We start from the raw sequence: 72,089 nt of genomic DNA, 5'->3' as shown, positions 1-72,089 counted from the left end.
AGACCATTGACAACTTCATTAATTCATGCATGCATAAATTCATTTTAAACAATATTTTAGGATGTTTCCAACAGCTGTCATATGTTCAGTATGGGAAAATGTTGTTAGATTACAACCTATATGCACACTATTTAAAACAATTTTTAGAAAGCATTTTTTCATAGTACATCCATACCCAATACTTATAAAATATTTGTTGCTAACTTAAGTCACTTACATAGAAATGATCTGACTGACTTGCAAGTCCTAAAATGGTCACCCTCTGGTCTTAAGGAGACATAGGTGGTGTCTCCTCATGGACTTCCCTGTTCCCATCTTTATGCACACAGTCCAAGAAGAGAATACCCCTTCTGCTTATAATTTGTAATATAAAAATGATCTGAATTTCTTTTGTTATTAGATTTGGACAGTAATGTAAAAATGGGAAGAGAAGTCAACTCTGGAAATGGAGAATGGGTCCATTTGCTATGAAATGGAGAATGTCACTACAAACTAGAAAATGGATTTTCCCCTAAAGCCTCAAGAAATAAAATAAAATACAAGTAGGTTCATTTACATCTTGACTTAAGTGAAACTTATTTCATATTCTGAACTCAGAGGGTGTAATGAAGTAGTGATGTTTTAAGGCTCCAAGCTTGTGAGTTATCACAGCACTAAGGAACTAGTGGACTTCCATGAAAAAGTTTTGTCTCCTCGTTTAGGATTTGGTATATCCAGAATAGTAAGAGATTGTAATAAACAAATAACTTTAGCAAGGTTGTGAAATCCAAATACAGGAAAGAGATCAATTACTGTTCATGAGTAAATTCTTTCATAAAACACTAAAATGACACCAAGCTGACTATCTTGATGAAGGATCTTTAATGTTGGTGAAATTACATATAGGAAATTCATAAGGTGCTTTTATTATCTTGAAACATAGAATGATCTTCCTATGATCTTATCTAGCCCAAAAAGAAACAACTCACATAGCTAAGTGTTTAAAAGTGGTTATACTCAAAATGGCAAATTCATCTTTTCTGAGATTAATCAATTCATCATTTCTTTCATAGAATTCCGGAACAGCTTTACAGTTCTTTGAGGAACATACTAAGGGAAAGTGCTAGAAAGCAGGAACAGTTCCTCACTAGAAAACACAGAAGCAAATCGAGGTTACTAAGGCAGTTCTAATTGAAGACTGTGTGGACTTTCACAAGGCTATAAATATTTATATTCAGGTGATAAACAGTATATACCTAAAAATAATCAGAAATAAAAAAAATATTTTTATTTCAGTCCTTAGATGGTCAGAGCTGCATACTTTTTTGAACAACTTTATTTTAAAAAACAAAGATAAATGTACACATTTTAAGCATTTTTGCACAAAATTAATTACAAAAATATACAATCCCTTTCCATGTTAGCACAGGCACCTTTCTCTTAATTTTTTAAGCAATGAACTGCTAAGTTCATGATCTCTTCTTCAATGGTTATGTCTACATCTATGAGGTATGTGTATGTGGGGGGGAGCATATATCTGTATGTATCAAACATACTTGAGTCCATTTTAAAATGGCTTATGTGTGTATAGAGGTGACCATTTGGGATTGGGGAATTTATCCAGGATCTGGTTATTGGGGAAAACTGGATGTTGCAGTGTTAGTAGATTTTTGTTTGTTTCTTTGTTTGGGTTTTGCTTTGTGCTATTTTGATTTTTATTTATGAAGAGACAATCAGCAGTTTTATATTTTCCTGTTGTCATGTCAACTGCTGTTGTCATTATGCCAGTCTTATTCAGACAATCATTTTGTTAAGATTGAATCGGTATATTTTTTACTGTTATATCTAGGGACACTTTCTTGCAGCAGGCATCATCGGGTTCTGGCTTTTACAATATACTTTTTTTACTATGTAAAGAAATGGATTTATAAATCTAGCAACATACCTGCTGTGATCACATCCAAAGACCTAAGTCTGTGTGATCTGGCCAGAATGTAAACACACCCTCAGTACACATCTTTAATCTCTCTGGCTAGATTCCTTTAGTAAACACCCAAACAATAATGTTTAATTGAGAAGCATTAAAAAGTGCAGAATGAGAGAATGATTTGTCAGAATAAGTGGGAGAAATGATATTAGTATCCAGTGGAAAGGCTATTTAAGAGGATTGCAGGGAGAGATAAGGCACTTCATTAGCACAGAGGGAGTCCAGTTAGTTGGCAGTCAGTACAGTGAGTGCAGTACAGTACAGCTGACTTCTTTTCTTAGTGAGCTTCATGCAGTTCAGTGAACGTCAGCAGAGGCATTTGGAATCAGAGAAGACAAAGCCAGAATTTGCCAGAGTTAGTTTGTGTCCAAACAGAGCAATTCAATGAGAAGCTGAGAGAAGCCAGACTGAATCAGTCAGTTTGGAGTAGAGTTTAACAAGAGCGTCTGAGTTGAACTATCCAGCCAGAGTTCAGAAAGAACAAAGAAGGAGTAAGGTTACTCAGCAGTAAGCCTAGAAAACAACAATTATCCCTGAGAAATGAAAATTAATTTTAAACAGTTTCTCTTTGATTTTCCCTAAGCCTTCTCTACAGAGATTTTATTTTAAGGTCCATTAGTATTAGGCAACCCAAAGTCTATTATTCTCCATAATTTCAACCAATTGTGGATCTCTTTAATAATCTCTATCTCTTGTGAAAAGAAGCTTCCTTGATGAGTGAAAATAATCCCTAAGCAAGTCCTAATTTCAATTAATCTAATGTTTACTCTCAAAATAAAAAGATCATTGTTACATCACTGTGACTATTGTGCCAGTTCAGGTATTGTTGAGTTTCATAGGCGCCATAATTGTTCAGGATTACTGACTATTATTCTCTCCTGCCAGTTTGAATGGTGCACTCTGGTGATATAAGAGCCAGTCCTCAGGAGGAATATGTCTTTCCTTTTTTAAGCAAATATTAGAAAAGAATATTAGTAAACCTTTAAAAGAAAACCAAATATGAACACACATGGTCAACTCCTTAAGAGTTTGATCATCTTACGGATCTTTGTATACAGTACAATCACGTTCCATTTCTGAAATATTTTTATTTTAAAAATGAAGATGGCCCATATTGAGTTGTATCCTTGAGTTCTCCCAAATATTACCGTTTCTTGTTGGTGGTCTTAGTTGTCCAACAAAACTCAATAGTGACACCCTATTTCTTAAGAAAACACATTCTTCAGACATGGGACACAAAGAAATAAATGTTTTACTAACATGGAAGTTTCCTTCCTGAATTCCAACTTTTAAAGTCTAGAGAGGTTTTATACAGGCTCTTAGGGAATCTAAGGAAGTCATCAATAGTCTTATATATCTTTGAACTTTTTGAGACACAGTAGTGACCAGCGTAGCAAGAGATGCTCTTAAGAGTTGCAGCAAAACACATGTTTTCTGGATAGATTAATGTCTCATACCATTGTTGAACATGGGGTCCTTGTTTTGTAAATCTAGCTAAGGACCCATGGCTACAAAATCTGTATTCCTCATTGGGTAATCCTTTCAAATATTTTTGCTAAAATGGACAAAGTATCAAATCACTTTATAAATTTGTATCACAATAGTTATAGATTAATATAGTTCTCAGTATTCAACAAGGAAGATTCTTAGTTTCAAGAATAAGTATTTGCAGAATGCTCAGACATAAGAAATATATCTGTATCACAGTCCTTATTTCTAATGCTCAGAAGGCATTGCAAATGAAGAACAGAAAGATTTTTAAAAACCAGATGTCAGGAATGACTAAGAACAACACTGTCCTGTGAGTATAGACAGAAATTATGCACTAATATACTCAAACCAAATGTGCTTATTTGTATTAGACTTGCCCAATATCAAGCTGCTCAATATTTTAGTATAAATGACACAGGAGGAGCTGCTGAGCCCAATTTCTAGCTGAGGAGCTATTGATAGTTGATAGCTATGGGAAAGAAAGAATTTAATTTCTTTATAAGTGTGGCCACTTTTTTGTTAACTATTCTCTAGTGGATTATCTACACCAGTGTATAGGATAGCAAAAATTAGACTCACTGGATTATATTCTCTTTAAAAGAAGTAGAGTTTGGGGAATTGAGGGTGGATCTGAAAGGAGTTAGAGGAAGGAGTGGAATGTGAATCAGAACAAATTGCGTTGTATAAAGGCTTGCTAAGATTTAAACAATATGTATTTTTGGGTAGTTAGATTGGCATTAAAAAAAGGAATGAGAATTAAGGTAAACCAAGAACACTGGGATTAAGTTTTCATAGAGAATTGGACTAAGAATGAGTATTGACTTATGATTTAGAGTTAGCCAAGGTCCATGGCTACTGTTTATTCATTGTTCTGTTTATATATCAAATACTATTTAGCACATTAAAAATGTTATATCATAATTTGCATGTTTGAATAGTCACCAGGTAGTCACTTGACCTTCATATAATCAGTCATTTTTATACAGGGTATTGGAATAATCAATACCCTGACAAATGTTATAATTCTTATAATGTTTTGTTAAACTGATTATGCAACAAACTTAAGTATGAACATTACAAACAAATGTAGTTTGTGTGATACATTGCCTAGAGAATTACTCCAAACTTTTGCCATGGTTACAGAAACCTACAGGAGATCTGTGGCTTTGTACCTAGACTCTAGAAGACTCTGGGAACTATGTCTAAAATCTTTGACCCAAGCATTATAGAAGTTTAATATGGACTTAAATTGTGGAGGCATACTATTAGACAAATGGTGTTCACCATCTCAACCTTTCTCTCATTCTGGATGAACTTCACTTGTTTTCTGTATTGTGCTTTCCCATGTTCCTTCAGTCACCTAAGTAGATTGATATCTCAGGTCATAGATTTTCTTTATCATCTCATTAATTCAGCATTATTAGGGTATCTTGTTTGCTGCTAATCAAATAGTATAGCCATATGAAAGTAAACTTACTTCTCCAGTTCTTTGCTTTCATTCTTTTATTTGTAAAAAGGATAATATGTGATAGGAGAAAAGAATGTGCTAAATTTGGCATTTGGGACAATGAAACTTAATATTGTCTTATTGTGTTTTTACACTTAGCAGTTTTACAGTCTATTGTAGTGAAGAAAGGCAAATTATGATTTGGGATTTCATAGTAAAATGAAAAGGACAATTAATTGATTGGTTTCTTTCTCTGTTTTGAGCGAAAGAGTTAAAGCTAAAGCAGGTTCTATCACTATGTCTAGTGTTACTAGTTTGGAGACATGATACAACTCTAAGAATCTTCATTTTCTTTAAGTAGGATGGAACCACCTATACCACTCTTCCAGGACACATCTGCTCTCCCTGTTTTTCCTCTAGATGTCTTGCCTTTTGTTTGGTTTGCTAGTCTTCATCACGCGTTTCTCAGGAAGGGTAGTTTGCAACGTATCCTGTAGATTGACTACTTCTCATCCCATCTGTCTTTGCAATTCTTGGGTTTGTTTGGTTGTTTTTTGTTTTTGTTTTTTTTTTTTTTTTTTTTTTTGTCTTTTTGTTTTTTCTGGTTTAGCTTATACAGGCTTACTTTTGTATATTTATAGTCATTGACTCTCTATATTCCCTATGGTCCTTCAGATCATTGTTTCTGGTAAACTTAGAGAACTCTTGGTCCCCTCATCAATATTTTTGTTCAGATTGAATATCATGTCTGTGGCCAGTACATCACTTGGTCATATAATTTGTGGATGAGTTTGCTCAGAATCTGACAATATAAAAGGCACTTGCCATGTGTTAGTTTAGTAAAGTCCAAATTATTTTTTATTTATTAGGTGGATACGTCATGCAAAATAAAAAAATTGGATTTTTAATCAAAAGAATTAGGTTTTTAAATTGACAAACTATAATAATAAATCTAATAAATTTAATTTTTTAATATTTAAATAATTTAAAATAAATAAATAAATTAATTAATAATAAATAAATTTAAATTTAAATTAAATAAAGTGAATAAATTTAAATAAATATTTGCGTACAAAATCATTGTCAAGTAATTTTGGATGCTCTATTGTAAATTAATTTTTATCATTGAGAATAGCTGTTTTGTTCATGTTTTATGAATGTTACATATATGTGTATAATTTATATCTCATGTGACTATATGTGTGTGCACATATGCATGTGTATATGCATGTAAATGTCATATAGTGTATTTTTTCCTTTAGTACAGAGTGAAATTTTCCCAATTTAAAGCACCTTAGCCACTTCATAGTCAGAAAGTACAAATAATGAAGCAGTTAGAGTATGTCCCCTAAGCATGATGAAAACAGCAAGACTTGATAGCTCTCTGAAGAATTTTATGTGATACTGGGTTTGAGGGGATTCAAAGGCTTAATTGAGCATGAGTTCATAATTAGTAGTGTCAGCACAGCAAAGTCCTAAGGCATTAACACTCACTAATTGCTAAATGATCTTTTAGTTATTGTTCGTATAGAGGTGAGAAGTCAAGTTATTCATGACCACATCAATATCTGGTAACTTTACTGTAAATGCAAAGGTTAAGTGAAAGCAAACAAATAACATGAATTCCACGCTAACATTGAAACTTAGTGAGAGAAATAAGATCATCCATGTTCTCAGAAGCATCTCACAGAGAAACACATTCACACATTTCTGCACATTTTAAGCAAATCGATTATACATCCTGGTGTTCTGCAAGAGCTTAGAGTACACAGAAGTAGGAAGCCTATGTCTTTGTCTCCTTCTCACTTTTAGTCAGAACGATCAAACTTTGTGAGGGATGCTTTGTGCATATTCTGACTAAGCATAGATATGAAGTTTGCTTTGACCAATAAACGAGACAACAGAGAATGTCTGCCAGGTTTAAACCTATGCTTCAGTTTAAACTTTGTCTTCTGATGCTGGGATATTATTCTTAGCATGTTGGAGGATGACAGGGACAGGCAATATATTGATATGAAATATTGATATAAGGTTACTTTAGTTTAAAATCTAATTAATAAGAAGCCAGACTTGCATATGACCAGGAACAAAAGGAACATAAACATAAATAAAAAAGCTAAACACAGAAAGAAGATTGGCATAAAACACAGCACTTACTCCTTTAAGGCAATGAATATTTTCCTTGAAAAAGTCCTTAGAATTATGAGGGCTCAGGAATAGTTCTAGTTCAAGAAGATTGTGTGGATCAGGAAATAAAGAAAATTACTCAAGCAAGTAAACTGAAGGAGTAAAAAATATCTGGTGTATTCATCATTTTGAAAGTATTAATGTTGAAGTGAACTTTGTGAATTTATATCTCTATTCTTCCTTATCTACCTCAGGCATTGTTCAAGTTGATTTAATAAAAAACTGATAGCTAATTAATTAGGCAGGCAGGAAATGGAAAGCAGGACTTCCAAGGATGGAGAAAGTAACTCTGGGAAGAAGGAGGAACCTCTCTTATCTGGAGACATGAGAGGAGACTGAAGTGACTACACCCCTGAAAGGTATAGCTAGCCACAGTGCTGGATGGGGCTAGGTGGTCAGGTTCAGTTAGATGAGCTAGCTCAGAGTCTGTCCAGGTAAGTCCTGAGCTTTAAAATATTAAAAGATCTTTGTATGGTCATTTGGGGAACTAACTGGATATAAAATTACTGCCACCATATTACTTTGTAGAATATATATATATATATATATATATATATATATATATATATATATATATATATAATTTTATATGTAATGTGAATTCTTATTAGAATAAGCAACCAGGACTTAGAATAATAGCTAGTATTTAGAACAGGCATTCAGCTAATGGAGGAACCAGAATGAAACAACAAAAACAAACAAACAACAACAACAATCCTAGAACTGGAACTGTTCAATTTAGGAGAAATGTCGGACATGGATTTACATTTATTTACAAAAACAATTTGCTTTCTTGAAGAAACCAACTGTACAGAATTTTCTTCTCTAACAGTATAAGAGCCTCTTGGGAATGCACCATGTACTAGGAGCCATGAAACCCTTTCCTCTGTTCCCTTCACTGTCTCTGGGTCACTGGTTCCATGAAGCCAAATGCAAAGCAGCCACAGTGAGGAGGCTGTTGGTTGAATTCTAGTGAAAAGTTTTAGTAAGTACAATTAAGCAGTCCTATGCGAATTAACTGAATTTTATACATATGAACTTTAAAATGTGCTCTTTTTTTTTTTAATTTTCTTCCCACCTGATACAGGAAGAAATGCAAAGTATTTCGGGAAAATTTTTCACTCAGATAACTTCATTTCTATGAATCTTTAATAGGGTTAACACTAACATGGGCTATTGTCATCCAAAAATATTTTTTCTTTGGGGGTAATTGCCCAAATTCTTAAATTTTAGTCTTTAGGCAGGCAGAAAGTAGAAGGTTGTTCTAGCTCAGAACTCAGTGTGATGCCTCTGATTTTATCATGTTTCAGTATAAGATGAATTTTAACATCCATTTCTAACTGAAGGTGAGTTAGGATAGCTTCTTGACCTCATAATTAAACATGTTCAAATCTCGATTCTGGCTGCAGTGTGCTGCTTTAGGGTGAGTGAGTGATGTGGGCTCATGTCCATAGTAACACTAATGTAGAAAACAATGGATCTGACCTGTTGCTACATGCCTCAGGCAGGGACGACTCCTAGCCCAGCACCATGCAGTGAGGCCAGGCAGAGCATCCCACAGATGACCACTGACCAGGGCCGCAGGTAAAGCAAGCCTGAGATCACCTCCAAATTGGTGCCACATAGCACAAGAGGGCTGTGGACTTCTTTAGATGATTCCAGACACCCAAAGTCCCTGGGTGCCAATGAGATGAGCAAGTAAACGGTAGAAAGGTGGAAGAGAAAGAGAAGCAGAAGAGTGCATACACAATGAGAGGAAAAGAACCATAGACTCCTGGGTAGTGAGGAATAGCCTGATGTGCATAGCCAAGGTCATTGTGCAAAAACTCAAGGTCATGGTGAAGTCTGGTTTGTGCTGTCACCATTTCTGGGTTTATGGCCCTGAAGCAGCAGGGCTTTGATTTTGTGATCACCACAAGCCAGGTTTAAGTTTCTGCTCTGGGATGCCACATGGGTACATGTTAATGTCTATGGGCTATGCAGAACTGGTCCCATCTCTTACCTGAGCATCATGGAAGAGCTGTCCCCAAATATGTGATAGCAGGGGAGCTGGATGACTGTATTGTTTAGAGTTGGCCCATTCTTCTCCCAGGAAACTCAGTAGAGCTTGCCTTGCATGTGAGTGGTGGGTTAGCTGGCCCAAGGGTGTGATGGTAGGTGAGCCAGCTTTGTCATTAGTATGCTATGTGGTGTGATTGGATTTGTGAAGGAGAAATGGCCAATCCCCCCTCTCCCCTTACCACTTCTGGTAGTCAGGAAAGCTGGTCTCTGGGTCATGTGAGTGTGAGGACTGGCCATGCCCCTCATCTGGGCAGCACAATCCAGCTGGTCCTGTTTGTTGGGGGGGGGTATAAATGAGCTGACCCTAAAACTTGTTTGCCTTGTGGTACCCTGAGAAAGGTAGAGATGCCCTCCTCCTACCTCCCCTACCTATGGCAGGGGGGACAGCTTCATTTGAGATCAGTAGGTGCAATAATCAGGACCTTCCCCCTCATCTAAGCAACACAGTAGAGCTGGCTATACCTGTGTAGGTACAGGTGAGCCAGCCCCAAGTTCAGGAAAGCTAGCTCTGCCCCTTGTCAGATACAGCACTGGGTAAGCTAGCTGGGGCAGTAGAGGAACACTTCTCCACTGCTGGTGGGACTGTAAACTGATACAACCACTCTGGAAATCAGTCTGGTGGTTCCTCAGAAAAATGGACATAGTACTACCTGAAGACCCAGTTACTCCACTTCTTGACATTTACCCGAGAGATACGCCAACATACCACAAAGACACATGCTCCACAATGTTCATAGCAGCTCTATTTATAATAGCCAGAAGCTGAAAAGAACCTAGATGTCCTTCAGTAGATGAATGGATACAAAAATTGTGGTACATTTACACAATGGAGTACTACCCAGCTATCAGAAACAATGGCCTAACGAAATTCTTAAGAAAATGGATGCATCTCGAGAATAATATCCTGAGTGAGATAACCCAGTCACAAAAGAACAGACATAACATGAAGTAACTGATAATGGGATACTAACCCCAGAAAGCCCTGAACACCCCAGATATAACCCATAGACTGTGTGAAAATCAAGAAAAAAGGAACAAAAAGAATATATTTTAATTAAAATAGAACTGTATCACATCCCCCTTTTTTTCCTACAGTCCCTCCCAGTTTCTCTACTATCTCCTCAAATTAATAACCTCTTTTACTATATTATTGTTACATATATACATATGTGTATGTATAGGTACCCGCAAATACTTAATTACAACCTTATAAAAATGTGTTTGTATACTTTTATGCAAAAATGCTTTAAAATCTGTATTTATCTTTGTTTTTTAAAAATTAAAAAAAAGAGTTCATTATGGTGGTGTGGGTAAAAATAGTTAGTGGACTCACCAATTGAGCTAACATTTAGGTCCCTATCCAGCACTCCAAGTTGGTCCACTTGAACATTATACCACATGGATGAATGGCTAGGTCATATAGAAAGTCTGATCCTATACATCTGAAGTTTCAGGAACTCCATGACATTTGATGAGAGTCCCACTGATAATTCAGTAGTGATATGGTAGCAGAATTCAGAGACCTCCTTAAGCTAGGACAATAAGTGTTTTTCAATGAACGTTTGCAAGAAAAGAAATAAACAAGAAGGTATGCTGTGGGACTCAATGAGACACATTATACCTTCCTCAATGAGATTAATATTACTTTTTGAGAGGATGGCAGGCCATATATATGAAGGAATTCAGAGATAAAAGAACTTAAATTTTCATGCTTGGTGACAGGTACTGTTTCACAGTGAACCACCTAGATATATGCCAGTTATTCTAAGTAAGAAGCTCTTCAATGGAACTACATAAGATCAAAACATGCCATGTCTGGGCCCAGTGAAAGCAAAGTGTATTCTTGGGCAGGAAGAATGGGTCTAAAATAACAGGCTTTTGTTTGTTTGTTTGTTTTATTTTTTTCTGCATGGAGAAAGATGTAACCTATACAATAAAAATAAAATATCCAGGATATGTTTAAGTTATGGAAGTTTGAGAATTTCTGGGTCAATCTGTATTTTGATTTTGAAGGAACTCCTAGCAGACTGTACATTACACAATTTGAAGTTAAATTTTAGATGTACAAATAAGCACTCAGTATAGGATTTAGGCAAGAATATATATATATATATATATATATATATATATATATATGTATATATATATGTATATATATATATATATAAAATACACACATATATACATAATTATATTTTTACAATTTTATAATTTATATATGTATATTACATAATATAATATATCTGTTATATATAATTATATATTATATAATATCATAATTATATATTATATATATGAGCAGGTGGTCTCTGAAGGCTAATACAGGAAGGCAGAAAGATGTTAACATCAAAGCCAACAAAGCAATAAAGTTTATTTTAAGGTTATTTTAAGGCTATTGTGAAAGGGCTTCTTTTCCTGATTTCTTTCTCAGTGTGCTAGTCATTTGCATCTAAGAGAAACTGATATACCTGTGTGATAAAAAATAAAATCTTTAAGAAATTGAAAAGAAGAGATCTCAAAAATAATATAAGAAGATGGAAAAAAATCTCCCATGTTCATAGATTGGTGGGATAAATATAGTGGAAAATATCTATCTCACCAAAAAAGTCTACGGATTCAATCTCCATAAAATTCAGAATATAATACTACAAAGAACTTGAAAGGATAATTTTCAGCTTTATATGAAAACACATAAAACCTAGAATAGCTTAAACAATCCTGTATAATAAAAGAACTGCTAGAGGTATCATTATCTCTGATCTCAAGTTACACTCTAAATTTATATTCATAAAAATAGCATCATATTGACCCAAAACAGACATGCTGAATGAAAGAACGGACGACGTAGACTAAGTCCACACACCTCCAGAAAACTGATTTTCCATAAAGGAGCTAAAAATACTTGCTGGAAAAAAATGTCTTCAACAAATGGTGCTAATCAAACTGGATAGCTGCATACAAAAGAATTCAAATAAATACAATGGTTAAAACTTAGCTCCAAGTGAATCAAGAAACTCCATATTAGGAGAGCTATGTTGAATCTGATAGAAGAGAGAATAGGGTGTAGCTTTGAATGCACTGGCCCAAGAAGATCTTTTGAGCATAGCAGTAGTTCAGGCACAAAGAACAATCAATAAATGGGACTTCATGAAACTGAGAAGCTTCTTTATGGTAAATCATACCTTTATTCAGAAAAGGTGATGTGTTCCAAACTTTAAAAATATTTTTTACAAATTCTACACCTGATAGAGGAATAATATACAAAATATATAAAGAACTCAAACAATCTATGAACTGGACATAAGTAAATAATAGTTTAAAATCCCATCAGAGAATTCTCAAATAAACATGCAAATGGTTGGGAAACACTAAAAGAAATGTTCAATATCCTCAGACATCAAGAAAATGCAAATCAAAGTACTTTGAGAAATTATTTTACTCTCCTAGGAATGTCTATGATAATATCAAACGAGATCTGCTGACAAGGATGTGTGGTAAGAGGAACACTTCTCCATTGCTTGTGATAGTGCAAACATGTACAGACAATTCGAAAATCAGTGTTTCAGTTCTTCAGACAAAGGATGCTTTGTCCCACTACAGATACCTTTGCTCATCCATCCATATTGCAGCTTTATTCATCATAGAAATATCTGGAAGCAGACTAGATGTATATCAACAGATGAATAGAGAAAATGTGATACATCCATATAATGAAATATTATTCATCTATTAAAAGTAAAATCATATAATTCACAGATGAACTGATTGGTCTAGAAAACAATCACCAAGGTTGACATACACAGGCTGGTAATGGCAAAAATGTGTTCAATCCAATAAAGACAAATATAGCATATATTCAAGTGTATTCAAGTTTAGAAGAGCCCAGTCACAAGCTGATGGACACCAATATTCCTATTGTTTACTGTTACAGGTTACAGACTCACCCCAGCTTCCACCCAGCAGCTAAAGAATTTGCATACTGCCTCTGTAATTGTATATCTTAAGAGCTGGGTTTCAGAGAGAGTTGAAGTAAACTGTGTTGTGGTAACAGGAGTAATCGAATCCCGTCTTTCTTTTAAAACCTCAAGCCCTCGTCCAATTCAGGGTAGCTGTTTGCAGTGCAGTCACCGCACTTCTGTTTCTGCTATATTTTGAATAATTTTCTTTTACCTTTATTTTATTATTTAGATGTCTGATTGTTTTCTAATGAGATACAAAGTGTGTGATCTGGAAAGGAGGGGAGGTGAAAAGGGTCCTGGAAGAGTGAGAGAGAGGAAATGGATTTCAGGATATATTGTATACAAAATTCTATCTCACTAGAAGAAAAGTAGAAAATTTAAAAGCAGAATGTATTTACATCTTAGTATTCAAATGTTTGGCAAGAATGAACAAGATTCTGAATGAATTTCCACTTCTGGACAGACAGACACACACCCAGTGAGGAGATGTAGCAGAGGGTGGGAGGAAGGGAAGAAAGAAGGAAGAGAGAGAGAGAGAGAGAGAGAGAGAGAGGGAGAGAGAGAGAGAGAGAGAGAGAGAGAGAGAGAGAGAGAGAGAGAGACAGACAGACAGACAGACAGAGACAGAGACAGAGACAGAGACAGAGACAGAGACAGAGACAGGAAGGGAGAGAGGAAGGGAGGGAGAGAGAGAGAGAGAGAGAGAGAGAGAGAGAGAGAGAGAGAGAGAGAGAGAGAGAGAGAGAGAAAGAGATCACATAGGTATAAAGACATAAAGAAGGAAGACTTCCTAACAATACTTATCAAGGTTAAAAAAAAATGTCTACATGGAGTGACCATTTCTGAACAAATAAATGGTAAAACATGTGTCTGGAATTTTCAAAATACATTTGGTTATTTAATTTTTATAACAGACCTAAGAAAAGGTTATGAAGATGCTATTGTATGCCTGGGAATGTAGTACTGCAGCCAAATAACTTATCACACAGATGATGTTCAAAGATCTCTGTCTCGATCTCACATGCAGTTTGTTTACTAAAATTCAGTGTTAGCAAGTGCTGGTGATTCTCTTTGCCCTCTGCAGAACATAATTATTGATAGCAAGTCCCATACAGAGTACCACCTCCATAAGTACTTTCTCACTTCTCAGAAAGACATTTCCTTCATAGTCTACAGAAATAGATCATTGTTTACGAAATTTGCTTCTCCTCCAGGGGACTTCATTTATTCCCTAACACCTATGTTAGGTAGGTCACGATTTCAGCTCCAGGGGTTTGAAACACAGCTCTTGACTTCTCCTGTATCTGGTCTTTGGTTCACATACTCCCACATAGGTGCATTGTGAACATAATTAATCCTAAAAAGTTTCTTAAGGTGGGATAGACTTCATAAACATACACCTGCACATACAAATCCACATAGGAATGTTCACACATGCATACATACGTACATACATTTACATTCACACTCAAAGCAATACAGTTGTAATAGCTTTAGTAAATGTAAAACTTTTTAGACCTTAAACCCTCAATGCTGACCCACACAAATATAGTACACACCGCCATGAAAAATACCAAGTAATGGGAAATTTTTTAAAAAATCATTTTTTAAAAGTAGCTATAATATTCCATTAGCCAGAGTGATAATATCAACATAGATAAGCATCAAAGGTTTTCCCCTGACAATTATCATTTCAAAACAATCCCTTCAACTTACACACTACAGCATTAAAGATTAATATCTATAATAGCTTTTGTACAAAGAGAGTATTTGCCCCAGCTTGTCATTTTATCCTTCAAGGTCTAAATAGAGAAGAAAATGATATAGCCTGCCAATATGCATCCAATAAAACGTAAATTCCTCATGACTAAATTTGCACTAATATTTACAGATAAATCATGTCCCTGTTCTCCTGAGGCATCTAGGAGCATCGTTGGGACTGTCAGTCTTAGAATCAGCAGCTAAGAAATGACAAATACAGATTATAGAGTCATGTTAATATATTTTGATGAATAGGGAAGATGGAAACAGTGGCTGGAAAATGTAAAATACTTCATTCAGCCATATATCAAGATCATATTTTACATAACCTAATCCTTCATTTATTCTCCTAAAATATAGTCACTTTGCAAGCCTATGATCCTAGCAGAATTTGTCATGAATATAAAGTAGATATACTTGATTCTGAAGACTTTTTTACTCACATGTAAACCAAATGAAGATCACTTCATCCATTTGTTTATCCACACAACAATCACTTGTACTTTAAGATGACATGGTAGACTCGTGCTTCCCACATTTTAGTGTGCATTTAAGTCACCTGTCATACCATAAAATGGGAATTAGATCTGGGGCTTAAGATTCTGAATTTCTAGGAAGCAAGAAACTGTAGATAGAAAGAAGGTCATCATTTACATAGATCAGAAATATCCATCTGAAATTTCTATATTAATGGAAATGTTCCTTATCAGTTCCATCTATACCAGTAGCCTTTAACCTTTTATCACTGTTTGAAGAAATGTGTATTATGGATGAAGAAAGCTAGAGAACTTTTAATGGGTTAGTGTTTCAATATTTTACATTTTAATAATTCAATTTTCTTATTTAGATTTAAATCTTTGTATGCTAATCCATACCTGTTGTGATGAGAGAATGAAGGCAAGTCTATATAAGCTCCTGTGTAATAGCATAGCACAATTACAAAGTGTGGCCCTGGTAGTAAGTGGGTCACCAAACACTGAGGTTTCTAGATCCAGATGTAGAACTCTCAGCAATTTCTCCAGCACCATGTCTGCCTGAAAGCTACTATGTGTCCCACCATGAGGATAACGGACTTAAGCTCTTAACTTTAAGCCAATTTTTCATTTAAATATTTCCTTTATCTGTATTTTTGTGGTCATACTCTCTTTTAACAGCAATAAAATGCTTATGGCATGTGTAAACCCTGCATTTGGTTGGTAGAAACAGGAGGATTAGGGGTCTAATGGCATCCTAGATTACATTATAGGCTTCAAGCTAGCCTAGGCTAAAAAGACCCTTTCTCAGAAAACAAAAGTCAAAGTTAAGCAATTAAATGTGATCTGTGATTCTTATATTAGCAAATACTTTTCCAAAAATATGAAAAATGTTAACACATGATAAAAGACTGTTTAAAAGTTCAACTGTGATACTATATATCAGATAGGTAGGTAGGTAGATAGATAGATGATAGATAGATAGATAGATAGATAGATAGATAGATAGATAGATAGATAGATAGATAGATATACTTGTAACCCTAGACTCAACAAAGTGAAATGAAAGTATAAGACGCATTGGAAAGCATGATTTGGGAAGGAGGTAGTATGTGAATATTCTGGTCTGTGATTCTGTTTATGAGCTTAAACAGAATATGCAGGTGCACATATAAAAACATACACATACACTCAGAGAGAGAGAATGAGAGAAATTGGTTATTGGAGAGAAAGCTATCAATTTTTTATTGTCAAGGCTTAGATTATCTGCAGCCTCCCCCAAATAAAGCAAAGGACTTTGGGGTGTTGTATTGCTGCAACTTTCACAGAAAACCCATTTAATGACTGAACTATGAGAGAATATGACAGGTGACCTCAAACAGTAATGCTCACGGGCAAAGCTATAATATTCTCCTACTCCAAAGTGGAAATAATAGTATGAGAGATGCATGCAGAATCTGACATCAAGAACCATAGCAAATTGCTGTAAAACCTGATGTGGTATAGATAGGAAAGAGCTATCTAATCACCTTGATGCTTATTAATGGAACCCCAGCTGTATCTTGCATTTGAAGACAAGGAAACAAAGTGAGAAGAAGGATGAGATGCAAGAGGGATATGTAGCTTGTTCATCTCTCCCAAGATTCTTTTCCAATGGCTTAGTTTGGCATGAAAACAAAATCTCAAGTCATTGTTACTGTCTTTTGAACTACAATTTTCCTCCTTCTCCACATTACAGAAAGAATAAATCAGTCACTAAAATGTATGCAGTTGCAACTCTATTGCTTTTCTTTCCTCTAAGTTACTGCTGACTAGAAAAAGATAAATTTATCTTTTTGTTTTTGTAATTTTGTTTCTGATGGTGCAAAAAAGTAGCAACTGCAACTATGGAAACAATGCTATGTTTCCCCTTTTTCTTTTTTTCTACTTTTTAGAAACTTTTCTTTTTCTGCAGTTTTATAGATACTATGAGGTAAGATAAAAAGTCTCAAAGGTCTTGCCCAACTTATAAAATCTCAAATATCTCCTTAAATCCTCATAACAATGAAATATCTATAAGAATAATATTTTGGTCATTAATGCTAACTGCAGAATAGTCGTATACTATGAACAGATGTTTAATATAACATTTTAGTTGACTCATATATTCTAAGAACTACATATAGGAGCCTAATCTTTGTACATGCAAGAACACATAATTCTGCTCTGAATTCTCAATTCTCTTGGCCATCAAAACCTTCTCTACAATTGCTTATATTTCTTTTTTCACCCAGTTAGAACTTGTGTTATTTTCCTCAGAATATTTGCCTTCTATTCCCTATATTTCCCTTCCCTAGTCTCTACCTTCTTACCTTTCACCCCATTAAAACTAGCTTAAATATAATTTTCTGGTTTTTTAATACTCCTTAAATGTCCTACACTTATCATTCTACTTGAGTTCTCAAATATGATTTGAAAGTTTTTTTTATCACTATCTACTCTAATCAGCTCTATAAAATAGGCTTCAAACACAGAATATCTTTGTATTTATAACTATAAATTTTATAATTTACTTCAAAGCTTATAGGCTAAGAAAATAACAAACTGTTTTCACATTATGCAGCAAGTTTGAGTTAGTATCTAGATAGTAGTTAATCAACTATGAATTTATCCTCTACATATACATTGGTTGACTCATTTTGCTATCATCCCACATATATTTAATGAAGAAATCATAAAGAAAAGCTATTCAAAAGTATCCTTCGATAAACGGATGTAGGACCATAAAGGTCATCCATAGTATAAAATTCAATAACATTTTAGTTTTGTAGCATAAAATAATATTCTTTCTATAATATAGTTGTTTTGACAACTATGAAATATGCTCAGATAACTTTGTTTCATCTTAGTAATTTTATTTAGTTTGTTCATTTACTTTTTCTTTCGTGATAAAGGCTTACTAATTATAATTTATATGTTAGATGAGAGAGTAACAATAGTATGTAAGGTAATTCCTTTAACATGATCCAATCCCATAGAGACAACCAAGAAGTAAGCAGTTAAAAATCAGTTTGAGGAAGCAAAGAGCCATGTAAACTATGGACAAGATTTGTCCTGTCAAGTAAGTGTGCCTGACCTAATATTGAAATATAGATAAACTATAAAGGACTTTTGGAGTAACAGGTGTCTTAGTCAGGGTTGCTGTTCCTCCACAAGCATCATGACCAAGAAGCAAGTTGGAAAGGAAAAGTGTTATTCAGCTTCCTCTTCCACATTGCTGTTTATCACCAGAGGAAGTTAGGACTGGAATTCATGCTGGTCAGGAAGCTGGAGCTGATGTAGAGGAGGGATGTTACTTACTGGCTTGCTTCCCCTGGCTTGCTCAGCTTGCTCTCTTATAAAACCCTGGTCCACCAGCGCAGAGACAGGCTGTGCCCTACCCCCTTGATCACTAGCTGAGATCTCATAGAGGCTTGTTCTCAACTGAGACTCTTTTCTCTGAGATAACTCCAGCTTGTGTCAAGTTGACACAAACCTGGGAAGCTTGTGGATTATGTGATGTTATTATGTCAATATTAAGTGTCCTTACCTTGATAACTGCACTGCAGATAGGTTTTAAGAAATGGAAGAACACTACGAAAATAATGGTCTCTCAAATGAGAACAAAATAAAGCATATGAACTTGTTACAATTCAGACTGTACATGCTTGTGTGATTATACATGTAGAGTATGATGATAAAACACTTGTGAACAAGTCAAACAAATGAATTTGCATGAGCTTTCTAAAGAGTTGGAAATTTTCTCATATGCCAGACATTACTTCAAAATACAAATACACCCAATATAAACATTGCCCAGAAAAAGATATCTGGCTCAGGGTATGGCATGAGGATAATGGAAAACACAGTTATGTTTAGTGGTATGCATATATAAACAATTGGTAAAAAAAATGCCTGAGCATTATTTCAATGGGTGATAAATTTGCAATAAGAAAAATGGAATGAAGAAATCAAAGAGGTGATAGAATTATTTAGCATAGGAAATTGTGTTTTATAATTAACTAATATAATAAATGTAGTTTTCTATTTTTGGCCAGAAATCAATAACACAAGGACAGAAATACAGTTTAGATTGTCTTTTACATTACTCAGTAGGAAAAGGATATTTTGTAATTTAAAAAAATCCATCTATCTATATATGTGCTAATACACATTTATAATGGTATGCATTATTAAAGAAAATAAAATGGAATAAAAGCCTGGTTGAAAAATATACTTATAGTATAGTATAGTATAGTATAGTTACAGATATAGCATCACCAACTACATAGGCAGACAGTGTATATATATATATATATAACAAAGCCTATATAGCCTGTGTTTATGATTAACAATCAGCATAGACTAAGTCCAAACAAGAGAAAATAATGTACTCAAAAGACTTTATAAATGTAAGATGCCGCAGGTATAAACAGCACTGTTTTAATGTAAGTAATTTTAATAATGTAAATGTAGTACAAATGACACTAACTACAAATTTATAGTGCAGGAGATGAGTAGACTGATAAGAGAAATATCATCATCAAGCATTATATACTATGGATAATTATCTATGGTATACTTTATATTATTTGCAGTGGTTTACATCTGCAACAGCATCAATGTGATACTTAGTAAAATGGTTTGTGTTAGAACATCCCTGATGAAGAGAAGATGCTCAGTTCTGTGACTGTCTTGTAAAATTGCCATCCATTAGCTCTTTAGTCTGCCACAGACAAACACCTCATACTGAGGTACATAGTGCAGAGTTTAAGTGTGTCTTTGCAGACAAATATCACCATAAACTTTATAAAAGACTTGTTCTTTGATCTGAATGGTCCTAATCAATAAATACAAGTTTGATAAGAAGTTGCCAAGTTGTCAAAACATTCATGATGCAAAGATGAGACATTAGTAGCTGACTTTGGGAAACTGGCTGATTAAGAATGATATTGGCCTCCTTTGAGATTATTCCAAACCTCACAACTGCAATCCCCAAAGCAAGACAGGAAACCAGCTGGGCAAACTCCAAACTCTGCATAATCATGTCTGATGCCAAAGAGTCTTCAGATATCCACTCCTTTTTCATTATTGTTGACTGCAACAAACTTTCTCCTGAGGTGGTTCCACTCCATTAACATCTTTCCTCAGCAAGTATCCATCAGCTCTGATATCTGTAACATCTTTGGGTCTCCAAGGCACCTTCAACTTCACAGCTTCTAGCTTCAATGTCTGGGATCTAAGCATGATCTTCTGGGCTCCTAGAAATAGCTGGCATCACTTCTGTTCTGCAGCACTCTAAGCTCAGTTTGATCAACTGTCACTGATGAACTTGGTAATCATTCCATGGTACTGGCATCTTCAGTACACTGGGGTCCTCTGCTGCACATAGACTCCACCAATAGCCTCTCATAGACTCTCTTCATGGTGCCAAGCCTCAACTACTTTATATGACACCTTCAGTCTTAGGCCATCTACTGAAACTTAGGTTGTACCAATGGTCTTCCATGGCCTCTCAGTGCCAAGCCTCAGCTGCTCTTCATGACCCCTTCATGCCTTCTAAATTACTACATCCTGGGTGACTCTTACACATTACCAAAGATAGCTGCAGCCTTAGCTAACTCTGGAATACATCTTTTTTGCACTCTCAGAAAACACTTTCCAGAAAACCTCACCTCAGTGATGATGGTCTTTTTTCATCACTGTTAATATCTTAGCTCTAGGAAATCAGTATCTATTGTCCCAGTAGTCTCTTCTTTTTTATATATTGGATATTTTATTTATTTATAATTCAAATATTATCCCCTATCCCAGTTTCCCCTCTGCAAACATGTTATACCTTGAATGTTTAACACTGGAGAGACTGCCATGCAATGTGAGTACTTTGGAAGTTGGACTAGATGTATTTTGAATTATGCTATGTTTAGGTATGGCCCCCATAGTCTCATGCTTGAACAAGCCTATGGGAGTGGAATGTGATGGCTTGTTTATGCTTAGCCCTGGGAGTGGCACTATTGTAAGGTGTGGCCTTGTGGATATGGGCCTTGATACCTTTGTCCTAGTTGCCTGGGAGCCAGTATTCTTCTATTAGCCTTCAATTGAAGATGTAGAACTCTCAGCCCTCCTACACCATACCTGACTGGATGCTGCCATGTTACTGTCTTGATGATAATGGACTGAAGGAAGCTCTAAACTTGTAAGTCAGTCTCAACTGAACGTTGTCCTGATTAAAAAAAAAAATGATATTAAGCTACCATGATTCTGGTACTCTGGGGATCTGTGCCTTGTGCTTTGTACAATGTTCTCACATCTCAGAATGTCCTCCCTAATTAGGAAACCTTACGATGTTGACATTGTAACTGAATTAGTAGTTTAGGAATATATGTGGTAACCCAACCCCAAGGCTACACTTAGTATCCTTAGCAGAAGTGGGGTTTCTGCTCCACAGCTAGGACAGCTAAAAAAGTGTGGTCACTTTCCCATGTGCATGTGCAGAATTAAGTGTTTATTGTCAGGGAGAAAGTCAAAGTTGGAAGACTCTGGCCAAAAACCAAATATTTAAATATCGAACACCTATGAAGAAGTATCACTTTAATATTGACGAGTGGATGGCAAAAGAGTGTATAATCTATCTAACACAAAGCTGTGCATTTTTCTTTATTCTTGTATGTCTGCTTTAGAAGCTTATTAAAATTTGTGGTGTACTTTTTCTTTTTGTGTTTTTCATAAGTCCTTGCTTTTCAATTGGTATACTGCATTCAGAATTTTAATGTCACCTAGAGGTTATCGAGTTGAGTTTGACCTCAGAATTTATATTATATTAATAGAACTTCTTCTGTCACTGCAAAGTAGTGAGTATGTAGGCAGTGTCTTTTCACACACACACACACACACACACACACATATATATATTAATTTCTGTTAAATATAAAAATGTGAACTCCTGTGCTAAAGTTTGTTAAAAAGAAAACATATATCCAATAACATTGTTTCCCAAACTAGCCCTTGAAATATAAAAGAGGACAACCGCCTACCTGTCCCACACTGGTCCCTTTAATGAAGCCACAATTAAATTTCCTTAGCAAACAGGTTAAGAACACATTTGCTAAGTACCAAAGCCACAGACTCCCTTGGGATTGAAAAACAAAACAAAACAACAAAGAAAACAAAACAAAACAAACAAGCAAAGAAACAAAACCCCAGCTGAGCGCTTCTTTCTTCTTCTGTGTGCATTAATGCTTAGGGGGTCTTACTAAGATAATTGACCTTCTCTTGAAACAGGGAAGAACAAGGTCAAATTCAGCTTCTTCACCTCAGATACTTTGTCACCCTAAGTGCTGGCTCACAGGAGGAAAGCAGTTAAAGAACCAATACCAGATGCTTGCAGCAGCGACTCCAGGTTCTCTGTAACAAATCCGCTAGATGAGGCAGTGGTAGTTTTTCATCATTGCTTTCAATTGCATCCCTTCCCACTCATCCTCAAGTTGCCAGCTCCAGAATGAAGTCAAGAACTGAGTGTGAGTTGTAAAAGGTTATCAAGTTTCCACAAGGCAAATAATAGAAATACTTTCCTCTTTCCTAGGCTTCTCAGTTTTATTCTAGGAATTGTTTTCTTTTTGATATTGAAAGGGGATGAAAAAAATCCACCAGTGGTCTATAAAGATGAACTCTGATTCTGAATATTATTATAAACCTCTCTGTAGATAAATTGAACACCCAATAAATATTGAATATAACCTCTGTGAACCATGGTGACTACTAATACATAACTTAAGATACAGATCTGGCCATTATGTGTTATCTTGATTAGAATCTATAACTTCTTGACAACTGGAGAGTTGCATTATATTATATTACTTCTGATTCCCTCTGATCCAATATGCAGCTATGTAATAATGTAATGTAGTACACTCATTAGTAACAGTTTCAAAGCTATTCTTTGTAGATTGTCCTAAAGCTGTTTGTTTTTTAATGTTAATTCCACTTCCCCAAGAAGGGCTGGCTAGTCACCTGACACCAACTGAACTTTCTCATTTTAATTAGTAAAATAAAGGAAAGCCAGTGACTGGGCAGGGCAGGAGAAATAGAGAGGGCTGAGAAGTCAGAAGAAGGTCAGAGGATGGGGTTAGAGGTCAAGGCTACATGGAGCTTCCCAAGGACCAGCTGGACCCTGGTAGGATTTACTGGTGTTTAAAAACTATGAACATGAAGGATTTTACAGGCCTAATGTCTCATATAGAAGGGCAGTTTGTATCTTTGTCTATTTAATGAAATCTTGTTGTGTAGAGGATTTGTGGATTAAGTAAATCATAAATGTTATTAAGATATGTTGTATGAACTTCTCATTAAAATAATTTAAAAAGTCAAACCCTAATTATTTTAGTACTATTGTATGTTTCCCATAAGAATATTTAAATATTTTATCAAATATCTTTCTAAAATAAATAACAGATCCCTTTGATTTAAACTTTAGTTGAAAGACTATAGACTATAAATGAGAACAGGAAGTAATGGTGGCAGTGTTCTCTCTAAGGACAGTCATACTGGGTGTTGTCACCAGAAATTCCTACACAAGAGCTCACAAATGATCAACTCCACAGCTTAAAGTAGATTTAATAGACTTATGACACACGTGTAGGATTCAAAATTGAGAAGTGCTTAAGTGTATCAAATATTTGTACAAGCCTGCTCTAGTTTGTGTACTAATTTATATATCTATGCAGGGCATGCCTGTCTTGGATCATGTGGTTGAGGGAAACTGGATTGGGAGTAAATTATTCTTCCTTTTCCTTCACTGTAAAAATTGTGGGTATTTTCCCCCATGGTTTTAAGTTTGCTGGGTAACTAAATAAACAATTTCTGTAAGACAACCTTCAAAGTATTTATCAGTCTTGTACTTTAGTCTATTACCAACTTAATTACTAAGAACTCCACAGAGTTAAGTCTTGCTTATTTTTAAATCCATCAAAATCATTTTTTCTGCTAGTGTCAAAAATAACATTCAGTCAATTAATAAAACAAGATTTCTGAGTTGAAATTTCTTAGATGTTCTATTGCTTGATTTTTTTTCTCTCTTTCCCTTTTGACAGAAGTTACAGTAACAATGTTTGGGCATGAATATCTCATGCTTTATTTCGGCCCCTTTTTACATCTTCTTTTTTCCCCTGCCATATAATATCATCATGGGAAATATCAAACAACAACAACAACAACAACAACAACAAAAACCACACTGTTGTATAAAGTCACTGAAGATCAAAATGCAGAAAGTAACGCTTTGTATTTTGGTTCATTTAACTATGAAGGCACATCAAAAATGTGGCAGGAAGAACTCAGAGAGCAGAAGTAAGACAATTCCATAGCCTCAGATGAACATGACAATCTGAGGATGACAGGGATAGAAGGCCTCTGACCAAGACAGAGGATAAAGCTAAAAATGATCCCAAGAGCAAGAAGCACTGTCCCCTCAGCATTTATAAAAGCTATCATTGTTCCTCTGTGCCAGTCAGCAGGATGCGGAGAGAACACATTGCTGTCAAGCTTTGCTTCTCATTGCTCTGAGCACCATTGGAATGCAATTTTTAAAATTTCAGTGTAAGAAGAGTGTTTTTCAGTTTTCCTGGAACACTCCTGATTTGCCTCCTACACGTTTTGGCACAATTTTTCACTTTAGCAATGAAATCTTATCAATGTCTGAGTGAGGATCATTTATTAAGTTCTTAAATGCAACACACACACACACACACACACACACACACACACACACACACACACAGTGTTACTGCTCCTTCCCCAAAAGAGAATTCTCCCCTTAGTATATTGATCAAGGAACAGTGAGGTGCCAAGAGGAACGGCTGTTTCTCCAGCAACTAAGACACTGCACAGACTGAGCTGGCAGAGTTCTGCAGAGAGAATCAGCAGCTATGCTCTAGGAAGGATGTTGAGAAAACGGGGTTCCCTCTGCTAGAGGTAAGTTAATTAGCAATTACCATAGGGTGAGGGTGATTCTTTCTGAATTTGTAGCTTGCAGCTCTGTAATTTGGATTTGGATGCTATTCCTACCAACACTTCAGAACCTTGGCAATACATGTTATACAGTCCTCATTTGCTGCCAAAGGTTTATCCAAAATGAGTTTTTCCCACATCTGCAGCTTTCCAAATCCTCAGCCCCCAGCAAACAATGATTACATTCTACAGCAACTGAATTAGTGGGGGCCAAACGTTTAAAAGAGTCTTTATAGTCCAAAATCTTGAACTTTTCACCCCAACTAGAGAATACTTCTTTATTTCCTTTCGTTATTCTTCAAGAGTTCTGACTCACCTTCTTCACAGTTCCATCATCCATCCTTCTCCACTGACTTTTTTAGCATTCATACTTCCTGTCTTTCTGCCCTTCCTCTCTTCTTCCTCTCAGATTTCTAGCATACCAACAGAATTGGAAACAAGTAGCACAAAATGCCCAGGGTCTAAATTTAAAAAAGGCAGGACACACCAGTGATTGGAGAACCTATTGATTCCTTACTAACTCTGCACAAAAATAACCCTAGAGTAAACCCACAGGAATGGATTTTGTTTTCTCCCAGTTGACTGCCCAAGTAGGGTCAGAATAAAGAAGCCAGCTCAGACTTCCCAGGATGTATTCAGAAAGAACCATTCTGAGCTATAACTATAGGCTTTAGACATTGTATCTTAAACTCTAGTCAGTCCAGAGGGAGTGTGAGAGTTCTAAAGAAAAGAGGGCATAAATGTAACTAATGGTGAGATTTCAGACATGGGTAAACTCCTGCTGACTCCATTGTTTCACTGGGAAACAAACTTAATATGAGGGAATCAGAACCCACAATCCCTTTTCATATTATTTCTTTCCCAGTGTTTCTTATTTCTGATAAACAATATGACACACCTACCTGTTGAAGTGTCTTGGTTAATATTTTATTGCCGTGAACAGACATTAATAGTAAGGCAAGTCTTATAGAGGACAACATTTAATTTGGGCTGGATTAGAGGTTCAGAGGTTCAGTCCACCATCATCAATGAAGAAGCATAGGGCTGCAGGAGCTGAGAGTTCCAATTCTTGATTTGAAGGCAGACAGGAGAAGACTGGCTTTCAGGCAGCTAGCATGTTGGTCTTTAAACCCATGCACACAGTGGCACACCTATGTCAACAAGGTCAGACCCACAACAAGGTCACACCTCCTAATAGTGCCACTGCCTGGGCCAAGCAAATACAAACCAGCACATTCTATTCCCTGGCACCCATAGGTTTGTTCAAACATATGAGCCTATGAGGGCCACACCTAGCCGTACCATAAAGAAAATGTACACTTAGTCCAACTTCCAAAGTTCCCATAGTCTACAGTAGTTTCCACAATATTAAAAGTCCAAAGTTTAACGTCTTTTCTGAGATTTATCCAGTCTTTTAACTTTAGTCCCAAAAGCAAGCTAGGAAACCAGCTGGGCAAACTCCAAACTCTGCATCCTCATATCTGATGTCAAAGTGGTCTTTAGATCTCCGTTCCTTTTTAGCTTTGTTAACTGCAACAAACTTCTATATTTTCTGAGCTGGTACTACTCCCTATTTCTCAGGAGACAGGCCACAGCTCTGGTATCTTTAACATTTTGGGGGTCTCTAACTCTACTTCAGCTTCATGATTCTGGTTCCAAAGTCTGGGATCCACACATGATTTTCCTACAGCTCTGCCCTCTGTAGCACTCTAGGCTCTGGTTGACTCCACTCAACTGCTGCTGCTGTTCTTGGTAGTCATCACATGGTCTTGGCATCTCCAATACGCTGGGGTCTTATGGGGGCAACTAGTCTTTACCAATAGTCTCTCATAGGCTCCCTGTCATGGTACCAAGACTCAATTTCTGTGCATGAACTCTTCAGTCCTGGGACAACAACTGCAAATGAGGCTGCACCTTCACCAATAGCCTTCCATGGTCTCTTACAGTGCCAAGCCTCACCTGTTCTCATGACCCCATGGTGCTTCAAAACCAGTAGCACCAGGGTGATTCTTACACATTACCAAGTCCAGCTGCAGCATGAGGTACAACCTTAACTATCTCTGAAACTTCCTAGATTTCACCTCAATGAAGCTGGTATCTTCTTAATCACTAGTAAATTCTTAGTTCCAACAAACCAACATCAACTGTCCCAGTAGCTCCTTTTCTTCTTGACTCTAAAATCAGAGCCACAAGGCCAAAGGTGCCAAATTCTGCTGTTTTCTGGGGCTGGAACATGCTCCCTTTCTTTTACTCTGTTTTCACCAGCTTTCTGTTTTCCAGCCTCCTCTCCAGAACTTGCACTGAAGACAGACCTTGAACTCAGAGATCTGCATGGCTCTGTCTCCTGAAAGCTGGGATTAAAAGTGTATATCACCACACCTGGACTTAAGCTTTTCTTCGCCTAGAACCAGCACTGTTACAGACTGACCTTGGAATTAGAGAAATATTTGCCTTTGCCTCCTGGTATTAAAAGCTCATACTACCATGCCTGGACCTAACCTTAGGTGGGTGGATCTTTCTCCAAGGTTAACATTTCATTCAATTTCATATCCTTGAACAATAAAGAGACACTTCCTGTTGCCCCTTTATTATTTTAACCATGCATTTTATATTTCTCCTTTCTAATCTTGCTAGGCTTGACATAACCTGAGAATAAAATTACTGTTAGGCTTTTTTGAGACTTCCTTTGTCAATGCAATTAGTATGAATCTCTTTACCTTAGCCTACAGTAGACTCTTCAGACAAGTAGAGCAAATATGGGAAAGACTGTTTCCCTGAGGAATACATAGCTGAAAGGATGTTTTGATGTAGGGAACACGTAGAAGGACCTGTGATGAAGAATAAATACAACCTCACAGACAATGGGAGAAGAGCAGTGAGCTTTTGTTTGGTTTTCTCAGCCATGTTATTCTTTACTAAGGACACACATGTATTGGTTCCAGTCATATAACATTGTTGAGCTTAATTTGTCATTGTGTTGCCATTGAGAGAAACTCTCCAAGAACTGCTTCTTGGGTTCCTGTGGCAAGTTGCCTCAGGCTCACTGGTAAGCCTGGTGGTTTCCGCAGGATTGAACTATGGCTATCTGCTTGCTGGAAGGACTAGACTGAAGCTTCCAGTTCACACCTGGTGTCTGCCTACCCTAAAGGACTGTTCTGCAGCTGATGAATCATATGTGGTGTTTGCTACGGGACTGAACTGCCGCCCAAGAACACTGAGCTCCTGCCCAAAGAACTATTGCTGAATATGTCCACTTACACCATATTCTAATAACTTCCATTAACTCTGTTGGATGATAGGAAATATGAAAGGTTGACCCCTTATTAAAATTAGGTTGCAAAAAAATTATGCCTTCACAGAAGAACAATAAGTAGCTACATTCTTCCCCAAAATATCACAAAAATAGTCTTTTGGCCCATACTAAATGTCTTCTCCTGTGAAAACATTAAAGCCAGGTTTCTGCAGTTCAAATCACCCTCTTTTTCTTTTTTTAACTGGATGTTCTCTGAATTTACATTTCAGATGTTACCCCTTGTCTCAATGCCATCTTCTTTTCCTTCTTCCATTGCATCCATGAAGGTGCTCCCTCTCCCAATCTCATTCTTCTACCTCAGCTCCTTGGCATTTCCCTACATTGAGAAAACCAGCCTTTACTTGACCAAAGGCCTCTCCTCCCATTGATGCCAGAGAATGTTATTCTCTGCTATATGTGCACCTGGAGCCCATAAGTCTCTCTGTTCGAACTCATTGGTTGGTGTTTTAGTCCCTGGGAGCTGTGGTGGGTTTGGTTAGTTGATAATTTTGTTCTCCCCATGTGGTTGCAGACCCTTCCTGCTCCCTCAGTCCTTTCTCTAGCTCCTTCAGTTGGTCCTTGTGTTCATTCTGATGGTTAGTTTCAAGCATCCTCCTCTGTATTAGTATGGCTGTGGCAGAACCTCTGAGGAGGCATCATATCAGGTTCCTGCCAGTAGGCACTGCTTGGCATCAGCAATAGTGCTTGGGATTAGTTGCTGCATATGAGGTGGCCTCCCCTAGTGAGGCAGCCTCTGAATTTTCTTTTCTCCAATCTCTATTCCTCTATTTGTCCCTTTATTTTCTCCCTTGAGTGTTTTTTTTTTTTTTTCTTTTCTTTTTTCTAAGAAGGACTGAGGTATCCATTTTATGGCATTCTTTCTCTTTGAGCTTCATAAGTTGTATGAATTTTTTTCTTGGGAATTCAAGCTTTTTGAATTAGTATCCACTTATCAGTGACTGTGTACCATGTGTGCTCTTTTGTGACTGGGTTACCTCGCTCAGGATGATAGCTTAAAATTCCATCCATTTGCCTAACCTCTTTAACAAAGTCTTCCATATTACTACTAGAATGGTCCATTAAGCCCCACTTAAATCAATGCATTCTATATTTAAAATCCCCAAATATACATTATTCCCAACAAAGGCATGGTCGGGCCTATCAAAGCAATACTCCAGGCCCTTCTATTTTAGTGTTTTCCTACTGTGAACAAATACCATCATTAAGGCCACCCTTTAAAGGACAACACTTAATTGTAGCTGGCTTACAGGTTCAGAGGTTCAGTCCATTATCCTCAAAGAAGGAGCATGGAGCTGTGGGAACTAAAAGATCTAACTCTTGCTCTGCATACTGGCTTTTTGATGGCTCAGAATAGCACTTTGTGCTTGCTTTCTTTCATTTGTGCTGAGATTTTTGTCTGACATGAGCTTGCACATGTTTTGTGCATGATATCACAGTCTCCACACTTCCTATGGGAACTTACCCCATGATGTCTGGGAAATGCAATTTCTGTAAAATTGTTTGCTATCTCTGTTTTTTATAACACTTTGGAGACCCATCAGCATAGACCCATGAATCTTGAATAGAAGGGTATACTAAAGAAATTGAATTTAGTTCTGAGCACCCTCCACAGTCTTCCACTTTCTGCATTGTGGGTCTCCATGTTCAGAACCATAGACTGCAAGAAGAAGGCTTTGTGCTGAGACCTAAGTGATGGGCTGACTTATGTGTATAGCAGTATATCATTAAGATCCATTTCATTGCCCTGTTGATGTAACAAAACAGTACTAAAATGTTTCTCCTGTGTCTGTGACCTAATCTAATCTGGAATATTTTGCCTAATCAACATTATTAGATATGAGTCCTGCCTTTTGGAGATCCAATTAAAAAGTCATAATCCCTTTGTAGCATTTTGTCACTATAGTAGCAATGAATGTTTCTTGCAGTGAGACTATCATTATAGCTCACAGGGTATTTATCGTAACTACTGCAGAGTTATTTTGAGCCACATTTCTATTGGTAGGAGTAAGAGGGACAGTTTATTTTAGAAAATTTAGGAATAAAAGTTCATTTCATAGGTTATATCTAGATTATGTCTATATCTATCTATCTATATCTATATTTATATCTATATCTGTACGGTTATTTATATATACACGTATGGATATAAATATGTATATATTGGGGGGACAGAAAGAATCTTCTGTGTTCTGTTTTATGCTGTGAGTACAAGGGAGTGAACTCAGGACCTTTGCAAGAACAATGTTTGTTTGATCCAGTGAATATATCTAGTTCTCGTTTCTTTATTCTCTTCTTATTAGTTGTGTACTAATATGTATTTTTTGGTATTTTTAAAGTTTTAGCTTATAATATATTTGCAAGACTTTTTTCTTCCTTTCCTTCCTTTAGATATTCCCATAAAAGCATCTACACTCTCCTATAAATATCAGTCTCTTTTTGCAATAATTGCTATTACATGCATATTTGCATATGTATATATGTGTATATTTCTAAATATAACCATTCTACAATTATGTATGTGTATATAGATATATATCCCAAATATAACCAACTCTGTCTATATAATTGTACCTGTAAGTGCATGCTTCCTTCTTTGTTTTAAGGTAAGAATGCATCATTTCTGTCACTTTGAAGAACTTGTCACCAAAACATTCTAGATTCCCATTAACTCTCTCCCAGGCTGCACTCCTCTTAGCTCCCAAGTATTGTAAGTAAAAATTTTCTTTCTTTCAGAGTCATATTTAGTATGACAATTTTAGTTTTATATTACTTTCAATGATTGCTAGTAAACCGATCATAATGTATATTATGGAACAGAGAAGTCAGAACCTGGTTTAGAAAATGAGGATTTCTGCAATTACAATTTTTATGAGAAGTAAATCATGAACCTAACACTATGGTGAAGGTGTATTATTAATAAGCACAATTAATAAATAATTGAATACCTTTACCTTGAATTTATACTGCTATTACAGATTTTTTCCCAAATATAACATGAGGAATTCCCTACTTGGAGACAGGAAAACTGATTGGGTAATTTTTCCTGGTTCTCCTCAAGCTGTGACCCATGATCTGCTGGCATGCCCTAGTTTGAATTCTCTGTGAATGCATCGAGTCTCTAACTAGATATATATTACAGTTCTATCAGCTTTGTGTAGCACCTGCATGCTTGACAGTTTTGTTCCTCTGACTACTTTCCTAGGTCCTGATTCATCACCTGCATCAGGAAAGAGTTTCAATAACAAAGGAGGTCCAGGGCCACAAAGGCACCAAGGGTGGCTTTTCTAATATCCCTGTATGTTTTCTGGGCATTTGTAATGCTCCCTAAAATCCCACCCCATATGACTTGATAAGATACTCAACCTTCCCCCCCTTTCTGCACCATCTATGTAAGTATTAAATTCTTAAGTGAGCTTGCCAATATGGCCTGAGAAATAAATGTGGTGAGTCTTATTTCCCACTCATGTGGCAGGAGCTGCATCAATAAAACCACTCAAGATGTTCAGAATTATGTGGAGTTTCCCATGGAAGAATGCTGATCAATGAACACACAGAGCTTGTCCTTGTCACCCCTGCTGCGGAGCCCTCTCTTCTCAGTCTGACAGGTCAATAACGGTGTCTGAGTCTCTGGCTACTGTTACAGACTATAAATGTCTCTTGGAATTAATCTTCCAGAACAGGATTCCTGGTTCACCTTCATAACACTTGGTCGAGCCCCTCATTTCTTGATGCAGTTTATTAATTGCTAAGTGTGAAGAAATCAAATTTTAAAAATAAAACAGAAAAATTACAGTAAGCTTGCTGCACTATATAGCATCTGCAAACGTGTGTCTTTAAATGGATGGAAGCATTTTAAAAAATTGTTTCTAAAATAAATAATCTGTCTCTGCTTTAGCTTAAATATTCATGTGCAAAATCATGATTTAAAACCAGTGCCCTGTGAGAAATTAATGGTTATCTTCTGGTTTAGTCTTTGTCCTTTACATAACATGACGCCCAAGAGCTGATAGGATGAGAACTTAGTGAAATCGCCTCAAGTCTGCAAAACTTCTTAGTCTGTATTCATATGAGTGCTTGCAATTTTTCATGCAGCACTGTCTTGAAATGTGCCATGTGCTGGACACTGTGCAAGTGTGCACATTTTTAATGCATGGTGAGAGTGTGTCACATCAAGTATCACTAATGTAGGGAAGTCAACATGATTTCAAATAGCAGGCTAAATATCCACTGAGTTTTCATAGCATAACGCATGCATCACTAAGAAGGGGGAAGGCTGGCATTGGGATTTGAGAGATGAATAAAAGTTGTTGTGTGAGGAGGCAGAGAACAACAAAGAAGATTTCCTACATGAGTGTTAAGCCTAACAATGTGTAAACTTCCAGACAGTTCAGCGCTTGGCTTTGGCAGAAGTGAGGTTGAAAACCAGAAAGCAATGATAGAGATAACAGAAATCTGTGAAGACTCTTGTATTCTATAATAAATTCTAGCTTTTAGAACCAATAGCTCCCATGCTTCTATTATCAGAGTCTCTGAAAGAGAACTTTAAGAATACAGAATCTTTGATATATGTCTAAAGATTCCAACTAGAAGGTAATGAGTCAGATCCATTGATACTATTTTTAATAAACAAGTTCTAGGCAGGATTATTAAATTTGACCAATTCAAGTGGCTAACAAAACAAAACAAAGAAACAAACACACTGAAGAGCTTGGGAGAAATCCCACTATGTTCATATAATCTTAATAATCCTCAGTTTTCTAGGAATATAAGGAAATAATATATCACTTTGTCATAGACTTGTTTTACTGATTATGTACAAAATCAGTTTCTCAGTCTAACTGTCTGCCTCTCTCTCTCTGTCTCTTTCCCCCTTCCTCCCTCCTTTCCTCTATCCCTTTCTCCTTCCTTTTACTCTCTTTTTCAAGGCTCTGTCACTTGTTCCCTCTGTGTCTCTCTTTCTGTATGACTGTGGTGTGTGTGTGTGTGTGTGTGTGTGTGTGTGTGTGTGTGTGGTATGAATTGTGTATTTAGGCTTGTTCCTCAATTAGTTACCATTACTCCCAATGTTAATATTTAATACTAAATTGGCTTTCTAGTTTCTTTGGACAAGTAAGGCATATGGTAATACTGGGTCAGATTTAACTTCGTGACAATTGGTTGCAGGTCTCTTCTGGCTGGGTTTGTATGCTCTAAGCTAGAAAACACTTGCCTCTTGCTTTCATTTGTTTCTTTTCTTGCTTTTGTTTTAGCTTTAATCAGTTTTTACCTCTCTGGCTATCCAGGGTATAGATAGGACTTTGTAAGCAAGAATTAGAAGTAATTAGGCTTGGAAAGACAGGTATAAATCTTGCTTATATTTTTAACTGCTATTTAAAAAAATAGAGTTTAAAAAAATAGAATAACAAAACATTTTTCTGAGCATGTAGCACAAAGGTTAGGCTGAGGCTTTAATTGTATTTTTATAGTTACTTAATAGCACTAAAAATGTTGAAAGATAAACTCTGTGTGAAGCAGGAATCTTTATTAATTAATTTCATGTACTTGGAATAATGTTGGGTGGAAAGGAGATGTCCAGTGAGGAGTTTCAGAGAGCTAAGTAACAAATAATTTACAATTACTAAAATCAACATTCTGTGGTGCCAATCAAAGTCATAAAGGTCTTAAATGTTTTAATTATAATTGAATGACTATGTTGGCTTTAAAACTCGGAGTCTCCGCTGCCTCATATGAGCTTCTGCATTTCAGTGAAGTGAGTCCTCAGACATATGTGTCATTTTTTGCATGAGAGAAGAAGGGGGCCCATTGCCATATGTCAATTCAAATGGTGCCAAAACTCCTCCTGTGAACTGTCTTCTTCCTGTTTTATTTCCTTCACTTAGACAAACATCTTACACTATTTAGATGTGCAAAAAACTGTGTTGGTGACAGTGAGTTTAACAGAAAAGCCTGATACGGTTTCAGACTTGCTGGAGTCTCCTAGAACTGCATTTCAAATTACCCAGTGCAGTGCACCCCTCTCAGCTCGCCTTATATCTGGTCTAATGTTTTGTCTGACAAGCTACAAAAACCCTACATAATTGCAAAATGAATCCACAATGCAAATATCTGATGAATTTTAATGCAACCCTTAGTTGACCCAAGATATTAATCAAATGAAATTAGATTTCCAGACTATGCTATCGATACAATGACTTATCATAGCTGAGCTTGGCTCCTTTCTGCCGTCAACATGCATTAGGTAAGGCTCTATTTGAATCTTATTCTGACCTTTTCCAACATCATGTCATTGTGCTGATCAATAGTCCCAGCTTATTTCTGATGTTCTGACATTCTTTTGAACACTGGGAATTTATAAATAGACTATCGATGTTTATGATTCTCAAATAAATTGTGTTTATTAAGCATACGTTTAATGCAGAAGAATGGGACAGTTACCTAAATGTATTAGATTTCTCCTATATTCATTTTTTTGTCCATATTGAGACAGCTTGCTAGTAATATTACAAATTTATCAAAGGACAAAAGTAACTTATTTTAATTCTTCTACAAACTACTTTCTATTGTATATTTTAGGTTAATATTATTGATGAATAATTTCAGTGATATTTTCTAATAAAAATTGCAAGTGAAGGCTATGCTCTGCAGTGAGTGTTCCATGGTGCAGTGAGGAACATGGATATAAGCGGAGCCTTGGCAAACACACAGAAGTGGCTGGTGGTCGGGCTACCTCTCAGGCACAGATAAATCTCTTCAGTGCAAAGACTCTGTTTTAAGTCAAGGCTGCCAAAGATTCCTCTCAAGCTTTTTTCTCAGACTGTACATCATCTATCTTGCTGTTGGATCACACTGCCTTTGCTGAAGAGCATGTATTAAAATTGGAACAAATCTCAAGGGAAGCTGGGTTCCAAACATGAGCCTGTGAGACTGGCCAGTCACTAGACAGTATCCCAGATTCATACCTCTTTTCTATGGACAACTTACTCAAGAGCTTGTCATCACAAAGCAGACGGTAAGAAATATTGTAAAGCAGCAAATTAAGGCCAGAGTTACAAGTGATGGAATTTTATTTTATTCAAACTGAAGGCTAAGTAGTTTGTAGTAATAATGCATCTTTGCATCTTAGGGTATAAATAAGACGACATTCTTATTTATGCAGAATGTAAAGCTCATAACAATTTACTGCTTTACAGAGAAGTAAAGAATATTCTCAATGCTTTTGGTAAATACATAACAGTATGAAAAAATAATCTAGATATGAATAAAGCAAAAACAATATGCCTTTAATGATTTCTGTTTTTAAATTATGCAGAAGAATACATTTAAAAGTACATTAAGTACATTAAAATATTATTTTCTATATCACATTATGCTTATGGAGTTGAAAAATTTACTTTTTATAAATATTCGTAGATATAATATTTTGATACCAATTTAAAACAAAATTTAAAGTGAAACACTCTACAAAGGATGATTATTTTGCCAATGGAATGTTCAAACTTTCGATATGGGTAATTTACTTAAGTATATAAAAGTACTGTTCTAGCAGTTTGAAAAGGTGGTCTCCAGTTTCACTAAATATTTCCTAGTGATTTTAAGAATTGCTACTTCAGATATAGACATCATAATCAATATGATGAAAGCACATATATCTCAGTAGAAATTAAGGCAAAACTGTCATTGGAGGAAGCTGAAGTAATTCAGGAGAAGCTTGTATATGGTTATACTTCAAGTAGCATGCTAAATGCTGACAAGAGTAATTGTATAAAGAGAAATAAAAGGCATTCAGGTTGTCTCTCATTTGAGAATTTTGCAATCACAGACACCGTGTAGAATCAAACATTGGAACAGCACGAAGGTTATTTGAGATCCATTTGAGATTATGTCAACTGACAGCAGAAAGGACTGCCTAGATAAAGATATATTCTTGTCTTGTTCCTATCCAGTGCTTCTTATAAGCTCCATTAAACATATAAAAAGAAAGACAAGACAAAATAGGAAATTGTTGATACATTTTCAGTTTCCTGAATAACTGCAAGGAACTACCGCGCATTGTGATCATGTCTGGTATGGCTCGTTTGCAATATTATTCATTGTTAACATTTGAAGTGCCCTTCATGACCAAAATGCACTTTTGTTTTTTGACAACCATGCAGGTTTGCCTGGTTATCAGAGACACCTTTTACTGAGGTACTTTGTGAATGTTTCCTAATTTTAAGGTACCAACAGACACATCTACCCCAAGGAATTGGAAAAGCAATAACTTGAAAGGTAGTTTTGCAAAGCTTAATACACACAGAAGTGTGCTGATGAGGTCATAAGTAAGGAGGTGTTGAGGTCCACTGGGTGAAGGTGTATCTATGTATATTTAATCCTTAATTCTGTACCAGCAAAGAGCTAAATGCTAGCGGGACTCTGAGTACCTCTATTTCTATGGCCCATTACTGAGTTTTCTCTTCTGTAAATATTTGTTCTTCCTGACCTGCCTAAAGTAATCTAGAATTGTATCTAATTGGGTGTAATAAATATTTGACACAAAATAACGGGGAAGGAAGCAAAGGATAGATCTTCCAGAGATTCTGGTAGAAGAAATCAGAGGTGGGAAATTCAGCAAGAAGACTGGGTAGTGAATGGATGGACTAGCATGGAACAGAAAAGAAAAGCTGGCAGTGTGGCAGGACATGATGCCTGGATTCGTCTAGTGAGAGCACATAGGAGATTGTACTACTCGAAAGGCTAAGCTTCAAAACACCAACAAGCTCCTGCATCATCATTTACATTGCTATCAGGCACTAAACAGTCCCACTATAAAGAAAGTAAGAAAAGGAAATAGAGGTAGGCAGCAACTAAGAGATTATACGGGATCATCTGCAGTTTCAAAGTTCTATAGAAAATGGATTGCACATTCTGCAGTCAATGTGCCAGAGTGACACACTGGACAAAGAGACACACAGGTTAGGAAAACTTCAAATTTAGCAATAACTTTCTTTCAACATATTCAATATCTACCCTCAAGCTTGAGGGTATAAAATCCATCATCAAACAAATGATAAAGTTGTATCTTCTGAATAACCTTGCCTGTTCTCCCAGATTTTATGCAGTCTATCTATCATGCTTTTTAGTATTTACTAACAGGCATCATTTTGCATGTAATGGGATCTCACTGTTTATCCTTGACTAGCCTAGAACTTTCTATGTGGATCAAGATGGCCTAGAACTCATGAAGACCTGCCTGCCTCTGCCTCTGCCTCTGCCTCTGCCTCTGCCTCTGCCTCTGCCTCTGCCTCTGCCTCTGCCTCTGCCTCTGCCTCTGCCTCTGCCTCTGCCTCTGCCTCTGCCTCTGCCTCTGCCTCTGCCTCTGCCTCTGCCTCTGCCTCTGCCTCTGCCTCTGCCTCTGCCTCTGAAGTATTTGGACATGCATCACTATGCCTAGCTGTATTATTTCTTGTTTCCTTGTATATTAAATAAGTATAATCTGAACATTTTGTAAGTATGTCCATTATACACTGTTCCTTCACATCACAATACAAATAATATAACAAGATGAAAATTTCTATTAAACACAATAGTTTTATAAAATAGCCGAAAATACAAATGTTTTTAATAGCCAACCAAGGAGAATATCCAGCCAAAATTCAAAAGGTAAACATATATATCTACATCTTAAAGTTTTCGGAAGCCAGATGCAGTTTTAGAGAGCAATCCATGCTTCATCCTACCACACATCACCATGACTTGCATCATTTTGTTAAACAGATAAATAAGTGAATAAATGAATGAAATAATTAATATCAATTTTAGTATTTATTTATATTATCACTTCCTTGTCTTCCTGCTGAATGCATTCAGTAACTTCAATATATGAGTGTGATGATTACTACCAGGAGTTATTTACATTGTCAAGTCATGTGATACTTTATCATGCTATCCTTAGGATCATGGATGCTAAAAATGTGTATAAAATGCAAGAAATGTGCTAGAAAAAATGTAGGTCTAACTATTATTTTGCTGAAACTTTGTTTTAATTTTAAGCTTTATTCAGTGTACTGGCTAGTTTTGTGTCAACTTAACACAAGATGAAGTTATCACAGAGAAAGGAGCCTCAGTTGAGAAAATGCCTCCATGAGATCCAGCTGTAAGGTATTTTTGCCAACTATTGATCAAGGGGAAAGGACCCAGTCCATTGTGGGTGGTGCCATCTTGGGCTGGTAGTCTTGGGTTCTATAATAAAGCAAGATGAGCAAGCCAGGGGAATCAAGCCAGTAAATAACATCCTTCCATGGCCTCTGCATCAGTTCCTGCTTCCTGACCTCCTTTAGCTCCAGTCCTGACTGCTTTTGGTGATGATCAGACATGTGGAAGTGTAAGCTGAATAAACCCTTTCCTCTTCAACTTGCTTCTTTGTCAGGATGTTTTGTGCAGGAATAGAAACCCAGACGAAGACACTCAGTATTGAGGAATAAGTCAAAAATAAGATACCATCTAAATAAAATTATAGAAACTATTTTGATTTCTCTATTCCATGTGCTGATTCCTGAATTTATAGTTTTATATGAGAATATAAATTCCGTCATCTAATGTATGGTAAAAGAGAAATGATTAGTGGTCCTTGGCCCATGAAGCTGTAGGATAGAGCCTAAGACATGAAACAGTTTCTCTACCTATTATCTCTATTCCTTATTTCTTCCCCTCTTGTGTTTCTCCCCTTCTTCTGCTAACTTCATTCACTAACTTTAAACTCACCTTTTCAATGGATGAAAAACACCTAGTTGTCTGAATTCCTTAAAGTAAGTAAATTGCTTTATTTTACAAAAGAAAAAATATGAATAATAAAATGAAGCTAGTTAATAAAAGGACCTGTACTGTCTTCTAGATACCAAAGTGTTGGACTGGTGTAATGAATAATCCACTCATTTCATGGCATTGTAAATATTTCCTTCCTTTTTAAGTATCTATACGTGACTCTCCAGGTATATCTGATTCACTGGATGAATGTATAAAGGAATACAAACTCCATCAACATGTAGAAATCCAGGACTTCTGTGTGAGCATGGAGCTTGTGTTTCCTCTATGACACTTCATACATGTTCAAACTAGTGTGTGTTCCAGAAGAACAATGCCAAGAAAAACTATTGCCACATGCCATGGGGCAGAAAAGGAGGAAAGTGAAAACAGGGGGCATTAAAGGAGAATGGGAAAAATGAAAGTGTTAAAATAAGAACACCTTAGTCATTAATGATGCTGTTAGAAACTCATAGTATTTTGTGGTTTTATTGAATCTACCTAGCATTCATATGTTTATATTTTATAACCTCAAAGAGATATTTTATTAACTCATAAATTTATTCTTCAATATGTCCTGGAAAGTGAGTTAGAGACTATGATTTTCATTTTGAGAGAAAGCAAACTGAAGCATATGATTTGCCTACTTTTCCCCGTTGCTGAGGAGAACTTGGACACAATGGGAATAGTTGCAATGAGGCACAATGGGAGGGATGCGGTCATCAATCTGACTGCACTCAGACCTACGCTGCCAGTGCTGACATTCTAAATATACTGCTAGGCATGCATAAGTCACAAATTTCTGATTAAAAAAAAATCCTGTTTTTTAAAATCCTGTTGCTAAAATAAAAATACACTAAAAAGAAACTCAATACTACTTAAAAATGTGGGAAGTGTTTCTATTGTTTCTAAAACAGAAGAAGAATGCTACAGAGAGGACAAGAGCTCAATGGAAAAATATGAAAAAGTAAGTAGTTTGATTTACAAAAGAGAGAGAGAGAGAGAGAGAGAGAGAGAGAGAGAGAGAGAGAGAGAGAGAGAGAGAGAGAGAGGAGAGAGAAGACTGATGTAGCTTAAAACCATATGGATTGATGCTCAACCTAATTATTCTGTAAAATGCAAATTAAGTAACAGAAAATGCATCTGTTTTTTTTTTTAAAACTATCATGTTTGCCAAAGATTGTAAAAATTGGCAAGGTTCTGAGGAAACAAGACATTTTTATATATTGTTGTTGAGAGTACTTGGCAATATGAGGCAAAATTATATGTACACATTCTTGGATGCATGAAGCTCACTTCTAGGAATACCCAATGTATGTGAATACTTAACTGTGCAACAATAATCATTGTAGTTAACTAGATATCCATCAGTATCATGCAATACAAGGCATTATGCTGTTACACAAACAAGGCTAATGGAGATTTGTTTAAAAAGCTTACCAAATAGGTTATCTTCTTAAAAACTAAATGTAGGACATATTTTCACTATTCTCTCTCTCTCTCTCTTTCTCTCTGTGTGTGTGTGTGTGTGTGTGTGTGTGTGTGTATGTGTATAAAAACAACTCAGTCACTGATGCTTGTTTACAACTAGATTTGGTCATACATGTTTTATGTCTTCCCGCATCATTACCAAATCTTCTGAGAATTCCAATTCATTCTGGATATTAATAATATTATAATAAATAATATGAATCACAAGGTACTTTTTGTTATTTTGTGTTTTAAGCAAGAACATTTTTAAAGTCAAAAGAACATTTTTAAATTTTTAACATGAATATATAACAGAGAAATGACATGCCAAAATAACACAAAAAATGCAAAATATTCTTCTTTGATACAGACAAATGCTATTTTTTCAATGTATACATATATGTTTCTACTCCATATGATAACATTTATTGTATTTGAAAACTGTGTGAAATTTTAAAGTACTTCTAAAATACTAAGTTCTAAACATATGGAACAATAAGAAAATAAGGGAAGATATTTTTTTCAAAAATGTAGGATAATATAGTATCCGAATGCTGAAAGGAAGATGCTAAAAGAGTTCTGTCTTAGAAAAACAAAATTAGGAGCTCTGCATCCACAGGTGAATCAAAACACACATTGATCTCTTAGATCTTAGAAGCAGGCAGACGTAGAAGATGAGAGAAAGTAAGCATGTATAGATGGCTCAAGTTGAGAATAAAATATGCTTAGTTTAGCTATCATAAATCTAAGTAAAAGCATGAAATTTCACATAAGAAACCTGGAGTTTATAGAACCTGAAAACTCAGCATAGGGCTTAGGAAATAATCATAGACCAGAGGTGAATAACTGAGACTATCTCTGAGAAGGTACATGACTTGTGCCTTTTAATTCATCTTATTATCAAGTGAATTGTGTTTCTCAAAGGTTGTCTTTGAGTTGTAGGTCCTTGGATGTCACATGCCAACTTTTTTTTTTTTTAAACGACTTTATTTTACAAAACAAAGATAAATGTACAGATTTTAAACATTTTTTGCTTAAAATTATACATTTTTGTCAGTAATGTTTTTTCAGACATTGAAATAATTTTTACATAAAACCATGTGAATATATTTTTTTCGTCAGAACTTGATTTTTTTCAAGGGCTTGACAGTATGCATTGAAAACCTACTAGTTGCAATAAGCGTAAAGTACATGCAAAACAAAACGCAACATGGAAATAGTCAAAGTCTTCTTGTTTTGTGAATATATGTATATTTTTTGTTTTCTTTATTTCTTGGACTTCATACAGTCTGTGAGTTGTTTCTGGGGGAGTGCAAGCCTCTGGGGTTAGCATCCCACTATCAGTGACTGCTGCATATTATGTCTGCTCCTCTGTGACTGGGTTATCTCACTCAGGATGATATTCTCTAGATGCAGCCATTTTCCTAAGAATTTGGTTAAGTCATTGTTTCTGGTGGCTGAGTAGTATTCCATTGTGTATATGTACTACAATTTTTGTATCCATTCATCTTCTGAAGGACATCTGGGTTCCTTCCAGCTTCTGGCTATTATAAATAGAGCCGCTATGAACATTGTGGTGCATATATCTGTTGTGTATTGAAGTGTCTCTGGGGTATATGCCCAGAAGTGGAATAGCTGGGTCTTCAGGTAGTACTATATCCAATTTTCTGAGGTATCGCCAGACAGACTTCCAGAGTGGTTGTATTAGCTTGCAACCCCACCAACAGTGGAGAAGTGTTCCTCTTTCTCTGCAGCCTCTCCAGCATCTGCTGTCATCTGAGTTTTGAATCTTGGCCAATCTGACTGGTGTGAGGTGGTATCTCAGGGTTGTTTTGATTTGCATTTCCCTGATGGCTAAGGATGTCGAGCACTTCCTCAGGTGTTTCTCGGCCATTCGGTGTTCCTCAACTGAAAACGTTTTGTGGTGGCGCACACCAGTAGGATTTGCTGAAGGAGGCAGAGGCAGGAGGATCAGGAGTTCGAGGCCAGCCTGGGCTACACATGCCAACTTTTATTGGTTGGAGGATTTCAAAAATGAGAGAAATAAAAGCAAGGACCTAGGGATTGGCACTGATCCTCACACTGGTATATGCAAAAAATATAGTAGTTACCCAGAGACCAATGAAACAAACCAAAAACATAAAAAAAGATATAGGAAGAAGAAGACAATGTGAAGATAAAATAGTCATGTGAATTAAAGGCATGCCAAAACTTTTTTTTTTTAAAGACAAATGTTAGAGCATTCAGACAAGGTATTTACTTCAGAGGTATAAAAGGGCCTAACAAGGGGAAGGGGCAGGATCAGGTGTGAGAGAAGACTGCGGGGTTGAAGGGTGTACAGAGGGTCAGGAAATTGAATAGAGGTATGTAGTGATGGATGGGGAACAGGGGTGGCCAACAGAAATTCCCAGACACCAGGAAAACAAGAGGCTCCCAGGACTCAACTGGGATGACATTAGCTGAATGCCCAACAAAAGGGAGAGAGAAGCTGTAGCAACCCTATGGAGCGACAAGACATGGCCCTGGTTGCAGGGTGGGGCCACCCACCCTTCTCAAAAGTTGAATGCATAATTGTTCCATTTTTAAAGGAAATACAGGGACAAAGAGTGACATAGAGACTCAAGGAAAGGCCATTCAGAGACTGTCCTACCTGGAGATTCATCTCATATAAAGCCACCAAACCCAAACACTACTGTTGATGCCAAGAAGTGCTTGCTGACAGAAGCCTAATATAGCTGTCTACAGAGAAGCTTTGCCATGGCCTGAGAAATAGAGATGTGGATGATTGCAGCTAACCATTGGACTGCACCTGGAGATCCAAAGGATGAATTAAGGAAAGGACTGAAGGAACTGAAGGAGATTGCAAACCCATAGGAAGAACAACAATATCAGTTTACCAGACACCCCAGAGCTCCCAGAAACTAAATCACCAACCAAAGAGTATACATGGAGGGATCCATCGCTCCAGCTGCATATCTAGCAGAAGATGGTCTTATCTGGTATCAATGGGAGGGAAAGCTCTTGGTCCTATGAAGCCTTGATGCCCCAGTCTAGAGTAATGATAGGGCAGTGAGGCAGAAGTGGGTGGCTGGGTAGGGGAGCACCCTCATAGATACAGGTGGGAGGGGAATGGGGTAGGGGTTTGCAGAGAGGAAACAGGGACATTCATAGAGGGGAGGGATAACATTTGATATGTAAATAAATAAAATAACCAAAAAAATATTTAAAAAGAGGGCCTGACCTTACCCATATTCTAGCCAGATTTTGTGACAAATTTGCATATCTTAAGCCATCTCCTGCTTTGTGCCTTCTATGGCAACACTGGAAGGTTGGTTAAATCCCCTAACATGACTGGTTTTGCTTGGGCTCTGCTCTTGCTTTGTGAGTTCCAGAAGCCTTTTAAATACTTTGACCTTTAGATTATACAAAGTGTCTGGCCTTGTTTTCCTTTCATAATACAAATTTTCCTGGAGTTTAGGTTAGAAAAATCACTTAGAAATTTGAAAACAGCATTTTAAAATAAGTAATAAAAAATACCAGGCACCTAGGTACCTGGTAGAAGTAGAAGATCCCCCCCACCCCTAAAGGAGCAGCTTGCGAATACATTTGTGCAACTGGAGCAGGAGCTAAAGATGATTTGGCAGTGAAGCCCATACCAGAAGGAAAACTTGGTAGCAGACAATGCTTTGTCCTAGAAGTTCCACAAAGAGGCCTGAATATTGTGTTTGTAAGGAACCATTTTGGTCTTGTTCCTGTGAAATCTACACTAAGCTTGTGAAGTCTTTTTTTTTTTTTTTTTTTGAAAAGGAATCAGAAGATTCTGTGGCAGGATCCTCAGTGTTTATTCTTTGCCAAGAAAAATAACCTCTTTTGTCCTTTGTTCTGTTAATGTATGGCTAAGACTGGGACAGCTATTTTTGCATGGAGATAGTGAATTAGTGGTAAATTTGGTAACAGATTAAATCTTGGGAATGAATGGTCAAGGCTGTCAAACAAATCTCAGATCGTCCCTCTTCATTACACAAAAGGTTGAAAACCATCAAAGTGAGGAATGGGTCTTGGTCTCACAGATTCCATGAAACAGAAGAGTCAGTGGCTTTCTGTCCAGTCACCTCTGTAGCTAATCCTGACCTGAGTAAACTACTTGATCTCTCAGAGCTTCTTATTTTTGCCTACATAAATTATGGAAGGAATAATATTTCATGGGCCGCCAATGAGAGTTAATACTTGAAGCTGATTTGAGAAGATAGATACAGAGGTAGGTAGAAAACAGAGAGTTGTCCTAGTGTTTGCATATTTTATTAGTTTGCCTAATTCTTGTCATTATGATTACTGCTGCTGTTCTACTACTTATTTCTTATGGTGTGATGTGCTTATTCACTGGAATGCTAATGTTTAGATGCTTCCAAACTAAGCTTTTTATTCTTGTAGACAGCTAAGAAAAAAAAAATCCTGATTAAGTGGAAAGTACATATTTTGCTAATGACCAGCTGTCTTGGTTAGTTTTATGTCAACTTGACACAAGCAAGTATTATCTACCAGGAAGAAATACCAACTGAGAAAATGCCTCCATAAGCAAGCCTATAGGCCATTGTCTTATTTAGTGATTTAAGGGGAAGGCTTAACTCTTTGTGGGTGGGAATATCCCTACACATAGGTGGAGGAATCCTGCTAATTACAGTCTAAGTCTACCATAGCCAGATTACTTCTCTGAGCTCAGCACAAAATGGAAGTCTCCCTTTACCAGCAGTGCTTCTCCTTCTCTGACCTTGTCTTGGGACCCTGAACACAGACACTCTCCACTGGGGCAACTCTTTAGCAGACTTACAAGTTCAGCTTCCTCTCACCCATCCCCAACTCCATTAACAACCAGCCCATCAAGTACCTGTTATTGTAATGTCTCTTTATGCAAATGAGGTATTCTTTGAACTTTAAAACTTTATCCAATGATTTTCATTTACCCTGCACTTTTACCCACTCTCCAAGGTCCATACATACCCCTGGTTTATTCCAAATAATGTTGCGGATACCAGCCCACCCTGTATAAAACAAAGCTGTTTCGCTGAAGACAGTCAGAGAAGACCTACATCTAAAGGAGCTATAAAATTAAGATACTGGGAGAAGGCCTACTTTTTCCTCCTCTATATCTTCTACCCCCAAACAGATATGAATCCTGCAGAACCCCACCCCTTTCATACTCTGCTTCCTCCTACCAGCTTAGAACACCTAGGCATCTGGACACCTGGAGAGGAAGGAAACAGAGCATGTGAATCACAACTGGACCCCAAACCTGCATTCTACCTCTATCCTGGTTCTTTGCAGAAAGCAGGCAAACAAGGCAAGAGTAGCAAGCCAGTATCCAGCACATTTCCATTGCTTCTGAATTAGCTATTGCCTTAAAATCCATGCTCAGTGTGAGTTCCTGCATTGGTTTCCCTCAGCAGACTGATTTAAGATATAGAATGCAAATAACTTCCAAGTTGCTTTTTGTCATGGTTTTCCATCATAGCAATGTTAACCTTAACTTTATTTTATTAGATACTATCTATATTTATATTTACAATGTCATCTCCTTCACCCACCCTGCTCTAATCCCCCTTCCCCCCTGCACTTGTCTTCAAAACGAAGATGTACTCACTCCTAATCATCCTCTCCACATCATTGTCTTCGCATTCCCCTACATTGAGAAAACATGCCTTCGATGGACCAAAGGCCTCTTCTCACATTGTTGCCAGATACTGCTATCTTCAGCTACATATGCAACTTGAGCAATAGGTCTCTCAATGTGTTTTCAACGGTTGGTGTTTTTGTCCATGGGAGTTTTGGAGGGTTTGGTTGGTTGGTAATGTTCTTCCCATGAGGTTGCAACCCCTTTCAGCTCCTTCAGTTCTTTCTTCAGCACCTTCATTGGGGTCCTTGTATTCAGTCCAGTGGTTAGCTTGCAAGCATGCTCAGCTGTATCTGCATGACTCTGCCTGAGGAGGCATCTCTATCTGGTCCCTGACAGTAAGTACTACTTAACATCAGCAATAGTGCTTGAGTTAAGTGGCTGCATATAGGGTAAATTCCCATGTGAGGCAGCCTCTTAATTATCTTTATTTTAATCCCTGTTCCATTTCCTTCAGTGAGTGTTTTGTTCTTCTTTCTAATAAAAACTGAGGCTTCCCTATTTTGGCCTTCCTTCTTTTTGAACTTCATAAGGTCAGTAAATTGTTTCTTGGGTTTTCAGAGCTTTCTGGGGCTAGTATCTGCTTATCAGTGAGTGCATACCATGAGTGTTCTTTTGTAACTGGGTTACCTCACTCAGAATGAAAGTCTTTAAAGGATTAAAAAAAAAAAAATAAAGCCTAACCCCTCCTAGGATGCCAAGCTACCTCACTTTAAAGGAGCCTTAAACCCCGTGTCTAATGAAGCCCTAAATACCTCAAATTCTAGACCCTGTTCTCTGCCAATAAGTAGATATAAGGTCATACTTTGCTGTTCAGGAGCCGCTTTCTGTATGAAACTGGGTGAAAGGGCATAGGACAGACCCTTAGATAAAGGAGCCCAGCCTAGTAAGTTAACAAGAGATAAGCAGACTAACCGCTTATCTGACTTCTGCAAACTGCTAGCATCATAGAACACCCCCAACCTAGTGGCTTATCCTGACTGCCATTGTCACCCCCCCTCAGGAGACCACACAAATACAGACAACCAAGACTGTAGGGAACTGATTGTTCCCTGGAGCTCAGGCTTAGTTTAAGTTGGTCTCCAGAGAGTGGGCTTAGATGGTTTACAATGATTGGCCTAGAAAGCAGGGTCTTAGATAATTTAAAATTATTGTTTTATGATTTGCGGGCTTTGCCATGATTGGTTTGTGATTCGCTGGCTTTATTGTGAACCCTATAAAAGCTGTTCCAATCCTGCACTTGGGGTCCACAGTCCTCTACCCTTGCGTGGTGCATGACTCTGCACCCCAGCGCCCTTAGAATAAAAAGCCTCTTGCAGTTTGCATCAAGATCCCTTCTCATGAGTGATTTGGGGTGTTGCCTCTCCCAGAATGGAGCATGGAGCTCCTCACTTTGAGTGTCTTTCATTTGGGGGCTTGTGCGGGATGTGAGACTACCCCTCACACCCAAGAACTGACTTGAAGGTACAGGGATCCCTCTCTGGAATGTGTGCATACCAGCTGGCGTGTCTGTTCTGAGTTGTTCTGAGTGTCTGTTGGAGAAGCTGTCCGTTTTCTGAGATTCACACTTTTGATTTGCAGCTGTTCTCTTGGACCATGATGGCTGAAGGACTGTGATCTGGCAGACGTGCTAGAAGGGATCACAGGCTGCTGTCCCGGGAGGTAAGGCAAGCCAGGGACACCTGGTGGTCTCGTGCTGTTGGTCGGAGGCCTGAGTCTTTTGGTCGGAAGACCAAGTCTGTTGGTTGGAAGACCACGTTCTGTTGTTTAAGCAGAAGCTTCCCCCTTCGCAACCATCTGATTCTTTTGCCTGCTTGAGGAGGACACAGACCACTAGTGTCTGGATCTGTTGGTTTCTGTTTCATGTGTCTGTGTCTTGTGTGTCTCTGTCTACAGTTTTATCATGGGACAGAGGGTAAAAACTGCTCTTAGTTTGACTCTTGACCATTGAGCTGAAGTTAAATCTTTGGCTTATAATTTGTCAATTGAGGTTAGGAAGGGACCCTCTGCCCTTCCTGAAGCTTCGGAGGTGGGGGGTGGACAGACTAAAAAGGAAAATTACAAACCAATTTATAGTATTAACTAACATAGACACAATAATTCTAAAGAAATAAAATACTTTCAAACCAATTTCAAAAATAAGTACAACAACAAAAATTATTCCTCATCATTACTGAGTTGAGTTCATCCCAAATCAAGAAAGTTTCAATACATGCAAACCAATAAACACAATCCACCACAGAAACAAACTCAAACACAACACAGACAAAACATAAAAACCAAGCAAGCAAGCAAACAAAGAAATCCCCCAATCCCACATGATCACTTTATTAGATGCAGAAAAGCCTTTTTGACAAACTCAACATTCCTTCATAAAAGGTCTGGGTCAATATTGACTGATCAGTGAATAAGTACCATGAGTGTTCCTTTGTGACTGTGTTACCTCACTCAGGAAAATACTCTCTAGTTTGATCCATTTGCCTGGGAATTTCATGAAGTCATTGCTTTTAATAGCTAAATAGTACTCCACTGTGTAAGTGTACAACATTTTCTGTATCCATTCCTCCCTAGAAGGACATCTGGGTTCTTTTCAGCGTCTGGCTATTATAATAAATAAGGCTGCTATGAGTGGATATTAACACCAAAACCCAAAATACTGGAGACACAATTTACAGATCACATGAAGCTCAAAAAGAAGGAAGACCAAAGTGTGGATGCTTCAGTTTTTCTTAGAAGGGGCAACAAAATCCTCAAAGGAAGAAATACAGAGACAAAGTGTAAAACAGAGAATAAAGGAAAGGGTCCATTTAAAGAAAGCCCCAATTGGAGATCCATCCCACATACAGAAAACAAACCTAAACACTATTGCAGATGCCAAGAAGTGCTTGCTAATGGGAGCCTGATATAGCTGTGTCCTGAGAGGCTCTGACAGAGGCTGATAAATACAGAGGCTTATGCTTGCCTTGGACTGAGTACAGGGTACCCAGTGGATGAACTAGAGAAAGGACTGAAGGAGCCTAAGGGGTTTGCAACACCATAGGAAGAACAACAATATCAACAACCAGACCCCCCAGAGCTCCCAGAAACTAAACCACCAAACAAACCCATGGCTTCATATATAGCAGAGGATGGCCTTTTCAAGCATCAGTGGGAGGAGAAGACTGGAGTTGTGTATTTCTTTTAAACCCTACCAGGCCTTTGCCCGATTTGGAGTAGCTATTCATGGTGTGGGCACCACAAATGGAGGTCAGCACTAAGATCTGGGGAGAAAAGGGTTTGCCCCATGGGAGAAGCTGGCCAGCAAGTAAGAAGATTGGTGTGAATTGGGAATGGGATCCACAGTTGGTGGATCAACTAGTGGTTTGTGCTTAAGCAGAAAGTGTAAAAGATGTAATGATAAAATGTCTTTGTGTGTGTGCTATTCATATCTATATATGAATTATATAGATTATTCAATGCATTTACAGTTATCAGTATTTTCATCTGATCAAACTCCAAAAAGAGTATTTTAACAGCAAGAACATATTTTATGGGTACATTTACTAGCCTCACCTTTGAAGATTATTTTTTCTTACCCCAAGCTGTTATTAATTTAATAATTTAAAGCACACAAGTAGCAGTGCAGATCTTTGTGAAAGAGCCAGAAGTTATCATTACACCTTATACTAAAGAGTCAGTATATATTTTTAAGGACAACCCCATATAGATTAGGCTATTTTTTATGCACTACTATTAGCAAACTTGATAACCATTATACTGCTAATAAATTGGCTTAATTTGTTAAAGAGCATCCCATTGTGTTTCCTAAGGTGGTTTCCTCTATCCCTCTTCCCCATGCTAGGTTAGTTTTCACAGATGGATCTTATAATGGCTTTGTTTCTGTAGTATCTGAAGAGATTCATAAAACCTATCAAGTAGCCATTAAATCTGCTAAAATGGCTGAACTTATGGTTATGTAATTTGCTTTACAGAGGTTTGCCTAAAGAAGCCCTAAATATTTATACTGATAGTATCTATGTTGCTTAAATTTTGTCACCTTTAGAAGCTGGTGCTTATATTACCCCTGTGTCAGCAGTTCTTGATCAGTTATTGAAAGTATAAAATTTGATTTGACAAAAAAAAAATTTCCTATATTTGTAGGGTACATTAGAGCTCATACTGCCTTTCCAGGAACTCATGAAAACTCTGCTTGCAGATACATACACTTACCCTCTTGCATGTGTTATAGAAGAATATACTGTGGATAAAGCTATTAAGATGCATAGCAAATTTTATTTGAATACAGGATCCTTAAGATTTCATTGTAAAATTATAAAGGATCAAGCTCTACAGATAGTCACTCAATGTCAATCTTAGGGAACTGACTCCCAATGATATTTGGCAAATGGATGATGTTATGCATGTCCCTTCTTTTGGAAAATTACAATTTGTACATGTTTCAACTGATACTTGTTCAGGAATGATATATACATCTGCACATAGCGGTGAGAAATTAAAAAAATATCTAAATCACTGCTTGCAAGCCTTTACATATATGAGTGCTCCCAAGAACATTAAAACAGACAAGGGTCCTGCCTATTCCAATAAAGGGCTTGAACAATTTTGTTCAGATTGTTCTATAATTCATAAGACTGGAATCTTTTATAATCCTCAAGGACAAGCAATCATTGAACAAACTCATCGCACAATAAAGATGTATTTGTCTAAAACAAATTGGAGAACATATCTCCACTCATGCACATTTATCCTTAATTTTATATATTTAAATAAAATTTAACTGCAATTTCTAAAGGCTGCTCTGTGGCTGATCGACATTGGTGAGCATGCTCAGTGCAGCAGGGAATGGTGTGATGGTAAGATCTTGACTCTTGCTTGTGGTGGAGACCAGATCCTATTTTGACTAGGGCCTGAGGCCCTGATTGTGTCTTTCCTTAGGAATCACCTGTCTGGGTTCCTGATTGCTGTGTCCACCCTGTGAAACCCATGGAGTAGTACTATTGTTATTAACAAGGGGGATAGTCTCAATTGTTCTCAACAGGAATGTCTTCTGATATGTCGCTGGGAGAGTGGAGACCTTGCGGCAGTGATGAGGACCCCAGGATCTGCACCTGCACCTGCACCTGCACCTGTGGAGCGTACTAGAGAGAATCAACTGATTCTTGCCTGCACCAGGAGAATTTTGACTGCAGCCATTATTAGTGCTATTTCGGCAGCTGCTTTTGTAGCTGAAGTTTTTGAGATTGCCCCTCCCCACCTTATTGCCACAGTTGCTCAGTGGGATTTTCGGGAAAACTGGCTGAGACCCTCTTCCCTAAAGTTAATTTGAAATCATTCATTTAATAAAATATGCATTCAATTGGGAATGTTAAATTTGAATTAACTTGGTATTGTTACAGGAACAATTTGTTGTGGTTGAAGAGACTCATAAGACTGGGCTAGTACCAGCTCTGGGCAGATTAGCCCTTAAAGCACCCTTGGTGTGTACCCTCCCTTATGTCTGTCACTTAGGCAAAAGAGAAGCCCAGAGCCAAACTGTCAGCTGACAGAATAGCAGCAAGCAAACCTATGGAGCATGAATAAATTAGGTGGCCAGAGACAGGAAAACCCACAGGGGTGCTTGTCAACCTAAGACAAAGAGTCCACGGGGCCCAGTGGGCTTTTCAAAGATGTGTAAGACAAGTGCTGATGTCTGTGGGTGCCTAAAACAAGTCCCTAATTAAAAAATGACTTGGGGGGAAATATTGGGAGTTATGCCCAACATCCACCTGCTAAGGGTTAGCTGAACTTGCATGCTTTGACTTTGGGAAAACACACCCTCCTTTTTAACACTAATTGGCCCAGTCACAAGCCTACTCCACACCTGTTCCTGTTCCTGCTTGGCTACCTCAGGATACAGATATCATCCCAGGGGTGACACCTCCACCCAGCAGTTAGGGAATTTGCATACCACCTTTGTAACTGCTTTTGTAAGTATAGATCTAGATTTGGAGCCAGTTGCAGTTGGAGTTGAATATGGAAAAAAAAAAAAAAAAAAAAAAAAAAAAAAAAAAAAAAAAAAAAAACACTTCTGCTTCTGGTAACACAAATAATTGAGTTGTGTCTTTCTTTCAAACTCCACCAGGCGTTAGCCTGATTCGGAATAGCTGTTCGTGGTACAGGCACCACACACTAAAAATAACTTAAGAGAGACACAAATGGCACAAAAATCTTCTGTATCCTTTGTGGAAACATGAGTTTCAATGCTTAGGCTAACCATGTTACCAAGTACTGCTTCAAGTACTGGCTATGGCCTCCTTCATTAGGAATATCTACATATCAGAGGATTTCTGGTACTGAATTCTTGCACACATAACCTCCTGAAATAAGTAGCAGGCCCTATTTTCGCTGGATTAAGAATGCCTATGTTGTCGAGAGAGTTCTTGTTTCAGTAGTCCAACCAGCAAGGCCTCCTGCCTCCAAGTTCTATACCTTAAGCCCACTATAGTGCACAGAAATTACACTCTAGAAACTGAGAACCATCCTTTACACCAGTTTAGCCTATTGTAACCAGGAATGTTGTTGTAGCAATCAGTTACACAAAGCCTCCTGTAGCAAATACAAGCCTCTTGTTTGTCTTGCTTTGGCTAACCTGTGCTACTCCAGAATGTCCTGTACCAGCACCTGGAGAAAACAACATTCCTGGTTTCTTAGTAGGGTTTTCAAAACCCTACTAAGACGTATTCTACCTCTGAAAATTGTAAACATCTCTATAGAAACAAGAAAACAACTTAGACCAAAACAAAAAGGAGCACAGAAAAAGAGAGGGGGGGGGGTAGGAAGGAAGGAAGGAAGGAAGGAAGGGAAAAATGAAAGTGAGAGAGATAGAGGGAGGGAAGAAGAAGGGGGAGAGAGAACAAGAGGAATAAAGACTGGAAGTGAGAAATAAACAAAATAATCAACCAACTACTTACTATAGATTTTCTAGTTGGCTCAAAAACAAACAAAATCATGAAACAACCAAGATAAGATATCCTTTAAAAAATTACTAATCTCATAATAGTGATATCTAATACAAATGATCTGGAAAAACATTCAGATAAACTGTTCAAATTAACTATATAAGTATGTTCAAAACACCTAGAGAATAGTGGAGTATACTCTAAGAGAACAAACACAGAGATAAATGAAATAAGAAAGATAATCGAAGATTTTAAAATAGAATGCTGCAACAAGATAAAATTGCTGAGAAAGCCTAGTTTGAAAGGATATTGGAAATGATACCCTTAGAATAAATAAAAAGCTTAATGGAATGGCTTGCCACAGAATGCACCATACAGAACCAAGGATGAAATTTAAGGAAAAAAAATATCACTCAGTAATAGTCAGTAATAAGTTTTTTAAAAGACACAGAGTGTGGGAGACATTTCAGAGAATCTAGCCATTAAAATACGAGCATAGAAGAAGAATATTATAGAGAAGTCATGAAGAATGATCCCTATAAAACCATAGAACAAAAATCCCTAGACCTGAAGAGGTGGTTACTTATGTACAAGAATCTTACAACTAAATAAACAAAGAGAATAGAAAACAAAACATATCTAATATGTGTTAGACTTAAACATTAAAGAAGAATAAAGAAAAAGTATTAAAAACTAGATAAGAGAAAACTTATGTGTTGAATTAATTAATTAATTAATTAATTAATCCTGGGGGTTCATTACCTACTTCACTTTTCATTTACATTTCCAAATGAAAGACACATTCACATACACACAGGCACATGTGTCTACACACATTTACAACCTTTATATTTTAATATATCTTTAATAGCACAGTATTTGTGCCACTGCCTAACCTCTGTGTGGTTAGTCCTGGGTTATTACATGCTCATTCTATGTTCTCCCTTGGCTTCCCTAGATCCATTTGGGCTGCACTCTCCTGATTCCTTCACATGGAGTCTACGTCTCTGTCCTGCACTATTCTTGGGCATAGCATCTTTCCTCTCCTCCACATCCTCCCAGCATGGTAGATCCTCTTTTTCCTGCTCAGGGTCCCAAACCCATAAATTGTAAAATCACATTTCTGTCTGTTCTCTCCAGCTATTAGCAGGTGACATTTTTATTTACCAGTCAGAAACAACTGGGGGTTTACTGGTGGTGGTTTCTAGAAGCTACTTTTAGACACTCTTAAGCAAAGTTTTTGAGGAACAAAAGTAACATTTGTAACAAAAGCTACTTATAAAAAACACTCAAGTCACTTATAAAAGCAGCCTAATTTGAATAATACCAGATTATTTGAGAGTATAACTGAAAGCCAGGTGGACCTGAGAGAATGAACTATCAGTTCTGACAGAACAAGGATTGTCATTATACACCCCACATACCTATGTATTAAAAGTAAAAATAAAAATAAAATGTTTAATGATAACAGTTATGATCATTACTCCAGCTCTGCCAAGGATACTAGAAGCAACATGTAGATATAAAGAGAAATATAACTACATCCAAGGTAGGTCAGGGAATCCATAAAATGATCCAGAAGAGGTCTAAGTTTGTGGTTTTCTAACCACAAAATAATATGACAGGATTTACTGCATACTGTTCAATAATAAGTTCTAATATCAATATCCTCCATTCTATAACCAAGAGACACAGGATAGTTTACCAGCTTAGAAAATAAAACTGATATTTTGCTGCCTCAAAAAACAAAATAAAACAAAACCAAAACACTTCAGTATCAACTATAGACATTACCTTAAGTTAAAAGGCTGAGTAAAGATATTTTAAATATGTGTAAGTATGAAGTAAGCATGTTCAGACATTCCCATATCTGAAAAAATAGATTTCAAACTAAAAGTAGTCAGGAGAGATAAGGAAGGTTACTTTTAGAGAGTATTAGTACTAAGTTGGGTTGTAGGAAATGTGAAAGTCAACTGTTTAGATGGCAGGTGGTGTTCCTAGAAACTATTCCAAGGAAATATTGTGGAAAGATTCAGGTGGTTAACTAAACAGGACCAATAGGTGGAACTGGTAGACTCAGGGACCCAGTAAACATCCCATCAAGGATCCCATTAATGGAATCCCAGCCTTAGGGTCCCTTACACCAAACAGCTTGGTTTTTTGTTTGTTTTTATTTTTGTTTTGTCATTTCTGGGTATTTTATTTGCTGTGTGTTCTAGGGAAGAGGCTCAGAGTTCCCTTAGATGGATGCCAGCATCTCTACTATAACTTTAAATACATATCACAAATATACATGGGTTATTTCAATATATACTTAAGATGAAAATTGAGACAGTATCAATGAAGAAATTAGTTTACTATACCTAGTATCCTTGTAATATATGAGATATTAGCCCTCTATCAGTTGTAGAATTGGTAAAGAAAATTTCCCCTTTTTTTTTTTTTTTTTTTTTTTTTGTTTTCCTTTTTGTCCTAATGACAGTGTCTTTTGCCTTACAGAGGCTTTTCAAATTTATGAGGTCTCATGTGTCTATCTTGATAGTAGAGTATAAGCCACTGGTGTTCTGTTCAGGAAAATTTCTCCAGTGCCCATGTGTTCAAGACTCTTCCCTACTTTCTCTTGTATTAGATTCAGTGTATCTAGTTTTATGTGGAGGTCTTTGATCCACTTGGTCTTGAGCTTTGTGCAGGGTGATAAGAATGGATTAATTTGCATTCTTCTACATGCAGACCACCAGTTGTACTAGCACCATTTGTTGAAAATGGTGTCTTTTTTCCACTGAATGGTTTTAGCTCCTTTGTCAAAGGTCAAGTGACCATAGGTTTCTGGGTTCATTTCTGGGTCTTCGATTCTATTTCATTGATCTACCTTCTTGGCTCTGTGCTGTTCATTTTAAAGGCTTTTATTATATCGACACTTTCTATTACTAATACTTTCTATTGAAAATTTTGAAATATCATCACACAGTTTTAATTTGTATGTCTCCGTTTGACTGTGACTTTCTATGTGCTTCTTATCTATTCAGCTACTGGGATGCAGTAGCTGCCGAACTATGGGAATGAGATATATATCAGGTCCTTAGTGATATGTGAACAACTAGGCAGAGGGGTGACAGACAACTTCAAATTTTCTTTCAGTCAAAGACCAAAATGTTTGCAGTTTATGTGTGGAACTTGTCATTAGTGAGACTAAACCAGTAGGTCTCGACCTTCCTAATGCCAACCTTTAGTACAGTTCTTCATGTTGTGATGACCACCAATCACTCAATTATCTTTTGCTGCCTCTACAGAACTGTAATTTTGCCTCTGTTACTTTGCAAAACAACTGTGTGAATTAAACATGTAAATATTAAGTTTTGATTCTCATTACCAATTTAAAGATCTAGTGAGATATGTTTCTGATGCTTTTTTGAAGTGCCTTGGAACTCCAGAGTAAAAGAAAATGTGTTCCCTTTTTAATAAACAAATTTTTTTTTCCTGACGTATGATCTTAATACTGTGGATTTCAAGCTGGGATAATTTTGTATTTGTTAATAAAAACACATAATAAAATACTTTGCTAACATTTAAAAACTACTAAAAGCATAGTTTTTAGAGCTTGAAAACAGTTAGTTCATTTAATGTTCCTGATATTTAAAGAGATAACCAGAATAATTCATACACTTATAGCTATGTGTGGCCCCTGCCATCTGTGATTCTTGTCATAAAATTCATTTGTTAGGTTCAGACTCAACTTAATTATACACTTTTAAAATGAGATTTAAATGGTTTCCTATTTAAGCTTTAAAACAGGCTTATTGATTTTCTTTTGACAATTAGAACGTTTATTCTGCTGTCAGTCTTGTGCTGGTAGGATGGATGACATTAAGTAACAACTTTGTAAACGATGCTGTGAATCATGGCTAAATCTCTTTTAATAAATGTAGTTCAATGTCTGTCCAGTAGATTGAATGACTAACGTATTAGGTGCATGTTTTATCCCTACTTTCATTGTATAAAAATCAACTACTGTTTTTGTTTGTTTTTATTTTTATCAATAAGCAACAGATTGAAAGAATAAAAATGAAGACCAATATTCCCATTCTCAAACTTGCTACTTAGTCATTTCTATAGCACGTGTCTGGAAGTTAAGCAATGAAAATAATAAGCTGCTGCTAATGCTTCCGGAGGCACTTGACCTTGGGAAAACAAAGTATTGATAGGTTCCAAAGGGATTAGTGAATACTCCTTTTTCTAGCTCGGTCTTCAATTACCCCGATGAGCAATTAAAATGCTAATTAAAAAACAATGCAAAACTTAGCAGTCAGAAGGTTATGAAATAATGCACTCATATGTCTTATTATACTGACAGCTAATAAGGTCAGCAAGCAAAGAATGTTTAGAAAGAAGAAGCAAATCATTATAATAATTTACTCTTAAGATTTTATGATACATGGTGTCAGTGACCATAGTTCTTCAGGAGTAAATATAAACTTATATTTCTTATTTTAAATTCATCTTAAGAAATCTATTTTCATAAATGCTGGACAAATTATAGAAAGAATCTAATCAATATCTTCACTATTGGGTACAATTTCAGTCTTCTAAGACAAGTGTATTTAATGGAACTATTGATACCTTAGTTAGCACACTGTCATGGATAATCCAGTCTTCAGATTTCTTCTCCTAACACCTTCCAATTGAGTTCTACATCATCTGTCCAATTATGCTAGTGAATGTGATATAACTGTATCAAGTTAACTGTGGTTGGTGTTACCCTGTTATTTAATAACTAGGGACATGGTATTCTTTTTTCACAGTGCATAGGAGATGATATACTCACTATAGAATTAAGATTGGAGTATTGAAATATTTAAATGAAAGATATGATCCAATATCTGAAAGATAAGGTTTGTGGGAGAAGAAATGTCCTGGTTCAGTGGTGGTAAGCTTGCATTATGTGCTACCAAAAAATATTGTGCCATGGGTTTATGCAATTCACATTAAAATCAATCTAAAATTTAATTTTAGAATCACCAAAATTTGTAACTGTAATTATGTTCATATTTTAGTAGTTTATATTCAAATATAAATATTGAAATATTTTTTAAGTACCAGGGTAGTTAATTCCAACAAGGATAAATTGATTACTTTTCTTCTAATGACATTGACAAGAAAACAGCGTCAACCTCTGAGAAGTTTGTTTTTTTTTTTTTTTTTTTTTTTTTTTCAGAGAAAACTTTTGGAAAGAACTTTATATGTACTTTTTGTTTTGGTTTTTGTTTTGTCTCACCAGTGAAGAAGAGGGCTCTCAGGTGGTCTTTGTTGTTTTTGTTGCTGTTGTTGTTCTGTTTCTACTACCAAAGTGTGTACTTGCCCTCTATCACTGCTTCCTCATCACTTGCCTATTTTACTTGTGATCTTTTTCTTATTAATATTACCCTCCACAGTGGTAGTCTTTCCTTCTGAAAGACAAAATTTTCGTTTTTGAGACAAATGCACAAAGTCTCTTGAAAAGAACATAAGGAAAACCCACCACAGTGGATGCTTACCTGTATGCATATATACATTCAAAGAATGTATGTATGGGGTGGGGGATGAGGGGCTAGTATCCACTTATAAGTGAGTCCATACCGTGAGCGCTCTTTTTGTGTCCGGGTTACATCACTCCTGTAATTAGATTTGTAGTGGGAAGACTATCTCATAGCATCCATTAGTGAACAATGTTATCAAATATTTAGATATCTACTGTTTCTAGAACACTGTCAGTATCTGGGGATTAGAGGACAAGTCAGAGCTGGTCTCTGTGTTTAAGATGATGATAAAATGAATCAGAAGGCCACTGGAAGTAACCCACTGTAACTCGAGATAACATGGTACCTTGTGAGCATTCAGTATATGTTTGCAGAAAAAAAAAAAAAAACTGTGAATGAATTTTATATATATATATATATATATATATATATATATATATATATATATGCACATATGGTGATCAAATATCCCTAGGTTAGATAATTTGTGGAAGAAGGATGCACTATTATCACGAAAGCGCTAAGTATAGCAGGAATGTGAAGAGAGAAGAGAGTTTGCAGGCTGATTCAAGTTGGAACTATAAGAAAAAGAAAGTTTTAAGGAACACAAAATTTGCAGCCTGTTATGAAGATTTTGTAATTCTATACCTATAATTCTTTTAACATTGCAATATAAAGACTATAATATATGTATAATTATATGTATATATATGTATATATATAATATGTATAATTAATTTAGTTAATTAATGTAAGTATTAATTCAAAATACATGAACCATCAGCAAAAAAAGGCAGAATTGTGAAAGAAACAATAGGGTAGAATGTCTTTGTATTTTTGATTCATTATTTTTACTTGGTGAGCCATGCCTGGTGTGCTATTCCTCAGGAGACCTAAGTTAAAATATTAAAGTAGGGAGAAAATAGGAGAGCCATTCACTCCAGGAAGCCTCAAAAGAAAGCCACAAGGCTTCTGAATTGTTGTTTGATCATGCTCAGGCCTGTATCATAACAATCAATAATCCCCTGTGGGACCAGTTTTCTTTCAGAATATCAAAAGCCTAGGCAGAATTACAAGGAGGGGAGGATTCCCTGACTCTGGATACATGGTATAAATCTCTCAAGCAAAAGTCATAAAACATGTTGAAGTGACAATCATATCACCTTTCTTGCCATCAAACACTACCACAGACACAGAGATGATATGGATTGAGTAGCTAAAGCACCTGTCCCTTGAGGAAGCCTTTCAAATCGTAGTATTTGTTTTCTAGTACTGCATATGATTAGAAGATAAATTCCTTCCATAAATTATGCAGGAGACATATGTATGAAAAGACAGATATCAGAGTATAAGAAAATGAAGTATATTTGTCCATGTGTATATATTTTTAGGATGCTCTCTCTCTCACTCTCTCTCTCTCTCTCTCTCTCACACACACACACACACACACACACACACACACACACACACACACACACACACAAACACACACAAACACACACACACACACACATCCATATATACACATATACTCTAAAACTCTTAATAAATATCAAACTACGTACTAGGTTCAAACCTGCATAAGTTCTTTTTCATTATTAAGATCTTCTTTAGCTTTAAAAACCTGTGACTTTTGTTGCCTTTCTTTTTTTCTTGCATCAGTTTAATTGGGAATTCTGGAGTAAGTATAGGAAACATTGATATAAATTATTATAACAAAACTTTACCCAACACATTGCTTACACCAAGTATTGTTTCAGATAAATCATTTCATTATTTTCCCAAATTTTTTTTTAAAGCAGAAAGCCTCTCTACCTGGACTGATTATTAATGATAATTAGTAGGTGTTTGCACAGGGTTAAAAAGATGGTTAAGCAATGGCCCACAGTTACTACAAAAGTTATCACCTAGGGTGTTTGGTAAAACAGCCAACATGCTTTCCTTTAGTCTGCAGCCACACAAATTGAGACTGTGTCATTTTATTTCTGTACTGCAAGTCGCCCAGTAGATAGATAGTTTCAGAAATGTATTCACTTATCACAGTCTATATCTAACATGACAAGTTGGGCCCTCTAAATGAATTGCTTTGTATACCACAGAGCCTGCCCAAATTGAGAGTATTGTAGAGCCATCTTGATGTATGTGAGTCATGTCGGGGACATAGCTCAGAAACTGAACTTAAGCTAACGTGCACATAAACCTGGGTTGACCCCATATCAGTACTTTGAGAACAGTAAATAAATAATATATTTGTGGGAACATTTGGAACTCAAGAATGGTGTACTGGGTGGCCACGAGGTACAGTGAGCATGGAAGGAACAGTTAATTTTACGACAAGTTAAGATTCAAATATCGATTGACTTACATTATGGATGGCAATTTGGAGAGTTGCACCCCAGGAAGCCAGGATCTAGTAACAGCAATGCAAGTTTTGCTCTTTTGTAGTCAAAGGACACTGGCTCCAGCTATGGAAGTATACTATATACCATCATCCATATCTGTCAAGTACTCCTGACATAATACTAATGTACTCAAAGCCAAGAAACCTGAATATTCATGTCCATTTCGGTACTGTTAATTGTAAGGAAGTGTTAGAACTTGCCTATGTGTTCAACATTGTTCTTTTAAGAATCAGTGACATAGAAAGATAGAGTATTATTAATGAGACATAAAAACACTCCTATATCATACTTAGAAGAAAAGATGGCAGTAGAGTTTGTCATATTAAATAATGTACGCTAAACTCAGAGGGACAAGTTTGTACATGTTTTTTTCTATGTAGAAATATAAATGTTTTAAAAATGATCCAAAAGTAGAAGTATAACTTTTGGGGGTACACAAGTCATTCAATAACAATGACAAATCAGGTTAAATTCAATGCACAAAATATGATCAGTGTGCTTCGCACACATATGAAAAAATCATAATGAAACCTATTTCTGTGTGTGAACAACATATGCTAATAGAACAATGCCTTGTAAGAAATGGCCAAAGAGAAAAATCTAATTGGAGAAAGAGAAATTCCTTTTTGTACAAAATTATTACAGGGGTTGTGAAAGTCTTCATTGATAAGAAAATCAAGGAGGCTCCACAATTTAAAAAATAAAAGACATTTGAAACACACAGCTAAGGGGGATCTGCAGTTCTTTGTACCTCTCATAATCTAGAAGTTCACATCACACTGAAGCTCAAACTTTCCTCTTCAGATTGATTCCAGACTCTTTCAGGAAGTAACTCAAATTGTGTGCTTAGACAAGCTCCATGACAGCTGAATGATGAACCACCGGTCAGGACTCTGTAAAGCAAGGAAATCAGTGGGACTGTCCTCCCAGTACAGCATAGTTCACACCCATCCTCCCATTTGTATAATCGACATGGAACTTGTTTTTTTGTCTCAAATTTAAAGTTTAAGAGAAAGATTTAACTGAAGTCAAGTATGAATTTTTTTTACAAATATTTTATCAGATAATAATGAAAGTTGCCACTAGGTTTGCAATATTGGCAACCTGTTGCAGAATCCATGAGACAATTTCTGATATTCTCCCACGACAATTCATTAAGGTCCAAACAGCCCAATTCCTCTTCACAGAACATACATAAAAGTGCAAAAGAAACCTAGTGGTTTCTAATCCATGTTATATTTGGGTGACAGTAAACATGTAGAGACACACTGGAATACAATTTAACAACTTGAATTCAAAATAAATTTGTTATGCTTAATGCAGTTTCTGCCCATTTTAGCTGAGAATTTATCAAGTTAATTATATTTTGCTCATCAAAACAAACTATTAACATATTTTCTCATTCAGTCACAACTCACCAGTAGAACATTTTCCAGAAATACTGTCATTTTATGACACCCATTGCTGTCAATTGCCACTAGAAATAATATATTTATTTGATAATTTGAAGTGTTCCTAGCATACTGCTCAGCAGAGAAGGATTTATTTTTCATATATTTGCTGACCTCTGCCCCCAATCAAAGCTTCAGTCTTAAGAATATCCCGCCAACCCAGGGCCAGAGGGTATTGCAGCATAAGACCTACCTCGCTTGTCATACTTACTTAGGTTCATCTTAGAGAAAATTGAAGGGGATAAAAAAAGAATCATAGGGTCATTTCAGAGGTCGGCTACAGTGAAATTGGTTCTGAAAAACTCAAATGCCGAGAGAAGAAAGAAAGCACCGCCTGAAGATGAGATGACTAGCTATATTAACAAGAGTCTCAGGGAAATCTGAGCACAAAGCTGAGACATAATACGACAGAAAAAAAAAAGACCAGTGAAGAAGAGATATCATTGAGGTGGGGGTCAGAAGACAGAGCAGCTCAGGCTAATGATACAAAAAGGACAGTGAAGGAACTGAGGCTACTACCTCTTGTCTCTCAGCATTTACCACTGCCATTAACCTTACAAACATGTACCCTGTTACAGCTTTTTCTCAGCACACTGGTGGGCTCCTCCTATTAGCACTAAGAATTCCACATGGTCAAAGCCCTAGGAGTCTCAGAAGAGCCAGGCCTCTGTTTAAACTTCATTAGTATTTCCAGACAAACCTAGAGAAACTTCACTGAGAGGCAATACCCAGACATTTAGGCAAGGTTGTAAGAAGCCTTTAACACTCTTAGGTCATCTGTGTTGTATTACACACATCAAAGTCACCAACAGGCCACACTAAAAGTAAGCTACTATATCATAGATAAATGTTTGAAATAATTTGTTAGAACTTCTCACGAAGTGTTGTCAATTGACATTTCTGTTGACTAACATCATGGCAGCTTCCTTGAACATGGGGAAAAGTGGCCTCCATAATTGCTCCAGCTACTCTACCCAGTTTAGTTCTTTGGCCACTTCAGACACTCAATGGTGGGTAGACCCTGTCTCAAAGAATGTACTGATGTCACCTAGGGTTTTGTTCAAACTTACTTTCCTTCTCCACTGATAACTTGCAAATTTTGTTCAATGGACTTAACTCCCAACACTTAATCTTGTTTAGCCTTCCCATGCTGCACTCCTACAAGAGTATAGCCAAAGAAAATGTGAGACACATAAAATTATGGCTTAACATGTCATCTCTATTTATCAGAAAAATCCAAAAGGTGGAAATCGGATTCTAGCCTATCACAATCAATAGCTCTACAAGTCACAGTAGAATAACCATGCAAGCTAACTTCTCAATTGTCAGCCTCTGGCCTTAGGTAGCACATTGAGCTTTAGCAATAAAACAACTCTGAGAACATTTCAGAATTTCTGGACAAATACTTTCAAATTGAAAATGACAACAGATCATCAGCACCCCCCCCCCCCACTAACAAAACTGCTTTAATTCTGTTGAGAGAGAGCAGGTCTCAAAGGCTTTCAGTGATCTTCTCTTTATTTTTATTTAAACCCCTGTAAGCCAGCTAATCCTCTTAATTTCCCTAACCTCATTTACATTTCCAATGCTAATTTCCCACTAGGTTCTAAATTCCCTGGGTGAAGTATTTCCTTTGCCTTGTTCTCACTTTATTTGCCTCCTACAATCCATTTAATTTTAGGGAGACCTGTTTCTATTGTATACTCCTATATTTGACACCATGTGTACACTACAACAAAATCAATGAGCTGTTTTATTTGGTGTTTATTGCTTTCAGTTCTCCTTGTTTGCTGGTTTGTTTGTTTGTTTTCTAATGAGAAGGAATATTTCTCTCTCTCTCTCTCTCTCTCTCTCTCTCTCTCTCTCTCTCTCTCTCTCTCTCTCTCTCTTTCTCTCTCTCTCTCTCTCACACACACACACACACACACACACAGAGAGAGAGAGAGAGAGAGAGAGAGAGAGAGAGAGAGAGAGAGAGAGAGAAAGAGCAATGAAGTAACCTTATTTCTTAAACACACAGTGACAATAAGCTCAGAACAAATAGAACTTGCCAAGGCCCAATGCTTGTTTCTATTTGCCTATGCCCAACATTGTCCATTTATTGCACACTGCCCTAAGGATTAACACACTCTCTTAAGTATTTAGGTCTTTATTTCCTCATGAGGGCATGTCTATGCTGAAAATTTATATGCAAAAATTGAGGATGCCATTCTACTTTTAGATGCCATTTGTGATAGGTGCCTACTAGTGATTGATGACTATCAAAATTTTAACTAATGTCCCTAAACTATGTCAAGAGAAAGGATATATTTAAACATGTTATTTATTTTCAACACATTGGATACTTTATACACAGAGTGAACTGTGTGTATGTGGACCATAACACTTTGAAGATTCTAACTGGAAGACAGCCTCTCTGCACTGCACAGCCATCATATTAAAGAGAGTTTAGTAGAGCCACCAAATGAAATTCTCTCTGCATTGCTTTTAAATTTCACTCTCAGTCAAAGCGTTGCACAACCACTTCTGATTCTCATTTTAGATTTTAAACTTTAGATTTTTGTGTTCACCTTTTCTGGGTTAATACATAATCAAATTTGTTGGCTGCCTATCTTCCAAGTGATGATCAACTTGCCCCTGATTGCCCTCACAATTGATCCTGTCAAATGACTTCACCCGATCTCTGCAGATCTCTTTAATTTCTTAACTAATTTCTGCTTTTCCCACCCATTGCACCCCAACTTCTGTCCTTAACTGTCAATTATCTCTTGTATCTGAAATGACTTCTATATGGAAGACTCTTTTCAATTGATTCTGAATAACATCTGTCTTTCTTGTTCCTCTGCTTTTCTTCAACTGTCTCCTGGTATTCCCTAGTGTGGAATGTCTGCAGTCTAAGCATTCCTAACTTCACTCTCCAAAAACAAATAGCAGACTTTAGGGCAACTATACAAAAAAATGACTGTGGACTCCACAGGAAGCAGTGTACACTGCATGCCAAATCAGGTTCTTCAATACAGTAGAATTGAAGTACGATTCACAGAACTCAGAGCAGCATGTTTAGTGCTTTGCTTTGCTTTTTCTCCCCTATTACTAAGTCCTTTCTCCAGAAACATTTTTATTTGTTTTATATTTTAAGAGTCCTTATTTAGTTTAGAACTATCAAACATTCTTGCCCTTGCTTGCATGCATTCTAGAGACTGTTGGGCAAGAGATTTGAATCATCCATGCTTAAAGAGTATCTGAGGCATTTATGCCACCACTTGAAAGTATATTAAATATGTTTGACACAGACAAAAAATCTCAATCTATAATCAAAATGATCAACTATTAGAGTTTTTTTTTTCTGGGTAGCCCAATATTTTGTAAGTAATAGAAATCATTTTGTCAAGACTTAAAAGTAAAGACAGTGAATGTGTTATACTCCTCTTGGAGATCAGGAAATAAGAAAACCTGGGCTTGCTTCCTTATCTGTCTTCAATTGACTCAAAGTGTATTGCTTGTGGATTTTCAACTTGCTACATAGCTCAGTGTGTTTCATTATTTCTCCTTTGGCATCTTGAACTATTTTCATATCTTGTACTTAGTCTCTATTTGAGGGAAGGAGGTTTAAGGTGACCAGAGAGAGTATTCAGAGAGTCTTGAACCTCTGTATAGCATCCTTGAGCTGTCTTAAGGAGATTGCTTATTCCTTGGGTATTGTATATGAAATTATAAGTCTGCTCATATATGTTTTCTTCTCAAAACAGAGACTTGATTTTTATAACTTTTATCAGATTTAATCCTGCAATTTTTCTTTTTTTTTCCTTTTTTAAAAATTTTATTGGATATTCTTTTATTTAGAATTCAGATGTTATCCCCTTTCCACTAATCCCATCCCTTTCCTTATCTCATTGCTTCTATGAAGGTGCTCCTTTTCCCAACCTCCCTCTTCTACTTCAGCGCCTTAGCATTCCCTTATACTGGAAAAGTGAGCCTTTGCTGGATCAAAGTCTTCTCCTCTCACTGATGCCAAAGAATGATATCCTCTGCTGCACATGCACCTAGAGTCATGAGTCTCTCCATGTGAACTCATTGGTTAGTGTTTTAGTCCCTGGCAGCTGTGGTAGGTTTGGTTAGTTAATAATTTTGATCTTCTCATGGGGTTGTAGACCCTTTTGGCTCCTTCAGTCCTTTCTCTAACTTTTTCATTGGGGTCCCCATATTCAGTCTGATGGTTAGCTGTAAGAATCCTCTTGATTCCATTAGCATCCTCCCTCTCTAATACCCCTCCCACCCCTCCTTATTGCTAGTTTCACATTTTCCACTAGTCTCTTTCCCACATTCATGTCTTTTTTTTTTTTTTTTTTTTTTTTTTTGATTTTGCTTGTTTGTGTTTTTATTCCCTAAACTCATGGAGGATGTCTGATTGTAATGAATATAAAGACCCAGACATATGACTGTTCAACATGCTGAGAATAAGCAATAATGAGTTTTCACAATAAGTCCAAACGCTCATATAATCTCTTCTAGGGCTTATAGGTCATAGTCAAGAAGGGCTTGGAAAGAAGTAAGAGCACGAAGCTAAAAGGAAGGGCTGTGCAGTGCTCTCTCTGGCAGGGAGGAGTCAGTACCTCACAGTAGCTATGGCTGTCGGCTATCACATTTTAGAAAGAATCATCAATAAGATGTAGACAAGCCAGAATGACATGAGAGATGCTACCATAGTCTCAGTCATTTGAACCCTCTATCCATAGTTGATATTTCTGTTTGGGGAGGTGCTGGAGGGAATAGATCACTGTTTGATAGCCTTTGAGATGAAAAGCCCCATGCTAGTTTTTGTTTGCTTTCTCTGTGTCCCTTTCAGCTCTCAGAGGCTCCTTGCTGCTGCCGTGCCTGCTGCTGGCTGCCATGCTTCTCCAGCCATGATGGGCTTTTGTCCATCTGGAACTAGAAACATGAATAAGCTCTTCCCGGTTGCTTTTGTCAAGGCTCTGTTGTTGTTCTTGTTGCTTTTTTATTGTTGCTTTTTTTTTGTTTTTGCCACAACAACAAAAATGAAATAAATAAAGGGACAAAATAAGCAAGCTTTAGTAGAATATATATATATATATGTGGATTTCACAAGTTCTAATTGTAGAAATGTGCATACATATAAATTTATAAAGATTTTACTTGTAGCCAAAGATTAGTCTAGGTTTTATTGACCTAATCCATTGTTGTCCTTTGAAGAGCAGTCGCCATGAGAAGTTTTGACAGATATGGTCATTATACTGTGGCAATTGTCTGAATAGTATAACCTCCGATTAGACTTTGGGGCATCCATATTACCCAAGGAAAATCTTTAAGTGAAGGAAAAAAAAAAAAGCTTCATTTGGAATTTCTCAATCTGAAACAAAAATGTCAAACATTGTCTTCCTTAATACAGTCTCAATTTAGGCAAAAAGTGTCATTTTAGAAATCAAAAGATCCACTATTGACTCAACTCCATAGGAAGTATTCCATCTGACTAAGTAAGTATGAATCTTCTTTATTTAATTACCCTTGAATCTACACTGAAGTTCTAAAGATTGAACGTGTCTCTTATTGTTTTATTGACATTATAATTTAATGAATCATTTCCTCTTTACTTTATTTCCTCCAAAACCTCCCATAATACCCCTCCTTGCTCTCTTTCAAATTGATGACCTGCTTTTTCATTATTAATACATATATGTACTTTACACAAACACAAACACACACACACACAGAGACAAATACACACAAACATGCTCCTAATTATAACCTGCTCAGACTATATTATATTATGTGTACCTGTTTCCAGAGATGACTATTTTGTAGTGACTCGACTACTAATTAATTGGCTTTTCTCTGAGCAGAAATAGCCCTTCCAATCCCAGCAGTACTAAATTCTCTATGGTTCTCTGTATGGGGTTTAAGTTTCATGGGCTGATGCCCATACTGCCATCCAGTTTGGGTTATACACTGTTATTAGCTTTGTTCAACCCACATTTTCTTTTTCTAAATACAATACATAACCCTGTGTGTTCTGTGAAAATATAGCACACATCAGTTTTTGTTAAAAAAAAAAAAAAACAAACACAAACCCTGTTACCATTAGAGTAAATACCAATCTTATAAAGAGTATGGCTATTGAAAAACTTTTAAAATTCAAAATATTATGTGCAATAAATAAACGAATTAATGAATAAATTAATTAATAAATACATATGATTCTGTGGGTCATTGTATTAAAGACATTCATTTTAATGAAATGAGAATCTTTACAAAGCTGTGGTTACTTTAAGTGATATTTTCTTCAATGATCAAGAAGGGGTAGTTGGTACCAAAAAAACACCAAGTTTCAAAATGCTAAGATATTATCATGATAATATGTGTATGTATAGAAATATATACATATAGTGATAGAAAGGCAGGCAGGCAGACAGACAAATACAGTGATATTGTTAGAGCTGGTGGTGGGCTAAACAAAATAGACATGTTCATTGTTAATGAAAAATAGTTAAATGCCACTTCAGATTTTATATCGAATTATCACTTTATTATATCATATAAAATTTACAACTAGAATCTTAAACCAGATACATGTACACATACATACACATACACAAAAACTTGTACCATCACCTATGCATACACTTCTAAATTTATTAACAAATTCTCATGAACTCAAAGATTCTGACATCCCCAGCAACTTATTTATAGTCAGAATCCACATGTGATAGAAGCATACCCTCCAACTCATATACATTTCTACACTACTACATTAAAATACACATATCCAGGATGAAAGCACGTGTGCTGGATTTCTGAAATATCCAAGTTTTGAACTGTAATTATGAAGGTCTCCTGAACAGCTGCAAGGGCATTTTATGGGAATAAAAAGCACGTATGGGAGCTACGATTTACTCAGAGGTCCATTCGTCATATGACATGAATAATCAGGGAGACCTAATCTCTGTGCCTCTTCTATCTAACTATGTTCCAACACAAAACAGGATCCTCCCTAATTTACAATTTTAAGTTGCTTCACTTAAAAGTCAGAGCAAAAATGAGCCACATGGAGAGACCATAAGGAATGTAGGTGGGAAGATTAAAATTGAAACATAATTCACTGTTTAATGCACATTTCCTTGCCACAGCTCTGGTCTCTCCACCTCCCTAAAGCTCCTTTTTATACTACTTTCTTTCTAATATCTTTCTGTAGCTCACCCACATTATTTTTTCTCTTAAATCTTCAGGGAGCTGTGTAATGAAATATCCAATTTGTTAATGGGCAATAGAATCTTAGTTGGAGTAGCATGCTGACGCATATTTCCCATTTTAATTTGTGTCTATCACTTAGATACTTGCTTTGTTTTAGATAAATGTTCCTGCCCGGTGTGAAGGAATAGATTTAGAAATCAGCAAGCCATCAGACAATCAAGGATATAGGAAAATATGATGTGAACAGTTGTCTTTCATTCTTAGCACATGCAACGACATCACTGGGTCCTAATCAACACAGACGATATTTGTGGACCAGGAGACAATAAAAAAATCAACGGAGGTCCTAGGTTGTCCAGTAGTGCTCCCAGGATCAGCAGCCACCCAATTTTTACTTCTTGGCTCTATAAAATGCTCATAGAAATTTTACTAAATTCTGTACAATTGATATCTTTTTGTATAAAATGCACATGTGATTCAGAATAATTAACCTAATGAGATGGGCCCTTTCTTTCTCTTGGTACATAAATGCCTGGAATGCCATTAGGATAATGTAGCTTATTCTGCCTAGGATTATCTAGGAAGGTGAAAATATTCTTAGTTGATACTTGCCTTCAGGTAAGACCACTGTGTATATAAAGAAGAGATTATTGAGTTGTAAAGAGAACTCCCTGTCCTCTGCTCATAGGAAGTGGGGTTGCTTCGTTTGGGAAGTACTTTGGGAAGATAGTAAATATTACTGCTGATCTTCAGATTTACTAAGTGAGGAAACTAGAATTATTTTTTCCTTCCACAGAGTATTACAAATGAACGGTAGTAGAATATCGTGTATTTCCATCCTTGGCTTGGGTCAGACTAGGTGGCTTTGTGCACTATTAACTAAACTTTGAGGAAACACTCTCACTCGTACATCCTTTGCACAGATGAAGGGAGTGAGAATAAAGACATCTAACTGTAAACTCCAACTTTCTGACAGTACAGTATCGTCATTAATGCTTCTACATTACTGAGATCACATGGGGCTCCCCGCCTGTTAGGTAAATGTATCTATGAGTACATCTGCCTGTTAGTAAGTGAGTATACCCCGCCCTTCTCTGTCTGCCTCTTTCCATTACACCTCACCAGGTAGGATCTGGCGAAGTCATTCAGGCTAGCCTAGAATTCACACTGTAAAACAGGGCAACCATTGAGTTCATGATGCTTTTTCATTAAGCTTTTAAATAGCTTGGATTAGAAGCCTGTAGCCACAGACCGAGTGAAGTAGTATTGAAATATTTATCACTAACATATGAGGCAAAAATCACACAGGCATCCAATATGTATTTTAATAAACAAATGAAAAGATCAGTTCATGTCATTCACAGTTTCTTTAGTTCATTTGTCACTGGATATCACCATTCTGAAAGAAAGGTATTCAATCTCCTACTGATGGATGAACCTTGACCAAGATGTCAATTGGCTTTAGTAGTGTAGGACTCTTTGGTGATAAAACATATATGTCAAAGATTTCTTTAAGACTTGCTAGCATGTGGTTTTTCATGGAGATAAAATTTATGACATTGCATGATTAGAATCTTACTCAAATGCCTATTGTTTGCATTGACTTGCGCTTAACTCCATATTTGAAAGCAATAGTTCTGTCTTCTCATCCTAGATAGAACCTATCTAGGACGTCCTGAGTGTGTCACAGCAGAAACCAATTTGTTCACTGCCATTGGGGTCAGAGAACTTCAAATGAAATCAATAAGAACTCAAATAAGCCACATAAAATACATGTGTAATACTGCTAAAGGTTCTAGTAGAACTTGGGAAAAGATATTAACAAATATTTTTACTGGCATAAAAATTTAAGTAGAAAGCATTGATACAATAGCCTGGGAGGATGAAAACACTTATTTTAGTCACCTATAATTTTTACATTATGTATCATGGGGATGAGTACACATCAGCACAAGTTTCTTACAATATTTACATCAGTATA

The sequence above is a fragment of the Micromys minutus genome, assembly GCF_963924665.1.
Source record: "Micromys minutus genome assembly, chromosome: 17".
Taxonomy (NCBI): Eukaryota; Metazoa; Chordata; class Mammalia; order Rodentia; family Muridae; genus Micromys; species Micromys minutus.
This window is presented reverse-complemented; position numbering follows the sequence as displayed.